The sequence below is a fragment of the Helianthus annuus genome, chromosome 10 (genome assembly GCF_002127325.2).
Source record: "Helianthus annuus cultivar XRQ/B chromosome 10, HanXRQr2.0-SUNRISE, whole genome shotgun sequence".
NCBI classification, from domain to species: domain Eukaryota; kingdom Viridiplantae; phylum Streptophyta; class Magnoliopsida; order Asterales; family Asteraceae; genus Helianthus; species Helianthus annuus.
This window is the reverse complement of record NC_035442.2, coordinates 104,188,578-104,260,666: the sequence shown is the minus strand read 5'-3', so window position 1 is coordinate 104,260,666 and position 72,089 is coordinate 104,188,578.

Sequence of the window (72,089 nt, the reverse complement as noted above, 5' to 3'; positions counted from 1 at the left end):
GGATGAAAGTGTTTAATAGTAATGAAATAAGTCAAGAAGAAGAGCCTGTTTCATCAGATGAAAGTTTAGAAAGAACAACAGTTTTTAATCAATCACCATCTGATTCTGGTTCTTCAGATGATAGTTCTGAAAAGACGATAGAGTTTGATCAATCACCAACTGATGACACTCGTGATGAAGAGGAAGAAAAGCATATTAAAGTTGCAAAAATTCATTTATCTCCTGAAAGTTTTAAATTTTATTTTGCAGATCGCATGGAGAAGCTGAAGGAGAGACAAGCAGCAAAAGAACAGAAAAAGAAGAAATGTGAGAGTGTTGCTCAAAAAGAAAAGACTGAACAAAATGAAGAAATTAGAGTTGCTGAAAAGACGATTGAGATTCAAAAGATTGTTGAAGTTATCAAGCCATGTGAAAAATGCTTGGAATCTTGCAAGAAATGTGAAGAAAAGGATGTGAAGTTGAGTGAGCAAGATAAAATGAAGGAACAATTACTATTTAATCTCAATTATATAAAAGAGTCGTATGACGTTTGAATAGGACAGTGACTGGTCTACAAAAGACAAATTCTGAAAGCGAAGATGCTTTAACAATGATGAATGCAGTGACGATGTCGAAGCAAAAAGCTATCAATCATTACATTGAAGAGTGTGCAAAGCTAAAACAAGAGTTGGAGATAGAAAAGATTGAAAATGAAAGAATTAGAAGACTCTTACAAAGTTATTCTAGTTCTGATTATACAATTGACCGAATTTATCCAAGTGTTGCAGGTCTTGAAGCATTTCAAGATGAAAAGCAAAAGAAGAAGGATACTGGTAAGAAACAGAGTGTTAGTTATAACAAGTGTCCGCCTCCGATTTGGGAAGGATACTCTCCTAGAAAACCGAATGAGGAGCAAGTCAAAAAGGCTGTCAATATAAAGTTAAAATCCGAAACAACTGATGAGTTACCAGAAAACATTGACGTCACATTCACATCGTCTGACATTGATCATGAGTCTGAGTTAATAAAAAGGTGGTCGATCAGGTGTTGGAAACAGACGAGGAGTCGGAGTCAAAGTCTGAGTCTGAAAGTCCGGGATCATCATCAGTTGACAGTCAAAAGTCGTCGGTTAAACGGGTCTACAATAAAGAATTTCTTTTATCAAAATCTAATTTGAAGGACGAAACATTTGAAGTTGCATATACTTTGAATGATTCAGACAAATTATATTCTGATAAAGAATTTCCAATAAGAGGTGTTAAACCAGAAATGATAAAAAAAGGTTTTCAAACTAACAGAAATTAATATTTCTAAAATAAAAGATGAAAATCTTTCTGAAAAACCTAAGCCTTACACCTCAAGAGTCCAACAACGTTTAAATAAGAAAAAGGGTTACAGTTTTGGTTCTGGTTTTCAAAAGAAACCAAACCATAACGGTAATTTGAAAAAGAAAGGTCTTGGTTTTATTCCATCTAAAAATTATAAACATAAAAAAACTTCTAAAACAAATACAAAATTTGTTTCAGGAACAAGCTGTGAAGAGGAATCAAAAAGCTCATTCTGGAAGCAATCAAACAGAGAATTCCTTGTCAAGAAGCAAGAGAAAGTGAAGAATGGAGCTTATCAAAGAAAGGAAACAAGGACCTGTTACAAATGCAATGAAGTTGGTCACATTGCATGGAATTGTACTCAAGAAACAAAAACAAAACAGGAAGTCTCTAAAAAACTCAAAGAAAAAGTTGTTGAGAAAAATGAACCACCAACTGATAAATTTAAAATTTTTGAAAATTCAACATATGAAGTTGGTGAGTGTTCAAAGACAAGTTTTTATAAAAAGAGAGCTAAGCATGACAACCAAATGTGGGTTGTTAAGAAGTTTGTTGAGAAATTTGGTGATGAATCTGATTCCACAAAGTCAGAGGAGCCACAAGTTGAGGTTAAAGAAGAAAACTCAGTGCCTCAAATGGATGATGTTAATTTTCCACCATTGAGGGCTGAGAATTTTAAATCAAAAGTTGGTAAAGTTGAAATCTCGAATCAATTTTATTCTGAAAAGAAAGAATTTGATGTTGAGAAAGTGTTTAATGGAAATGTTAAAAAGATTTTTGGAAAAATGGTCGAGGGAAAGGCTAAAGGGGTAAAGGACTTTTATGAAACAAAGAAAGCAACTTATTACCCAAGCGAAGTTGAGGAGGAAACATCCAAGTTTGGTCAGGCTTGGATGGCAGTTTTTCACAAGTAAAATCCTGACTTGCCGGAGCTCCTAGGTTGGTAAGAGTGGAGCAGGAATCAGCATCATTCTTTGTATCAAATTCGATTGTGCATACCTACAAGTGGTAATTGTTTGACCTACAAGTGGTAAATCAGGGACATTAAGTTGTACTTGATTTTCTACAAGTGGTATTTGTTGGAAGAACCTAAAATTGTTAAATTTTTCTAATAAGTGGTTGAAAAACAAGGTGATGAATTGATCCCCAACCTACAAGTGGTAAAATTAACAAAACTGATTTTCCAGAAAAAACATTTTGATTAAAACAAACTTAAGTGTTTTGAAATCATAATGGGAAAATAGTTTGTTGAAAGGGGGAGTTCTGATTGTTTATGCCAAGTGGATGGCGATTTGAAGCATTTCAAAACAGTTGTCAATTTAATTGTATAGTTTGTTTTCAAGTTTCTTTAAATGTTTTTGAATTTTAGGGGGAGTAAGAAAATTTCAGAAAATCCAAAAACATTAGAAAATTTGAAAAAGCCAAAAACATGATAAAATTCAAAAAGAGTTTTTGTTGTAAAAAGAGGAAATGATAGTACATCAGTGGACTATCACTGCATGCTAAAGAATTGTAAAGTCAAAATTGTGATAAACAATCTCATTGTGGATGTGTCAGTAGGTTTTTATACATTTAGTAGATTATTTTCGGGATATAAACATAAAATCAAACTTACTTATATCGTGGGGAACATTTCTTGGATATATGGGTAACCCCTGAAATCTTGTTTGAAATGTACACCGTTGCGACAGGAGGGGGCTTTCCCAGCAGCCTACTTTGCCAAGAGGTGGCAAGTCCCTTTTTCTGAGATACTAGGTCTTTATACTCAGTGATATCTGGGGTATTATCCCGGGACTTCTGATTTTGCGGAAGCAATGGCCTAGTCCCCGTATAATACTTTCTGCTTGCTTGAAATATAGCGCTGCCCTTAGTACAAAAATGATGAAACATTGAAAAATGCTAATCATGTGCTATTGAAGAAAAGATTCTCTAAATGGAACACACCAAAAGACGAGCTGTCATCTCTTTGCTGAACGGAAGTTCTGACCTGAGCTCTCATGGTTTCGCATTTAATCCTTTACAGATATCATCTAGGTATATTCACCTGTAAGACTGAATATTGGGATCTGGATACGGGAGTATATTCAAGTGGTGGGACACGTGAATAAGTTTTAAGTTCTTAAAACACTAATTCGTATCTCGAAACAGTTGAACTTTGTGTGAAAATTTAAGTGGACCAGTATACTGATAATCTAAGTGAATTGTTTAGAACTTAAAATGTTTAAAGCTTAACGGTGTTAGTGATTTGTCTCAAAATCTGATATGATCCTCTTTCACAAACTCACAAAAATATTGTTTGTAAATATTTTTTTACTGCATTTCTTTATAAAAATCCAAAAAGATTTGAGTGTGTTTTAGCATAAAATTTTGAAAAATTCAAAAATATTTTCGACAACTGGAGTTGAAGAGCTGATTTTCAAAATTCCAAGTGCTAAACATGATGATCATTTCGTGAGGGGGAGTTTGTGTTTAATATGAAAACAGATTTTGAGTGTTTGGTCTTCAAGTGGTTCATTAGATATTATTTTCTGCATGTGATATATAAATTTGTCAAATATCAAATTTGCAATTTATTGTAAAGTAGAGAATGTGCAGGATAGTCAAGTTTCAGATCTTGATTCTGAGTGATTGAAAGCCAGGTTCCGATATCTGAAGACTCTGTGATTTAAGCAAGAGCCAAGTATCGTTCCTTGAGCTAAATTTCACGCAAGTTGATGATGCTGTTGAACTTAAGGAATCAACAGATCTGATCAAATGAATTAGAAAGCCTGTGAGCCAGCCAGATTGCGATCCCGATTCATTGAAGATCAACATCCGAGGGGAGTCTGTTGGTGTTGAAGAAAACAGAAGAGAAAAGATTGAAGAAGTTTTACATTGTTAGATACTTCAAAGAGAGCAGACAGACTGATAAAGACTGAAGGCGTTGAAGACTCGACACTTAAGACTCGTCAACATCCGAGGGGGAGTCTGTTAGTGCATACGTCTGTCGACTTCGTCTTGTATCGAGTCTTGCATTGTTCAGGGCACGAAGTTCGAGAAATCAAGTCAAAAAGCTAATTTCGTATGAATTAGATAATTCCGCACGAAATTACCATCAGGTAATTCTGTACGGAATTAGCATGTAATTCCATTTGAATTGTAATTCCGCTTGTACCTGATTTCGTTTGAACCGTTTGGTGCGGAATTCATCTGCCTATAAATAGGGGTCAGGTAATTTCATTTGAATCATTCGTGTATGTGTGTTTCCGGAGCCGAAGTGTCGTTTCACTGTAAAACTTTGTCAGATTAATCAGAAAGACATTTAAAGTGAATATCTAGCTGAATCAAACTCGATATGTCTGTTTCCGCCTTTCATATTGAGTAGAACGCCTCTGAACGACTCGTTTTGGTCGGTAAAACGATCCTACATGTAGAATTGGACAAGTGTAGATAACGCCCATTATTTTCTCTCGTAACATAAACCAGATTATGTTGGCAATCAAATGAAATCTTTTATTTAGAACTTCAAACGCTCTTTCAATATCTTATCTTGTTGATTCTTGCTTCTTGTAAAGTACTTTCGTTTGTTATCAACTGTAGACAAAAAGGCTTGAACAAGTGTTGACCACTCGTTGTAAATATTGTCAACCAGGAAGTAAGCGTACTTGAAATGTTCCTCGTTTGCATAAAATGATTGTGCTGGCTCAATCTCGTCGATAACGTCATCGAATATTGGGGATTGTTCGATAACATTTAGGTCGTTATTTGACCCAACAACTCCAAAATATGCATGCCAAAACCAAAGAACGTGCGTGGCCACCGCTTCAAGTATAATTGTCGAGCCGGAGTGCTCACCTCGGTGGAACTAGCCTCACCAAGCCATATGACACATAGCCCATCCAACATGCAATCATTCGAGGCTACCAAGCATTCTGAGAAAACCATGTTTTTCACTGTGAACCTCGTAAATGCGTTGGATATCAAACAATGTTGGTTTACGCAAATATCTTCATGAGTAAATGGATATGATACAATATAATTTATACATGCGTTGTTAAATTTAAACTTAAAATTTGTTATAAATATAATTTAAGTAAAGATGTATATATCTTGACAAAAAAATGAAGTGAATCGCGCACAATTTTTCGGACAATTCTAGATATTTATCCATTGCGTCTGACGAAATCTCATACGCTAGTTGCCATAGAGTGACACTACATTTTTGTATAGAGGTGGACCCGAGTCTACCTCTCGCATCTTCCCTTTGTTGAAAAAAGTATATCGCTCCGACAAATCATTCGCTAAACACATAAATAATTGTCTCCTGGTTCGAAAACGTCACCTAAAGTTCTTCATCGTAAACAGGATCAGGGCTAAAATAGCGACGTATCAATGTTTCGTTAGCTTCCTCTTGATAACGATCAAGTGGTGGTTGTCTCATTAGCCCTTGTCGCCTTTGAGATCACTCAACCAAGTAGTTCACCAATATCCTACCCGCTTCAATAATGAGATTGTCTTCTTCAAAAGAATCGGATAAAGAAAATGCATTCCATTCCATTTTTTTGTGAGAGTAAGAGAGGGTTTTTTTTTTAAAGAGTAAATTACAACTTTTGTCCTTTAAGTTAACGCCTTTTTGCAGGCGCTATCCTTTAGCGCAAAAGTTGACGAGTTTTGTACTTTATGTTTCAAAACCCTGCACGTTATGTCCTTTAGACCTAACCCAGTCAATTTTTTTAGTAAAGTATGGTCATGTGTCTTGCACATAATGGCATTTTTATCATTTCACCTTCTCAGAGGCTATTAAATAAATAACTATTATTGAGTGACTATTTTGTAAAACAAAAAAATTAAAACACCATTTATCTTTCCTAACTCCTTCAACATTAATCCTACTTTCTCTCTCCACAAAACCTCTGATCTATCTCCCTTTGCTTTGCGATGTCAGAAGCTTCAAGCATGAACATCTTTAGTCTCAATTTTGTTTCCAAATTTTAAAAATGGTAAGATAGTCAAACTATAATAAGTTTGTTAAGTACTTGCCTTTGAACTTTATGAAATTACCAAAACCCTAACTTTGATTCATCTTATTCAACTTCAAATTTCCTGGAATTCGTCTTTAAGTTTGGTTCTGTTCTTATAAACAAAATCTGGTAAACGTACCATCCATGGTTCTGTTCATTATTTGTTTATAAACATTCTTGATGATCGGCTCGGCAGGTGTTGGGAGCATTCGTAGTGATGATCATTTGGCTTTGTTCTGGTCGAAAAATCATGAATTAAAAACAGTACGGGTTTGATGTGTGGGTCGAGACCAAATGCTCTTCGTGTGTCGACAGGAGGCTCAGCCTCCTACGCAACTGTGTGTGGCGGCCGATGAAGCTGCTGTCATCGTCACTCATGGTGGACTACCGATGAAGGTTGAGTTGGGCTGAGTGGTGGCGGCTGAAGGCTGTAGGGTGGTGCTGGTGGTGGCGGTGGTGGTGGTGGTGACGTTTCAGTTTAAGAGTGAGAGAGAGGAGTGAGAGAGATAGGTTGTGTCAGATTATAGAGAGAGAAAGATTATTTAGTTTTTATTTTTTTTTACAAATAATCCCTGGATAATAATTCTTCCGGGGAAGGTGAAATGACAAGATTTCCCTCATCTGCAAGGCACATGACCATACTTAACTAGAAAATTTGACTGGGTTAGGGCTAAAGGACATAACGTGCAGGATTTTGAAACATAAAGTACAAAACTCGTCAACTTTTGCGCTAAAGGACAGCGCCTGCAAAAAAGGCATTAACTTAAAGGGCAAAACTTGTAATTTACTATTAAAAAAAGAGAAATGTGGGAGTAAGAGAGGTTTTTTTAAAAGAATATGAACGGGCAGTCTAAACAAATTATATATAATTAATTAGTAGTTACACTTTATCCTCCTTATAAAAATACTAAATACCCCTACGTTTTTTAAACGACCATAACTTTTACGTACGCCAATATTTTAAAAATAACTACACCATAAAAACGAGTATTTTATTCTCTTTAATTTGAGTATAGAATTGTTATAGTTTTTTAATTAAGAAAAATGATAAGTTACGTGATTAGAAGTGTTTATGAGTGAGCAGTAACTAAATCATTATCCGAAAACAGATGAAACCGAACTGAATTCAACCAAAATTTGAATTTACTGAAAACCGATTAGCCGAAACCGATTTGTCGAAATCTGAATTAACCAAAAACCGATAGCCTCGTTTAACCAACATAAGCTGGCCCGAATTGATTATTCATATAAAAAAATAACCTCTCATCTTTAACCAAATTATGGATAATTAATTAGTAGTTACATTTTATTCCCCTTATAAAAAAATAACCACCTCCATAACTTTTTCATACGTTAGTATTTAAAAAAATCACACCATAAAAAAAGCATTTTATTCTCCTTAGTTTGAGTATAATATAGCTATAGTTTTTTGTATGAAAAAAATAACATGTTACGTGATTAACAGTGTCTAAGGATGAGCAATAATTGAATCGTTAACCAAAAACAGACGAAACCAAACAGAAATCTCCCAAAAACAAAATTAACTGAAACCGGTTAACTGGAAAACGAATTAACCAAAAATCTGTTATCAGTTTTTTTGTACCCTCATTTAACCATAGTTAACTAAACTGAACCGAACCGAACCAAACCAAACCATTCATAATTTCATACATTTTTTGGTTTTTATACCTCCAATTCATGTATTTCATATTGTATGCCTCTGTTTGATGTAGTTATATTTCAATTTTATGTATTTATACCTTATTTTCACGTATTTCTAAGCAAAACTTTTAACCAAAGTTTGGTTTTGACTATTAGCTGAAATTAAACAAACCGAGCCAAACACGTCAAAATTTTAATATATTTAATTACATAGTGTAAACTAAACCAATCATGCTAAAGTTACTAAAAAGTTGTTAAAAGTTATCAGTTTATAAGATATAGTATTTTCACTAAATTTTTTTTAAAAGTTATCAGTATTTTCACTTACAAAACATACATAAGAAACGTGTTTGTGAAATCAATCAAGTATTTAAACGCTTAATATTTATATTGGTGTTATTAATCAAGACTTTAAACGCTTCTATACTTATTGGTGTTATTAATCAAGACTTTAAACGCTTCTATACTTTATATAATAAAAGAAACCTGTTTTGAGACACTTGTCATTCTCTCATTTAATTGATTAAAATTATTGATAACAAAATTTGTATTAGAATATATAAGAAATTAAAAAGATAATTAATAATATGAAGGTGTAGGATATTATATGTAACAAAATTAAATATCGATATACCGATTGATTATCCGGGATATGTATGATCAATTATCTAATGTCATTCTTGATTATAAGCATGCTAGGAAAGTAAATTTTAGGGTTTTATTTAAAAGATAGAAGTATCTTTGTTAATGAGTTGGTGTTATATGTGAAAGTTGATATGTCAAAAGAATTGTAACACATTTTACGTATGGAATGTGAATTTGTTAAATCTTTTCGTTTTTATACGAATAAATGAAAATCTATTCTGGATACATGTCACTTTCTGATGTTTTTTCACCTTATTTTCCTACTTCTCTCTCATATTAAATAATAATAATTTTAAACAAAATATTAGATAAGAATAAATATTTAGATAATGATAAACATTTATTTTTATAATAATAATAATAATAATAATAATAATAATAATAATAATAATAATAATAATAATAATAATAAGAGTTCATTGCCCGGATGGTCTCAGTGGTTTCACGTTTTTTTACGTTTAGTCCCCACCTTTTGAAAATAGCAGATATGCTCCCTATGATATGTTATTTTGTTACTCGGATAGTCCCCGGAGTAGATGTCAGTTAGTTTGGAAATAGCAGGTATGCTCCCTATGGTTTGTCATTTTGTTACTCGGATAGTCCCCGGAGTAAATGTCAGGGGACTATCCGAGTAACAAAATGACAAACCATAGGGAGCATACCTGCTATTTCCAAAAGGTGGGACTAAACGTGAAAAAACATGAAACCACAGGGACCATCCGGGCAATTAACTCTAATAATAATAATAATTTGAAACAAAAAATTAGATAAAAATATTTAGATAAGTATTCAACCTCATTATATTTTATTCAACACGTGCAATATACGAGTTTTTTTAAAGATGTATATTTTTATTATTTATTATATAAAATTACATTTATACAAAATAAAAAAAAACAAAGTAAAATGTTATAATAAGTAAATAGTACATCAATGTTCATTTTTAAAAGATAAAACTTGATGACTATTTGTGTTAACATATGACATTATATTTATTCAACATGTGAAATATACGAGTTTTTTTAAAGATATTTATTTTTATTATTTATTATATAAAATTATATTTATGCAACCCGTGTAATACACGGGGTTTCTAACATAGTAATTTTTATATTTATATTCGTGTTAAATCTTTGAATACGTTCAATGCTTCCACTAAGAGGACCCGAGGTGGGCTTCTTTTTTTTCCGTGATGAATTCCACCATGGCGTTATACACCGCCGCCACTCAATCCACCACGCGTGGAAGAGTTAACGCGTTGTGGTGGTCACGCGTTGAACTTTGGAACTTTGTGTATGGTGGGTTGTACTCTAGTGCTGAGGAGTTGTACACTGATGGAATAAATAAAAAAGGTTGTGATACCATCACTAGTGATACCACCCCCTCTACATTTCTATCACTAGTGATAGAATATTGGTTGTCCACATGGCATGACTTGATTGGATAGTGGGAGTGATAGATTCTATCACTAGTGAACCACCCCTAGTCCCCTAAGCAAAACATCCAACAAATTACATGTTACATAGTCGTCTAATAAATCCAAATTAAGTTGAAATATTTAAAAAAAAAATCGGTTTAGATGACAAATATGGATATTGACTTATTTAAAAATAATTATTACTTTGATGATTACATCTAAACTTCATCGTTTTTATCCTTAAAAACCTTTGTAAAATAAGCAAATTGGTATTATTGTATTTTGATCGAAATAACACGTTGACAAAGAAGCCAACATGATTTATACAATTTGGCAAGATTAGAGTGGAAGGTGCATGTGAACCCCACGTGCATTTTTAATATAGCACAACCCATCCTCATGGTCCCATTAAAGTGGAGACACTCAATCATACCTTTGGGGGTTCATGCACCAAGCACCACTATTATTCCAAAGTTATGCGATCGCGTCTAAAAGTCCCAACCAACCTTTAATAGCAATTGATGTTAAAGGTTTTGATGGTCATTGTGCTTTGAGAAATCATTTGGGACCGATAATCGCGAGGTCTAGAAATAAACTAAACAATAAGATCGAGACGGATGATAAAATTACAGATAATTATGAGAAAGGGTAGTGGAACAAGAACTTATTTATCAGGGGTACTAATAATGCAAGGTTTTCTGTCGGCTACAACTAAAGGGTCTAACTTATGTTTTTTCTATAAATAATCTCAGATTTTGTATATAAAAATCAACAAATTTCCGTGGTTCGGGGTTAGCATACGCTTTTCACCCCCTTTGGTTCCGCCATTATGAGAGACGTTTAAGTGATATGTTGCATTTAGAATGAATTTAGTTAATTTTTAAGTATCCGACTATCCGAGTTAGGCCTACTAACATTTTGTCTTGATGTAATGTAAACATAAAACAGATTGTATAAGATACGAACTAGGAATATGTAAGAGCTTTGAATGAATGTAGTTAATTTAATATATCTGAGTTAGGTCTATTGATCTCCAGGCTTGATATATTGTAAAAAAATAGATTATGTAAGATACTAGCTACATGCTACTTTATATTTTGATTTTATTATGACTGGTTTAATCGTTTTTTAAATGTTTGATAAGTTTTGGCTATTTAATTGATTATTTGATAAATTTCATTATTAAAGAAACATTGGAAAAGGTTTGTGAAAATTGTGAGTGGAAATGTTAGATGTTTGATATTAGATAGAAAGAATATGTGCTTTTTAGATTTTTTATGATAATAACTTAAAAGAAAATGACGAGAATAATCTATTGTTCTAGAGATTAGAATTTATCATTCCACCATTAAGTCATTATATCATATAATAGTGTAGGCTTGAATTAGAAGGTTTAGAGAGCAAAGTTTCTTTTCTTACTTGGATTAAGATCTACTTGCATAGTAAAATTTTTCAAATTACATATATATGAAATGTCCAACTCAAAACACTTGTTAAATTACATAGTAAAATTTTGCAAATAGCAAAATTATTTACAAAAAGGGTGTGCTAGTTGTCACAAGGCATAATTTCACACATACATGATACATGTAACATGTGGAGTGCATGTCATATGAATTATATGGAAAGCTTCACCATCTTCTAATTCAGTAATCTTATCTCTTGATATTTTTTTTCTTGCCTTGCCTTGCCTTGGTGAGATGCAACCACACATCACACACGCTTAGGCTGAAAGGTGTGGTAGGGACTTTATCACCGTCACGTCAACGTCACGTCACACAAAGGCTTTAAAACCCTCTCCTTTAACTTGAAGGGTGTGGAGGATGTGGCTAGGGGCTCTATAGGGCCCCCTTTAAAGCCAATCAGAATCGATGGAGCCCCCTTTCTTCCGTTACCATCTCCCCCCCCCCCCCCTATAGCACTCCCCCCCCCCCCCTCTTAAAAATGCCGGTATGGGTGACGGAGCCCCACCGGCGCCATAGAGGCTGAGGTGATCTTGATGGCGCCCCCATACCCTCCGACCTTAGGAAAAAACTAAATGAATTGAAAGAACTTCTAAACCCCAAAACACATAAAAAAAAACTTCTATTTTAAAAATATTTTAAAATGATATGAAAAGACATGGTTGATGCATGATCTAACCGGTTTCCTAAACACAAAATGTGTTATATTCATGGTGGGAACAAGTTATGCTTCCAAATAACTTCTGAACCTGGGATTGCTAATACAAGACACTTATTTGCTCCAAAATTATAGTGTAAACATTCCCAACTCAGATATTCTTATTGCGTTCTTAGACCGTGGGGTATGCTGGGCTTTGGTTGGGGACATGAGTTGACATGTGGAGTTGGAACCCTCCCACCGGTGAGTGACGTGTCCGTGGGGTATGGCGGGGCTTGGGTTGGGGGCGTGGCTTGGCAGTATATTAAAAAAAATTACAAAAAATTAAAAAAAAACACACAACATTAAAAAAAACCTAAAATTTTATTAATTACAAATAAACACAACATTTATGTTGGCACGCGTTAAAAAAAATTCAAACTCAAACACCCCGCTATGACATGGCCAACAAAGCAAATAGGAGGCCGTCACATCGGACCGCTAGCCCGTCCCACGCCCGGCTTCAAACCCAAGCCCCAAGGGCCACGCCCCAACCCAAACCCACCCGAAATGGTGACTTGGGCATTTTCCCCCAACCAAGCCCCATACCCAGACTCTGATGTTGAATTGAGTCGAAGAGGTGTGGACTTATTAAGGCATGTGTTCCATTTCATAAAAGAATAATATTAGTGTTCTTCAAGGCTACCAAACTATTTTTGTTCTAATTTAGTTGAAAAATTATCTAGAAGATGTTAAAATTACTTCAACTTTATTGGTTATAGTTTTGAGTTAATTTACCAAAGTCAAGTGAATGAACAGTATAATAAATAAATATTAAAAATAGAATTTAATGAAAAGTAATAAAAATAGAAATAAATGAATAGTATCAGGTATTGATACCGGTATCAAATTTATCAAACTGAGTGTATTCCCAGTATTCGTTCGGCACCGGTATTCATCGAGTTTTACCCTCAAATACCGGTGTCGTACCAGTATCAACCGTATCAAGCCGTACTGTACCAGGTATATTCGGTACCGGTACCCACTTTTGGGGATTTCAGTAACGGTATTTTCGTTACCGGTTGGTACCGAGCTCATCAAATCCTGTGGTAACGTAGCAATGCAAGTAATTGCACAGTTTAGATTACTTTTCATACACACAGTAAGTAAACTGTATATCGTTTGAATGAGGTTTTATATACATAACAACTTATTTTGCTTTATTTTTTTTGTCTTTTTACGCAATGAATGAATTGTAGCATGTAAAATTAACTTCGATATTTAGATTATTAATGATCAAATCGTATCAAATCCTGTAATCAAACCGGTATCGTTTCGGTACCAAATTTACTATACCAAATCATTTTCGGTACCAATTTGGTACCCACCTTTTGGCGTTTTCAGAATCGTTACTTTCGGTTCGACATCGGTCTAGCACCATACCTATATTTATTGATTTTTACCTTCAAATACCATGCCGTACTGTACCGAGCATTTTTCGGTGTCGGTACCTAATTTTGATGATTTTCCAGATCGGTACTTGCGGTGCCGTTACCGGTACCAAGCTCATCCATATTTTAACGTGTTAGCACCGTAATAACTGAACTGAAAACAACTGAATTTCCAACGTGTAGGACGTGTGGATCCTATTATTATATATTAGGTTATTTAAAATCGTTTTTTAGGACGGATTGACTATCTTTTTCACAACATTTTTATTTATGTTTTGATATTCGGTATTTGTTTGCCGTTACTGACACGCGTTTTACAGTCATTGGGTCCCCGCAGCAACATGCGGACGGAAATTTAACTAGTTGTTTTAAAATCACTAATAAGTGGATATTGTTTTTCTTTATGTATATATTTGATGATAAAAATATATAGATTTAAGTTCACGTACAAACAGTCTTATCGTACAAAAGGCATGAAAAAGAAAAAAAAACACAGTGGTATTTTTCGTAATTATTTGCTCGTATGGTAATTATCAAAATTACTCTACAAATGATATTTTAGGGTAATTTTGATATTGTAGGGTAATTTTGTAAAATGTTCTTGTAGGGTAATTTTGAAACTTGCAGAGTAATTTTGATACACTTGTAGAGTAATTATAATACTCTACAAAATTACCCTATAAGATCAAAATTATGTTACAAGATTAAAATTACCATACAAGATCATTTGTAGAGTAATTATGATTCTCTATAAGATCAAAATTATCCTACAAGAAAAAGTTACAAAATTACCCTACAAGAACATTTTACAAAAATTACTTTACAAGATCATTTGTAGGGTAATTTTGATAATTACTCTATGAGTAAATAATTACGAAAATGTCACCGCGTTTTTTTACCTTTTCACTTTATTCGTACGTTTTGTATGATAAAGGTATTTTATTTGATTTTTTGTCAAAATATATAATTATACCTAGAGTACTCAAATTTGGTACAGTTGTTGTTTGTTCACCAATGTACATCACTTAGTGGAAAATATAAGGATAACAAAGATGAGCATGTATTATAACTAGTGTTCAACATTTTCACGGATAACAAAGATGAGCATGCATTATAATTAGTGTTGAACATTTTCACTAATGCAGCTTGTGCAAAAAATCTGGTTGTCAGCATAATGTCACATGTCATCTACTAAGGCCCCTTATGGCGCCATGAAATGTCTAGGAGGGCCAACCAATTCTTCTCGCTTATAGTTCTGGATCATTTTCGTCTTGCCATTGACTAATCGAGGGAGTGACTATAACTTCAGATGAGTGGTACCCGAGAAGCGGAAGCACTTTTGGGTGGACTCTTAATCGGTAAGACTCCCCAAAGGTTTGCAGGAGTAGCCACGAACCTATGCGGTTATGCACAATTGAGTAGAGGCTATACTTAAAACATTGGCACACCACATCGAATTTTCCCATCACCAAAAAATGCATGTCCTCATGCATCGTTGCTCATTTGTGACAACCATATGAGATAAAGTCTTTATTTTGCATGGTTCAGTTTAAGGGAGACTCATAAGTATTGAATTATATGGGATAGTGACTTTGGCTTGCCGCTTTCCTAAAGACTCGAACCTGCCTTAATACCACTTGTCAAGAGGCCGTCTAATGAGGCCTCGCCCTCGACTGCTGTCTAGAGGAAGTCAATCCTTCCCGCTTATGATTACGAATCATTAGTTTCATCTTGTCATGGACTCATCAAGGAATTAGCCCCATCTATCGATTAGCGAGACCCAAAAAATACAGATACTTATGGGGTCCATTCTTAATTAATCGTCAAGGCACTCTCCAAATATTTGCAGAAGTAGATGCAATCTTTATAACATTTGGCACATCACAACAACCAATCTAGTTCTATTTGTATTCATATTTGAGGTTTTATCCATAATCTAAATGCCAATATATACATGAGCACCGATGCAAATAATAGTCAAACTACAAGCCAACGTTAGAAGGCTAGATTTTGTTAAATTGGATGAATATATCACATCAAGTTTGATATTGATATCACGAAGATAAACACTAAGCTAAATGACTTGGATAAACATAACATGAAGACAAACAATGTTGAAATCCTTATCTATTTATTTGTATACACTATATAACTATCGACAGTGACGGATCTAGAAAATCTTCGTAGCAGTAACGTTTTATGAAAAAACAGTAACGAAATCCAAAAACGTCAAAAAACGTCAATTTTTTTCCAAAATTTACACTACCGCCGGAGCGCCAAGCGGTACCTCTCCCCAAAGGTAGGTCCGCCCCTGGCTATCGATATATATCATCCATTTTAACTTATTGCGTTTTTTACACATCTTAGTTTATTACGAACGCTTTAATCATGAATAACACAAACTCATAAATTATTAGTTATGTATAAAAACATACAACAACAGTCAACAACAACAAGCATACCCAGTAAATTCCACAATTAGCAAAACTAATGGCATGATCTGAGGAGGGTGGAATGTAGACAAACCTTACCCCTATCATTGAGGATAGAAAGACTGCTTTCAGAGAGACCCAGCTCTATAAAAACATACATATAACACAAATAAAAAATCATTATTCAGACTAACTTTTTGGACCGTCTCAATACCAAACACACACATAACACTCACAAACAAAAGAACATAGACAATGACTAAAGTCACTTAACTCAAAATATTATAAACCACAAATCGTTATTAACACGCAATATTGAAAATGACTTTGGTTCGGTTACTTGAATCGAAATTTATTCGATTTTTGGTTTGCTATTTTCAGGAGTTGATAGAAATATAGAATAATAAATTATCATGGCGAATTGATAGGTGATAAGAAAGGGGCCCACTTGGATAGCACCACATCTGTTTCTGGTTGAAAACAAAGTCCACGTGGCAAGAGACCATGCTTAATAATAGGGTGTGTGGGCCCACCTACAAGTTTGTCGAATCCAATAATCTGGCAAGTGCGTCGTGACCAAGCAGTATGCCACGTGTCGTCATCTCATCGATCAAGGAAATTCTGTTTCTTGGCCCTGTGTGATATGAGAAAAAAATGTTTTCTTTTTATTTAGAATTAGAATATATACACACACAACTATCCCCCACCCTATAGGTCAGTTGTGCTGGTGTTCTCCTTGGAGACGCCGGTTCGACTTTCGGTTGTAGCAAAAGGTGCGGGACGTCCCAATGATGGATCGTTTCCTACCGAGACATGGTTCGATCCGGAGGGTAACCCGGTTTTACCCAGCTGTTACCTCAGCGAGGTTATCGTGTGGGGGCAGTATGGTTTCCGGACGAAGATCAGTTTGCGCGGCGGCCGAGGCCCGATAGAAAATCGCGTTCGTAGGCGGGGCTGAGGGAGGATTGTCTTTGACAAGAACCCGATGACCACTAGGTCCTGTACATAGAAAGCCACCCTTCAAAAAATATATATATATACACACATCTATACCCTTTAGGCTCAAGGGTATCTGGGTGATGAGTAAGGGTGCAAACGAGCCGAGACGAGCCCGAGCTCGACCAGGCTCGAGCTCGAGCTCCTTTAACATATGAAAGCTTGAGCTCGAGCTCGGCTCAATTCGAGCTTTATTTCTAAAGCTCGAGCTCAGCTCGAAGGTAATTTTTCAAGCTCGAGCTCGGTTTGGGCTCGGCTCGTTTAGTATTTATTAATTAATTTATATTAATTATAATAATTATTATTATACATATATTTTAGTTATTTTTTTATATTTATATAAATGGTAATTATTATTATATAAATATATATTTAATATATTAATAAAAAATATATAAACAGAAAGCTCGTTTAGGCTCGCGAGTCGGCTCGAGCTCAATAAGCGAAGCTCAGGCTCTGGCTCGTTTACTAAATGAGCTTGTTTTTAGGCTCAGGCTCGAGCTCGAGCTCGTTAAAGCTTGGCTCATTCGAGCTTTTTTTCGAGCCGAGCTCGAGTAGCTCGCGAGTAGCTTGGCTCGTTTGCATCCCTAGTGATGAGGTAACGTGAAAAGCATCGGACCGAACGTCACCCAACAATGACCGAACATCACCCTGATACGGACCGAACAATTGTAAATGTACGATCGACATAGAGGATCATCCCTAACTAATTAAGGGCCCACAACTCTAACCGCCTGACAACGACTGGTTCGGCCATAACTACCTCTGCCACGCCAGCATACCCAAAAGATATAAATACCCCACTGAGACCTCCAAAAACGGGTAATCACTACTTTCTCTCTTTAATTCTCCTACTCTCTCACTGACCTCTCCATCTAGTCCCATACTTATTCTCATGCCCGAGCTTGGTCACAGAGAGCCCCCCTCCCTGTCACGAGGCTAACGGTGTGTTTCTTCCTCTGTTGTGATCTTACCGGTTACAACGAAGATCTCTGAGACTCTGTTTTTCATCCAGCTCGAAGCTGCTGATCCTTAAGTCTTCAGTGGCGCCATCCTCTCGAATTCACTGAGCTCAATTCTCCAGTTTGTTTTACACAAAACCATGGCTTCATCTATCCCATTTTTCAACGACATTATAACAGGTAATATCGCCTCTACAACGACTGCTTCCACAGTTTATGAGGGGTTCCACTGTCTCTCACGACACAATAGTTGCTCCCCCGACTATGAGCTTAGTGATCTCCACTACAGTTACCGCTCCCGCCTCTGCGGCTTGGCCTGAGTTCGATGATGCTTTTCTACAGCGGAATACGGATCTCTTACGGCAGTTTAAACAACAACAACAACAACGTGATGAGGTGTTGCAGAATCTCTGAGCAAATTTATTCGGAAGTGCTTACCTAGGATCCAACTCTGCCTCTATGGGAGTTTTCTCCCCTGGATCGCTGGTAAGTCCTATTGTCACCACTCCTATGTCGTTGCATATTTCACAGGATCTTACTCCCTTGAATGTAACCACTAGTAACGACCTACATGGCTTGTTTCGCCATGGCTCTCTGGGACTTAATCCCCAAAATGAGGAGCTGATTATATCGTATTAGCCAACTTCCATGACTTCTCAGTCAAAGTTTACTTTGAGAATTGCAAACGCTCCGCTCCCTTGAAAGTTTAAAATGCCACCTACGTTGAAATACTATGATAGGACATCCGATCCAGACGATCATATGTTTGCATTTGCAGGAGCCGCCAAAGTCGAGCAGCACCCATGCTAGCGTGGTGTCATATGTTCGCTTAGACACTTAGTGGCTCGGCCAGGGTATGGTTCGATTGCTTGCCAGAAGGATCGATCAACCATTTCGAAGACTTTCGACCAATGTTCCTTCAAAACGTTTGCCAGCAACGGTGCTACTCTAAGGATATCACAGAAGTCCACCATATTAAACGACGGGATGGTGAATTGGTGGAAGATTTCCTTGATCGTTTCAATAGAGAGAGTATGCAGATCAGCGGAGCAGTAGATCAACTGCGAGTCTCTGGGTTTTTCCATGGAGTTCGCAATAACCAACTCGTAGAAAAGCTCCATGAGGACTGCCTAAGACCATTGAAGTTCTCATGGAACGAGCCCGAGCCTTTGTTCGAGGCAAAACTGCCTGTGGACAACCATTTAACGCAGCGGCTAAAAACGCTAAGGCTCGAACCTCATCATGGAGAAGGAACGCATCGCCTCCAAAGGATAGAAACAATAGCTGGAACCGAAACTGGAGCCCATATCAGAAGCCAGATCGAAGCAACTCCCGAACGGGTCACGTACGTTTCAACACCTTCTCCGAGCTATCGAAGTCACCAAGCGAGATCCTCAGTACCAAAGCCACTCGATTCCCTATCCCCCCGAAGCAACACCCCACGTCCGATAAGCACTCTAAGAAGTATTGTGAGTACCATCAGGATAAAGGGCATAGCACCGATGAATGCTGGGCTTTAAAATAAGAAATCGAGAAAGCCGTACGATCTAGTAAACCTTCTCACCTTGTAAAAGAAGTCAAGGATGGCAAGAAGCCGATAACTGCTGCTGATAACCCGAACACCGAAGTTGGTATTAACATGATTCAAGTTATTCAGCCCCGAGGGACCAAACGGTCGAGCCAACACATGGCAGCTTAGATGCACCAGCCAACGTTTTTTCCAGCGATCGACCCTGATGACGCCCGAGATGGTCCAATTGCCATCTCTGCTCTAATTGTCGGACATCTCATTCAACGGATATATGTTGATGGGGGAAGTGCTTTTGAGATAATGTATATGCAATGTTTCTAACAATTAGCCCCGCAAACAAAGCAAAAGCTCATAGAAGTGTCTTTTCCGTTGGTAAGTTTCTCAGGGGAGGTAGTTGACCAGTCGGACAAATCACCCTCCCAGTCACATTTAAAGAAGACAACAAATGTCGAACCGTTTAGCTTACACTTTTGTCTTGGGCTCCAAATCTGTCCACAATATGATACTTGGACGACCAGGAGTGCGTGATCTTGGCTATTTTAGCTCAACGATACACGGAGCCACAAAATTTCCCACAGAATCAGGAGTTGCTACCATCTATTCTGAGTCGAATTTATGTCTAGCAGAAGTAAGGCACGCGACGGAGACAAGCTCGAAGAAATCGGAAGTTCCCACAGAGCTATGGTCGATCATTCCAAAGTTTCTTGAACAACAAGTGGCGATCGGAGCTCAACTACCAAAATGGAACAAAAAGCTTCTATGGAACTTACTCACCAGCTCGATCGATGTGTTTGCTTGGCAACATTCCGACATGTAGGGAGTTCCTAGGTCGATAGCACAACATCGGCTAAATGTAAAGGAGTCGATCAAACCGGTGACCCAAAGAAGGAGGCACATAGCTCTGGATCGAGCTAAATCTATCACCAAAGACGTAAAGAGTCTTCTGGATGCTAGGATTATTCGAATAGTCCGATATCAGACTTGGGTTTCCAACCCAGTCATGGTTGAAAAGAAAGATAATTCATGGAGAATGTTTATCGATTACACTGATTTAAACAACGCATGTCCAAAAGACTGCTTCCCACTCCCCCAAATTGATGAAAAAACTGACTCCGTCGCTACGTTCCGTTTAAAGTGTTTTTTTGGATGCATATAAGGGGTAGCATCAAATCCAAATGGCTATCGAAGATGAAGATAAAACAACCTTTGTCACAAATGAAGGAATCTATTATTTCACCAAAATACCCTTCGGGCTAAAGAATGTTGGAGCCACGTACCAGCGTTTGATGAATAAAGATTTCAAAGATCAAATTGAGCAGAACCTAGAAGTGTGCGTTGATGATATCGTAATCCAAAGCAGCAACGAAGATATCATGCTTAAGGATATCCTCGAAACTTTCACCAGGCTTCAGAGCATAAATATGAAGTTGAACCCCAAAAAATGCATGTTTGGAGTTGAAGAGGGAAAGTTCTTAGAAGTTATGGTGGGATCGAACGGTTTACGAGCTAATCCGGACAAGATAGATGCGTTTCTCACCATGAAACCCCCATCCTTAGTCAAAGAAATCCAATCTTTAAATGGTCGTCTTGCAGCACTTCACCGTTTTTTATGCAAGGCAGCAGATAAATCCCTGCCATTTATGGATGTTCTCTGAAAGAGCTTTAGATCAGAATTTAAGTGGTTGAACGAAGTGGCTCATGCCTTTGAGGAACTAAAAAAGTTGTCTAAGCACTTACCAGCCCTTAAAGTACCAAATGGAAATGAAGTCTTAACAGTCTACTTGGCAGCATCACATGGTGCGATTAGTGAAGTATTGGTAGCACACCGAACTGGCTCCCATATTCAAATTTACTATGTTAGCTGGACCTTGAAAGACTATGAAACAAGGTATCCAAGCTTGGAAAAGTTGGCTCTGGCATTGGTGCATGCCTCTCGAAGGTTACGACGATATTTCCAGGCTCATCCGATCAAGGTTCGGACCGACCAAAGAATTCAGCATGTTCTACGAAAACCTGAAGTATCCGGACGAATGGCCAAATGGGCCATCGAACTCGGTGCTTTTGACATCACATTCCGAACCAAAGGTCAAGTAATAGCAGACTTCTTGGTAGAAATGCCAGAAGAAAGCGTTATGGCTCGAAGCCTCGATTGTGCCCCAAAAAATCCATGGCTCCTATACACAGACGGAGCGTCAAGTGCTGAAGGAGCAGGAGCCGGTTTAATTCTAGCCGATCCAGAAGGGACAGACATGACATACGCCTTATACCTTGATTTCAAAAGCTCAAACAACGAGGCAGAATACGAAGCGTTACTTGCTGGGCTTCATCTGGCGGAAAAAGTTGGAGCTAAAGATGTGGTCGCCCAAGTTGATTCTTTGTTAGTAGCAAACCAAGTAAATGGTGAATACGAAGCACGGGAGCCAAACATGATAGAGTACTTGGAGCAAGTAAAACAAGCCATGGGGATGTTTGATTCATGCAAAGTCGAACATGTCCCATGAAGCAGAAACAAAAAGGCCGATGCGTTAAGCAGGCTAGCATCGGTCTCGTTCAGCTATTTAGAGAAAGAAGTATGAGTCGCGATTTTAACCGTACCATCCATCGCGGATTCGCAAGTTTTACAAGTGGAAACTCAAACCCATTCGTGGATGACTCCGATCATCAATTACCTGGTTCACGACCCGTTGATAAAGCTGAATCCCGAAAGATTTAGGTGAATTCTCTCCACTATCAAATGCAAGACGGAGCCCTATATTGAAAAACTTTTTTAGGCCCTCTGTTAAAGTGTTTGGATTCTGAGCAGAAAATTACATTGTAAGGGAAATTCACTATGAAATTTGTGGAATTCAAGGAGCTTCAGCAGTGCGACGAGTGTCAAAGATATGCTCCAGTAAGCCTTCGGGCGAAAAGCAAAATGATCCCAGTGACCGCAGCTTGGCCGTTCTAAAAATGGGGCGTCGATATCGTCAGACCCTTCCCCAGATCGACGGGAGTGCACAGTATCTGATTGTTGTTATTGTCTATTTTACCAAATGGGTAGAAGCCAGGCCCTTTCCGGTAATCTCCGGATACAATGTTACGAGATTCTTCTGGGAACATATCGTATTTCGGTTTGGCCTGCCATTGTACATCATAAGTGATAATGCCAAACAATTTGCTGAAAACCCCTTCAAGCGATGGTGTGAAAATTTAAAAATCAACCAAGTCTTCTCTTCTGTCGCCCATCCATAGGGAACGGGCAAGTGGAACAAATCAACCGACGGATTGTTGATGGAATCGAACGAAGGCTAGGGATTGAAGGAAAGGGTTGGGCAGATGAATTGCTAGACGTGCTATGGGCGCATTGAACGATGCACAAAACTAGCAACGGAGAAACTCTGTTCAGCCTGACCTACGGCATCGAGGCTGTGATACCAGCAGAGATAGGGTTGCCGAATCAAAGAATCAAGAACTGGGAAGAAAATGAACAAGAGCTTCGATCAAACTTGGATATGCTGGAAGAGCGTGGAAACATGGCAACAATCAAGGAAGCTCGGTACACGGAAAAGATAGAAAAATTTTACAATGCTCAAGTTAAAGTTTACAAATTCAAAATCGGAGACTACGTACTCCAAAGCAACGAAGCAAGTCGGGCGGAGCCACCTGGTAAGTTGGCACCAAATTGGGAAGGCACGTACCGGATCAAAGAAGCCAGTGACAAAGGTTCATACATCCTAGAAAAAATAGATGGTACACCGATTCCGAGAACCTGGAACGGAGTGCACTTGAAGAAATGCTTCGTGTGACTGAAACAAGTCACCGCACCAAAAGATCACTTTCATCGAATTTTTTTTCCATGTAAGTCCGGGAGGGTATGCCCCGGAAATATTTCCAAGTTCCTTGTATACAAACCGAGAGGGTATGCCTCAGTAATTACGTTTTTTATATTTTGACAATTGAATAAAGTGATCGAAATTCTGGTTGGTGCAAAAACATAATATTATTCATATGATTAAATTATCTAAAGAGCTCGAATAATAAGTGCACTATGGGCCATGACCCGTGCCTCGCACCGACCGAGAAGGTTTATTAGTTAAGAACAAAAAAAACTATTATACAAAATGGTTCAAACCGGACCCATTTAAACCTGCAATGCTTGATCAAACATTAGCAAAATAATCAAATAACCAAGCCAAATGCACTAAAAGTATGGCGAGGTTCGGATATAACAAATATCCAAAGAAATTATAAGTGTTTGCATCGGAAAAAGTTTGGTTCGGACGCGAATCAAGCTAAAATCCATAAACACAAGAACATAGCAGTTATATTAAATTCGAGAAAATATGTTCGAAACAAAAGATTGTCATCAACACATCTAAATTTTACGCGTTACATATAAGACGCGAAACAAGTTTCAATAAAATCAAACAACATTCATCAATTATCATCAACAATCGGGAGCTGACTCTTGTCCTTGATCTTCGACAATGGCTCATTCACCAAATCCGAAACATTATGAAGAACAGATATGTGGAATTTATCAAAAGCTTCGACAGCGGCGTCCAAGGCATTCTTGGCCTCTTCATCATAACCCGACACTTTAGTCACAAGTTTATCGGTAGTCTTATCTGCATGAAAGCCTTGTTCAATTCCATCATTCACGCCTATGACGTTAACACAAGTAATGAGGTCAACAACGACTTTCTCTAACTTCGGGCTTTGGTGCATCAACCAAACAACCCATGCCACGCCTTTGGTAAGGAACCACTGTTTCGTTAAGAGAAGCTCCGATATAAGGCCGTACAATTCGGTCACCTTACCATCATACTGGTTCAGAATTTCTGTCATTCGGGCCAACACGGCCTGGTGAGCTTCGGTGATCCTATCCCTCGACCTCTCCACCTCTTCTTTATCTAAAAAAAGGAGAGTTAAGAAACAACTTGAGACTTCACAAAAAAAAGAAAAAAAAAAGGAAAGGTACTTACCATTCTCGAGACGAACATGATCAACAAGTAGCTGGTCACATGCAGTTTGCATTGCATGCGGCTCTGACTTCCATTTGCCTTTGATCTCCGATAGCTTCGTCTGAGTCTCTTGAAGTTTCAAATTTGAAACCTCTAAGTCTCGAATGGCCTTGTCCCTTGCCTCGAATGCAGCCGCAGCCTGAGAAGCCTTGCTGATCTCTTTTGTTTCCAAGAATTATTCTTTTAGCCAACCCATATTAGTTTGAAGCGAAGAAATCTCTTGCTTGACCTTCGAACTCAACCCTCCCTGCTTCTTCAGAGCAGGAACCTCCTTCTCATACTTCCGACAATTTGACTCAGCTTGAACCCATCTCTTGTACGTCTCCACCACCAAAGAATTTAACTATGCTTGATTTAACATCATGGCATTTCCAAGCTCACGCCCACTCATCCTCTGGTAAGGAAAATGTTCAGTGGTGTGCGTAGAGTGTGATATGATTTTATTAATATTTTGAGCCCGTTTTACGCATTAGTCAAGTTTTAAATTTATAAAACACGATATTGTACTAACACTAAACACACACTTGGGCAAGTGCACTCATCGTGAGCGTAGTATAGTGTTGGTAAGATACCGAGGTCGTCAAAGGACACAAGAGCTTTTAGTACCGGTTTATCCTCAATGTCCAATCGATCTAAATTTTTGAGAAAAGTTTGGAAACATGAAAATAAAACTAAAAATGAAAAGATAAATAAAGAATTTTTCTAAAATTTCTCAACTGCTAACCTCCCACACCCAATCGAGAAACAAGAAGAATCATTTCAACTTCTCAAGGATAAGTTGTGCGATGCACCAATCTTATCACTACTCGATGGTACCGATGACTTCATAGTTTAGTATGATGCTTCGCATCAAGGACTGCGTTACGTACTTATGCAACGGGAGAAAGTTATCGCATACGCATCGCGTCAACTAAAAGTTCACGAAAAGAACTATACCACTCACGACCTCGATTTAGGCGCAGTGGTATTCGCTTTGAAAATATGGCGACATTATCTATATGGTACTCAGTGTATGATTTTCATGGATCATAAGAGTCTTCAGCAGATATTCAATCAAAGAGAATTAAATATGCGTCAACGACGTTGGAGTGAATTGTTGAACGACTACGATTGTGAAATAAAGTACCATCCGGGCAAGGCGAACATTGTAGCAGACGCTTGGAACCGCAAGGAATGAGTTAGAATTTTTAGAGTTCGAGCATTAGAGGCGATGATTCACACGGATCTTACCACACGAATTCATTATGCACAACAAGAAGCGCCCGAGGAAGAACATATTCGAGCAGAAACACTTTGAGTCACATAAAAACAATTAGTGCCGAAAGAAAATGGAACTTTATAATTTATGGGTAGAATTTGGGTTCCACTTTTGGCGGCCTTTGAGATGCTTGACTTGCGCGATGGTCAAGGCAGAATACCAGAAACCCTCAGGTTTGCTACTACAACCCGAGATTCCTATTTGGAAATGGGAACAAATATCGATGGACTTCATTACGAAATTACCCAGGACCTCAAGAGGCCACGACATGATATGGGTAATCGTCGATAGATTGACAAAATCCACACACTTCTTGCCGATTCAGGAGAAGGATAGCATAGAGAAACTAGCGGAACTCTATCTCAAAGAAATAGTGGCTCGTCTTCGAGTGCCTATTTCAATCATTTCAGACCGAGACAGTCCCTTTATTTCAAGAATTTAGAAGTCATTCCAACAGACCTTTGGATATCAATTAAATCTAAGCACGACCTTTCATCCACAAACTGACGGCCAGAGCGAACGGACGATCCAAACACCCAAAGATATGCTTCGTGCGTGTGTTTTGGATTTGGGCGGCAACTGGGATACTCATTTACCTTTGGTTGAGTTTTCCTACAACAACAGCTACCATACAAGTATACCAACTGCACCGTTTGAAGCTCTCTATGGTCGAAAGTACCGCTCTCTTCTATGTTGGGCGGAAGCAGGCAATAAACAAGTATGTGGTTCGGAATTAGTCCAAGAGACTACGGATAAAATTTTTCAGATTAGAGACCGTATCAAGACGGCTCGCGATCGACAAAAGAGCTACGCAGACAAGAGATGGAAGCCATAATCTTTCGAGGTCGGAGACAAAGTCTTATTGAAAGTCTCGACTTAGAAGGGCGTAGCAAGGTTCGGTAAGCGTGGAAAGCTTAACCCACGTTATGTAGGACCATTTGAAATCTTAGAGAAGATTGGCACTGTTTCCTACAAACTGAAGTTACTAGAAGAACTAAGTAGTGTACACGACACATTTCATGTGTCGAATCTTAAGAAGAGTTCAACACAAGAAACGGTTATCATCCCGGCGGATGAAGTTCACATTGATGAGAAACTCCAATTCATGAAGCACCTGTTAAGGTCATGGACCGGAAGGTCCAGAAAATATGAAGGAGTCGTAACATATTAGTAAAAATTCGTTGGAACTCTCGACACGGACCCGAATATACTTGGGAACTTGCAGACCAAATCAAAACCAAAATACCCCCACCTGTTCGAGAATACTCCTGCAAAGGATGACTCAGCTTGAATTTCGGGGACGAAATTCTCAATAACAGGGGGAGAATGTGACAACTGCCACTTTCCGGCAACATTCATACACTTAAAGTACTCATTTTAGCTACATCTTTATGCATTTTGCCGAACTGCGTATTTCGTAACATACACTTAGAATACTCATGGAATACTTACTTAGGATGCACATGATTCATTTTTATTGAATACATTTGAAACAATTTAAACAATGCATCGAAACTACTAGAAAAGCACCTAGTAAACTAGTATTCTGACGAAAACGCAGGATCCGAAGAAACCATCTAAACGACATCTTTAGGACTTAGACGAAAGTCCAACATCTAATATATATTAAACCCTAACAAGGAATGCAAGGGTTTGATTCAAAACCTTTCCGAATTCCGACAACACTAAAATTTGCCCGAAAAGCCTTAAAAGCGACGATTTCAACACTTTTCCGTAGAAATTCTGTAGAAATCAGCTTTTTAATATTTTTACAACATGTAAAAATGATGTTTAACATAGAATTCATATGAGGATACCTTTGGGTATCATCCGAACCAATAACTACATCAATTCACACAAGTTACACAATTTTAGCGTTCAAATAACGACTAACGGAAACAATGAGAAACGAATATCCGAACAATATCAGATCTTTTTTTAGTGACCATCAAATATTATTTGGATCATATTAGACTAGTAATGGCCACTTAACACCTTAAAACACTTGAATCCCTTAAACATCTAAAGCTTCCTAATCATTTTTCTACAAAAAAAAAATCTAACACTTTAACTAGTTAAAACAATTTACCATGTGGGACCCACCCCCCTTTCAACTAGTTTCCATAAATATATTGGATATTTACCCTTTGATTCAAGTTGTTTACCAAGTGGGTCTAGTGGTGAACATGGTGAAAGTAATAACAACTAGTTACCTTAATCATCTAACCATTTCATTACTACATTTCACCTTGAAAACACACACTTAAGAAATCCTCTCAATCTTCATATTTTAGCCAAGAACACCTTCAAAAACTTTCACCATTTTAAACTTCTTTGATGATCAAGATGGAGCTTGATGATACTTAGGATGATCTAAAGACACTACAAGAAGAAGCAAGCTTTTCTTTCCATTCCATAGCTTCCAAACATCAAGATCAACAATTTTTCTTTTCTTTGATCATCATCAAGATCATCCATAGCCACTAGTGCTAGAAGTAAGCTTCAAAAAAAATCCCTTTTTCATACTTATTTATGTATTATTTGTTTAAAGAACATGTAATAAAATAAACAATCATACAAAATAATATGAAATACAAAGAAGCAAAATAAAAATCATGATACAAAAGTTTGTTTATGTTGTGATTTAAGTATTATTACTTGCATATTTGATCTACTTTTGATGATTAGCATATGAATAACTTGTTAGATAATGTTTAAAAACATAATCTAACAAGTGTACATGAAAATGTTTAAGGGTTTTGTTAAACATAATGTTTGAATGGATGATCATAATCTTTGATTTTGTTAAAATATATAAGGTTTTCACTAAAAACAATACTTTTACAAAGTTATAAACAGAAACATACAAGATGGGTTTTTATAAAAAGTTTGTTAAAACTAGAAGTAAAGCATGAATTTTGAACTAGTTAACTTATGTTATGATCATACCAAAACCCTACATATTATTGGTTTCATCTTGTTGAGATTTTGACATAAATCTCATATATTTTTATTAAGAATAACATGAGATTATTGTTGGTGATTTTTATAAGAAAAAGATTTGTTTTATTAAACATGGCTAAGTATATATTTCAAAGGAAATATGGTCATTTTTCTTAAAAATATGTGTTATAAAAACTACCATTTTTGACAAAATCTTTATTAGATTAAAAAGATTTTAAAAGAATAGTTTTTATGAAAGCAAAATTTGATGTAAATATATATTTTTTGAGAAAATATATATTTAGTTAACTTAACAACTTATGTGCTAAGTGTTATTTGTTTGTATTAGTTATATGTATGATAACTAGGAACTTGAATACAATGGTACAAACAAACACAAGACACATTACAACTAAAGTCTTACAAGACTACACATATAAAGACACCTTAAAAACAACTTACGGACATTCCGAGCTTTCGGACACAACTTATGGTCAAAACGGACGACGGGCGAATCTATGAACATATCGCCATTCAGAGGAGTTACTACGACGCTTAGGTGATCTTTCGACGCGAATACATACAAATCACCGACAACAATATCCGGATGTTTTGAAACTTATAAAAACTATTATGTCTTCTTTTAATTAAAAAGCCTACATTTAGTAACTTTTATAAAAATGAAAGAATAGATTTTAACAAATGGGCTTATTATACATATGGGCCTATTTTATATAAATGGGCTTATTTTTAATACAAATGGGCTTATTTTACATATGGGCTTATTTTATACAAATGGGCTTATTTTTAACACATGGACTTATATTATACAAATGGGCTTATCATCCTAAATGGGCTTAACATAAATACATGGGCCAAGCCCAATATCAAAAACTCATGGGCTAAGCCCAATACCAAACATATGGGCCAAGGCCCAATAACATTAAGCCCAATACTATTTAGGCCCAATAACATTTGGGCCCAATAACATAAATTCTTGGACTAGGCCCAATAACATTAAGCCCAATAACATGAATACATGGGCTAAGCCCAAAGACAAAACATATGGGCTAAGGCCCAATAACATTAAGACATGGGCGCAGCCCAATGTCATATAATTGAAGAAAATACAATTATACAATTTATTCATACAAGACTCGATGATACAACTCACAAGATACAAGATTTCATATACAAATATATATATATTTGGTGAAATATATATAACAGTTTAACAAATCATACATCTAATACATAGTTCAACGAACAATAAAGACATACAAGTCTTACACATATTTAAAACACAAGACTTGTACTCAAGTCATTACAAGACCGAAGTGTCTAACAAATATAGAACGTTTGTAGGTCGTGACACTATTCAGGATGACCGTACGTTAGATCACAGTTACTTACCATTCACGGACGCAATTCTGTGAGTTCATGTCCCCTATTCATTTTAAATGTTTTACAACTTTACAACTATCGAGGAAAATACATGTTTATAATATGATAAGTCATGGAATGAAACACCTTAGATCATGTGCGATTAGGGTCATACATCTAAGCACCATTAATCCAGTTTGGACCTAGGTACAGAGGGTTAGATCTAATGGGTATTGGCGAGCCCCACTCTTGGTCGTGGACCCATACAGAAGAGTGCGTTTGTGTCCCAGTCGATAGTAGTCGACACGAAATCGTCTAGGTTTGAATTGCTTCCTAATTCGTCACACATATTAATGTCCTCGCGAAACATTAATGATCAACGATTTCATTGACGCTTTACATACTACATCATTAAATACAGATACATCTTATACAACTCACATTTTATGGATACAGTTTATACAACTCACATTTTATGGATACATTTTATACAACTCACGTTTTACAGATACATTTTATACAACTCACATTTTACAGATACATCTCATACAACTAAACTGCATGAACTCGCCAACTTTTGTTGATGTTTTCAAACTTAACATGTATTTCAGGAAAAAGTGGACTATGCGGACATTTCAGTCAAGGAAAGCAAGTATCAAGACTCCATGCCACCATTTGAAGGGTTTGCCCGTTATATACCGCCTCTTTGCGATGATATAGTGGTCAAAGCCTTGACATTTTAAGACTTACATTTTGATGTATAAAACAATGACAACTTATTTTCATTTGATGGTTTGTAACCAATACATTTAACTTATGTTGCGTTCTTTTGAAACGATTATGACAATGGCATTGGAGCTTGTTTTTATTCATTTAGTATGTTCACTTATATTGTTATGCAATGAGAACCGATCAGATCACACCTCGCGCTTCCGCTATGAGCGGGTGTGACAGTAAACTTGAACCAAGTTCTCGCGGGATCTATACACTGAACGAGACAAGAACTTTACCAAACCACCCTCCTAACCCCCTTCCAGGTAGTTAACGAGATTTATATAGACTGTAAAGACACGAATGAGCAAATCAATGACATCATGAAGAAATGGTAAAGAAAATTCACTTTCAACATAAGAAACTAGTTATTAAAATCATTAATACAAACCCAAATAAAAAGTGCTGAAAGATTAAAAATCATAAGTAATACATTAAAGACTTGTCTTCACCAAGTGATGTAAGAGTTTAGCCAACCATGGCCTTTGATTGACAAGAACTCTTACGATCAATGTTGGATTCCGAGACTACTACACAATCTAAAGATGGATGATGGATGATGGTGGTGGGTGTTGGTCTTGTAGTGGTGGCAAAGTGGGAGAGTAGTGGTTTGCCAAGAGATGCCTTTAAAGTGAACCAAGCACCCCTTTTTTATAGCTAGAACAGCCATCATCTTCTCTTCCTTCATTAATTGCAATTGTCAGCAGAGGGCCCCACACGACCCCATGTCTTCTGGGCACGGCCCCGTGGTCAACTCTTTGTTGTACTATCAAGATTCTGCAAATCTTAGAGTTGAGCACGCCCCGTGTAGAGCTGGGCACGGCCCCGTGGTGGGCATAGAAGCTTCTGTAGGTTTGACTTGTTGTGCAGGGCCTGACCACGTCCCATGCTCAGCTGGGCACGACTCTGTGGTCAGGTTCTGTTTCTTGTTTTTGTCTTGGGAGAAGTTGCCGAGGGTTCGGGCATGTTACTTTATTCCTTCTTCTCGTATTTATGTTGGTTTTGGCTGCTTATTTGTTCCTTTTGTTCTTTTAATCTCATTTCTTCCTGTAAATTCAAAAGGAAGAAAGAAACGTGTTTTTTCCAACATTAGCACTAAAAAAGGGTTAGTTTTATGCCTCATTTGATGTAATTTATGTTACATTTTGCACATCATTCAGCAAGGGTGTCAATATGGAACAAAGACATTTTTGCTGATAAAGCATCAACAGTTCTGTCTTTGTTCACTAAGGACCAATCAGGCACGTACTTCTCTAGCACTTCCGCTGAATCCACATCCATCGCATCGCGTGAACCACCTAACTCCCGACATACAAGAACAGCTTCAGTCTCACACCACAAAGGAGACGAAGAAGCGTTGTCCCCACCATCAACCAATCGAGGACCGGGATGGGAAATGTTGGAATCACCACCGATAGGAGGCTTACCCAAAGGAGAAAGCCCGGTCCTTTTTGGATACGAAGGGTCATATATATCGATATCCCCACCAGCAACCAACCGAGTGTCCTGACCACCGAAAGATAAAGGGCTCGGAACAGAAGTGTATGGGCGAACCCTTGGAATTTTCCCTCCAGTCAGATAAGCAGTTAAATTGTTCAATAAAGCCCCGGTGGCCGAGAAGGCAGGAGCACGATCTAAGTCATCATCCGACAAAGCTACTTGGTGAGTCGCAGAAGCAGACCTAGGACTTTTAGGCTCCTTCGGGTTCGAATCTGACTTGAATGACTGTTTGTGGTGGCCGTTTCACATTATCCTTCGGTTGCAAAATCACATCGCCTCCTTCATCCACTGGACCTTCATATTTAATAGAAAGATGCTCATAACCAAATAATATAACTTTCCCAGCAGAACCACCCTCCTACGATCCTTGAATACCGCTCGAATCAAGAGTTTTCCCTTTATCATCGACTGCCACCGAAACACTTTGGAGAGGAGAAACATTAACTGTTTGCTCTGGCGGCACCGAACCCGAACCTCCCAGGCCCACATCAATGACTAGATCGCGAATATGATATAAATTCTCATTCGCCAACTCTAAGTGGGGTTTCCCCTCCACAGTCTTGGTCGCTCGAATCTCAAACTCTAGCACATCGAAGGACTTCAGTCGAAGAGTATCTTTCAAACCCATAACTGCATCATCAACAAACAATAAAAATACGTTCAATAACTTCAAAAAAAGGGCAAGTAAGGGTACGAGCTACAACTAAACATCCTACTGGGAAATATACTAACCCTTTCCATCCCAACAAATCGTTGGATGATATCTAGGTTCGGGCCATATCCTGCTAATCTTCTCCATAACGAGGATATGTTCCGGAAGTTTTTGAATCCGGCCAGCTTCTTTAATCAACAAAGCATACAAAACCTTACTGTATGCAAAACCGTCCGGAAGGGGTCCAGGAAGGCTCGACCTCTTCGGTCTCCAAGTCATTTCGACCGGAACGCAGCGATCGTCCACCAGGAAAAAGCGATCTTTCCAATTCTTCATGCTCGATGTAATCAAAGAAAAGCATGTAGCGTTCTTGTTCCTGACCTCAAAGGTATACCAGTCTCCTGTCCGATTCAACTTATAAAAAGCCCGGAACACATCTAAGTCCGGGTCTGAATCAAGGGCACGACATGAGAGTTCAAAATGATCCACTTTGGCTAATACAAAGGGATTCATCCGAGTTAGGTGAACTTGATGAAACATAAGTACATCAATCAAAAATTTTGTAAGAGGAAACCTTTAGTTGCAATAGTCGAACATTCTAGTATAGACCGATATCTTCCACGGTTTAAAAGGGTAGATAGCAGTCTCATCCAGAAGAACTAGATTAAGAGAAGAAGGAATCTGATACTTCTCAATAATCCAATCCAGCCACGATCGGGTTAAGATATTAAAGCTAGCAGACATATTATTTTTGTTAGCCATATTGGAAGAAACGACGAACCTGAGAGAATAGCAGGAGCTCGAAGAAAAAAGGGGATGAAAGAAAGAGGGACGAAAAATGGTGAGGAAGAAGAAAGATGAAAAAGTAAAAAAGATTTTTACTTTTTCCCCTTTCATATTAAGTAGTGAAATATGACAGCCCATCACCGCCTTACTTCCACCAATAGGAGGCTGGCACGTCATCATCATGACGTATTAGAAACGTCACATCAAAAGGAGAAACTAAAACAACTGACGGTCACCAAATTAAATGACCGCCAAAAAGTGAGTTTAAAAGTAAACAAACAAACAAAAACTCGCCCAAATGAAACCGAATAAAGCTCCGAGATTAGTTCGTAACATTACAACAAACGGCACGAACTAGGGGGACTTGATGAGTTAACGTGCAAAGCACCGGACCGAACGTCACCCAACGACGACCGAACATCACCCCGATACGGACCGGACAACTGTAAAGGTACGATCGGCATAAAGGATCTTCCCTAACTAACTAAAGGCCTACAACTCTAACAGTCTGATAACGACTAGTTCGGGCATGACTACCTCTGCCACGTCAACATACCCAAAAGGTATAAATACCCCACTTAGACCTTCAAAAACGGGTAATCACTACTTTCTCTCTCTAACTCTCCTACTCTCCCACTGACCTCTCCATCTACTCCCATACTTATTCTCACGCCCGAGTTTGGTCACAGAGAGGCCCCCTCCCTGTCACGAGGCTAACGGTATGTTTCTTCGTCTGTTGTGATCTTACAGGTTACAACGAATATCTTTGAGACTCTGTTTTCCATCCAGCTCGAAGTTGCCGATCCTTGAGTCTTCAGTGGATATGGTTTGGGTCATTGATTGCTACGTAGGAACATTAATCAATTGCTACACCATCCTCTCATTCATCCACCACGATTCGTGTGGATTAAACCACGCAACCACGGACCTCCTTTTTGGTTTCCTTTAGACAAAAATAAATTAAAATAGTAAGAGGATAGTGGTTTGGATCATGACCACACACTTAGGGTAGTGGTTTTGGATGGTGGATTAAAAATGAGTGACATAACGCTGATATGAAAGATCATAATGGTCATAAGGATCATGACCACACATTATTCATACAAAACTTTTACGTACAAAACTTATTGCAGCTATGCTACACCTTTGGTATTTATTCATTTTATATGAAATTCATCTATACATACATTGAATTATAATATTGCTTTTTAACGAAAATGTCATGTACTCTAAATTAATAAATGCAAAACCTAGGAACTTTTAAATACGAAAATGATATATGATTTGTTGATTATAGAGTTGGGCCATATCCCAAAACTGAAACTAAAATCTAACTATATCAGTATTAGAAAAAAAAAAAACGAGTTTTACCAAAAAAAAAAAAGAATGACTAATTTTAAAATATGCGATATAATGGTTGTTATATAACATGATCGCTTAAAGAAATTATTTTTAATACATGAAATATTTATTATTATGATAAAAAAGGTTATAGGAAGAGAGGAAAGAATAGGGAACATGTAAGCTGACCTTGATGTTAGATTTAACTTTGATGGTTGTGTGTACACTAACGTATACACCATTAAGATATAATCTACTCTTGTTTCATTGAATTATATAGTGTGTTATCTTTTTGTTATAGATGATCCGTATAACTAATTTATTGTGAACAAATCACATCTTTATTAGAGAAACCATATGGTAAATACTTGTCTATATTCGTTCCTTTGTTCCATCATCTTATTTTTGTATCTTAAAATTTTCTAAATAATTAAAAACCAATACAAACACATATATATACATATACAAATAAAAGGGAGTGTTATCTTGAGAACGCTAAATATTGCGAGAACCGTGAGACGAATGAGAAAAGCAATCAAAACCAATTTTTTTAATACAAACCTCATTCTAATTAAAATACAACATCAAAAAAGAATTCACAACATTAAATAATTCATTTTTCCTCTCAAAATCACTCTTACTAGATTTTTTACACATGTGTAAATTTTTGTTATTTACGAATTCACGTAAATTTAAACGTGTAAATTTAATTTCTAATATTGTATTCGAATAATAATGATAAGTGTAAAAAAAATTAAATTTGAATTGTTTTTTACCAAGTTCTCATGGTTTTTTTCATTTGTTTTTACGGTTCTCGCGATATTTAGCGTTTTCATTTAAACTCTTCCCTACAAATATTTTATATAAGGGTAACGACAAAATTGGTGTGGCGAGCAATATCTTTCTAACATTATATAAAAAGTTACACTTCAATCCAAATGAAATTTTTGGTTATTGTGACCTGTGACCTGCCTTTTCAAAAGCTGAAATAAATAGGGCGAGGGTTTTCTCATTCCATGGGTTCCCGCGTATCACGGGCGTGCTACGTTTTCTAACAGTGGTCGAGTAGTCGGCCTTTGGACATAGCTTCGAAAGGATGGGTTTATACGTGGAAAGCAATTAGCCGTTAAAAAAAAATATTAATGAATAACAATAAAATACAATATAAGAAATTCCAAATTAAGGTTTTCTAAAAATATTTTAATTTATAGAGTTAATTACAACGTTAGTCCCTGTGGTTTATGAAAAGTAACAAGGTCAGATACTAATAGTTTAAAAATCACATTATGAGTTTCTAACTTTTCATTTTGTAACAACCTGGGCCCTGGGGTATTAACACCAACTTTTGTTAACTTTTCTGACAAATTTGATTGGAATTACTTAAATACCCTTTTACAACTACATGGGCCAATTATGTAATTAACTTTATAATTAGCCAGGGACAATTATACTATATAACAATTTCTACTCAGACAAACATGGAAATCAACAACATAGAGAGGAAGAAGACAACAGAGAGATAGAGAGAAACAGCCAAATGAGGAAGATAAACAACTTTCAAATGTGATTGATACAATTACGGATTAAGAAACAGCCAAATACATGGAACTTTGAACAAAATTGAACACAAATTCCCAAATTTCAATATAATATGCAAACCTGGAGTTTTGTAACTCTTTATGTGTGACAACTTGATCTTGATCAAATCAAAAAACGACACAACTATGAGCCAATTTAATTTTTCAACCATCGATTTTGACTGTAACGCTTCGCTTTTTGAAACTTTCCTTATTTAGAAAGTTTGTTTGTATTTCTATTTATGGAAACTTGTAATCCTTTGTATTCGTCTTTCATATCCAAGCATTATAATCCGAGACTTGAATCATAATAAGACTCGATCTTTTTATAAATTGTATTATACATATTTCATGCATACTTGTTATATATTCGTTACAAAACTCGTTATACGTGCAAACTTGATACATATTTATATGCAAATACATACTAGTTATACATGCAAATTCAATTTATACATACATTTATTCATACATTACACTTACACTTTTAAAACGCTTAAAACAGGCATAACACACGAAAACAAACTTGGACCTTCGAGCAACTGGGCCATTCGTGCGAAGGGAGCCCCATTTGCATTAAAGGGCCATCCGCCCCAAGGCCCAGTCGCCCCAAAGGCCCATCCGTTCCAAAGCCCATTTAACCCTATAAATACGAACCCTCACCCTCATTTCTCACCTTCCACACTCCGAATTTTCCTCTCACTTACTGAATTCGAGCTGAACTAGCTAAGCATTTCCAGAAAGTTTCTAAGTGAGTTTTTAACTCACTAACACAATATTTTTCTCTTAATTTTTTTACTTTTCTATTATCTTTTATACATTTCTTCGATCTTCACAGCTTGATTTCACAGATTTGCCTTGGCAATCTGATGACATCTCTCAAACATACTGAGGACCAAGCTAAAGATTGAAGTTTCATCTTTCAAATTCTTTTATGAAACAACTTTCTGAAATTACAACTTGGTAGAATCATGAACCCACCAAGCTCACAAGCTAAGTCTATAGTTGTGGGTTAGTGTTAAGGTCGATTCCAGCCAAGTAGGTTAACTGTTCAAACAAAACCGAACTGTTTTCATCTCGAAACAGAACCATTTGCACGAAAGGCACTGTTTCATCTCGTTCTGGCATTTTCTAAGTGTTGAACGTTACTCAGATCCCCATCCTTCAATATGGACTTCTGTGATAACAGTGTGTGAACCGTAGGAGCCTTGGCTTCCAATCTAGTTCCACCGCCTCACTTGTAACACCCCGCGTCTTTGAAGTCAAAGACAAAGTCAAAGGAAGAAAAGATTGCTAAATGCAATCTGTCACTCCTTGCTTAATTATTGATTATACTATTACATCAAATCACATCGATTACACAACGCAAACACTTTTTATACGCTAACCGCTATCGCATGTTATACGTGATATTCGATGAATGCTTGTATGTTATGTTTACACAGTGATTGTTGCCTGACACCCTAGCAACGATAGTACTATAGTTTGGACTCAGCACCTGTCGTGGACAGGGGTTGTTAGGGGTATTTCTTCACGTGTCACAGTGGTGATATGTGTTACGCATTCTACAACTCGCAGTCATGTCTGTGCATATTTCATTGTCGATAACTTACTTGCTTCGCATTACTACGTGTTACATGCTGGTTATGCGTAAACCGCTTTCGCAATCTATTATACTATTAAACATGTATGCTCACCTTTACACTAGGTGTAATGACCTTTATTTTAACATATGTGACAGGTGCTTAGGATGCTTTTGCTTGTTAGCTGCTATGGATCAAGCTAGGAGAGTCTAGAAACAAACTAAATAAAATTTGAGTTGTCGGAATGGATATTTGTCTTTGAGAACAACGTCTGTAATAACTGTTTTATTTTATATGTTTGTGGTATGGGACATGAACCTTTAATATATTATAATTAATAGTTGTTATGGATTATCCTGGACAATCTGTTTCGCTTAGTGTCGTGCCCCGATGTTTCCGCCATCGGTTGGGGTGTGACAGATTGGTATCAAAGCCATAACTATAGGGAATTAGGCAAGACTCGACCTAGTCCAGGTCGATGTCTTAGAAACGACCTAGTCTATAGTCTATGTTCCAACAGACCGACTTGTGCTAACCCAGTAGGGGTTTTGTACTAGCTTACTATTGCTACTCCCGTTCGAACTCTTAAAGGAAAGGCTAAGTGGAACTGTCAAGCTCTTTACGAACACGCCATAATCTATTGATCTTTCCTAAGGCTAGCACGCGCACAATTTTCGAAAATGAACGAGTGCTTAGATCAAGACTAGGTGTAAAAACCGCAAACTCTCGATCAGATCGCTTGTACGATGCAACTTTCTACTAAAAACACGAGAATTTGCGTTGAATCAGGAGTGAAATCCATACTTCGACGCAAATTTTCCTCTCTATTTCGTGAATCTATCACATAAACAGGAATAAAGTCGTTAAGTCAGGGGTGAAACCTGAACCTTGATGAATTGTTTCGCTCCTTATTTTGGTTTTACAAAACTCTCACCAAGGTCTCGACGGACTCCAACGACCCGAGTCGCGCAATAACCGGAAGGATGCGTGTCGTTTTCCCAGATCGAGGCGAGAGAGAGCACAGTCGTGAAGGCAAAAGTGTGTACTCAGGATCCTTGTGAATAGTCGAATCACTTTGGTTACTCGATGTCTCACACCCAGACACTCCCATCGCTGATTTTATGTATTTATGTGTTTCGATTCTGAGCTCGCAACCCGCTGACTCTGTGATTTATCGTTTTATGTGAAATTTTATGTGTTTTATGTGGTTTTTAGATGTTTATGTGTTTCAATTTTTGGTGATTTATACGCTCTTCGCTTTTCGCTTTGATCAACACGCACAACTCGCACTACACATCTATCTCAAAACGTTAACAAATCGCATGGTATGTTACTCGCTTGTGCTATGCTACTCGCTATGTTACTCGCAACTGTTTACGCGACTGTGAAAGATAGGTGAATACGCGCAATATATGTAGGTGAATACGTGCAAAATATAGTGTAATATATGGTTGCGCCGAGCTGTGTGCTTATGTGGATACGTGCTTATGTTCCCATGTGTTTACGTGCCTCTGTGGATTATGTGCCTACTTGATTTCGTGCTTACGTATAGATGTGTTACCCGAGCTTTAGTAGTATTAAGTATGTTGTGAGGTGAGAATCGAACATATAGTGTCTGAATCTTATGGCGATGTCTGTTGCAGACAATGTCGTCATTTGGATCGCACACTTCCCGAGCCGCTCGCAGAAACCATGAGGACAAATGCATCGCTGCTCTAGTCGCAAAGCAGATGGCTAAGGTCATTCCGCAAATTGTCAGCAAGCTGAATGAAAACGCTAGCAAGTCCTCTGAAGAATCTAGGAAAGATTCCCCTCGAGCTACTTTTAGCTTCAAGCAGTTCAAAGCCTGCGGACCCAAAGAATTCACCGGAGAAGACAGGCCTACTTCCATGTTTCAATGGTTCGATTTAATTGAAGTCACCCTGCGCCAAAGCCGCTGTCCTGAAAACTTACGCACTGTTAATGCCACTGGCGTTTTCTAGTCCAGGGCTCTTGATTGGTGGACTGCCGAAAGAAACAAACATGGGAATGATGCAGCCTATGGGCTTACGTGGGATGAGTTGAAGGACATCATGATGAAGGAGTTCTGCCCTCCCCACGAGCTTTAGAAGCTAGAGGATGAGTTCTGGCACATCAAACAAGAGGGTGGCGACAACGCTGGTCTAACTGCCCGCTTTAAGCAGCTGAGTATCATTTGTCCTGGCCAAGTTACTACCCCTAAAATCACCATCAAGAAATACATCCTTGCTTTACCGGATTGTGTGGCTGATTTCGTGCAAGCCGCGAAGACGACAACTATTGAGGAAACCTTCCTGCTCGCTGTCGAGATTAATGACAAGCGAGTCCGAGCTGGTTACTTCGATAAAGTCGCCAAGAATCTTCACCAAGTTACCGCTGCTCCCACCGCTGAAACCGCCGCCACTCCACAAGCTTCCAAGTCTTCTCGCCGCAAGCGCAAGCAGAACAACAACAACACTAGCAAGAATTGTGCTGTTACCGCCGCTCCGCTTCAAGCCGTACCTGCTCAACCGCAACCCCAGAACCGCCAAGTAGCGGCACCGGTGACCAATGCACCACCGGCCAAGCGTGCATATACTGGTCCACACCCGCTCTGCCCTACTTGTACTTATCATCACCCGGTTCGAATCGCATGCCGGTTCTGTGTTCACTGCAACCTGTACGGCCACTTTACTGCCAACTGCCGTACCGGTCCCCGCCAAGCTCCAGCTCAAAATCAAGCTACTGCACCACCAACTGCTCTTCATTCTCCACAGGGCCAACAAGCAGCTCCTGCAACCGTTGTTCACTCAAGAGCTTGCTTTGCATGTGGTGATCCCAACCACTTTGCAAACGTCTGCCCAAACAGAGTAGTGAAGCAAGAGCCACAACAACAGCTGAAACAACATCAACAGCAGCAGCCTCAGCAGCAGCAGCAGCCAGCAGCCCGCGGACGTGCTTTCAACATCAACGCACGTCAGGCTCAAGCAGACAACAACGTGGTTAATGATACATTTCTTGTAAATGGTATATATGCTTCGTGTTTGTTTGATACTGGAGCAGATAACTGTTTTGTATTGTTTGAATTCGAAAAGCTCCTGAATCGTAAACGCGCCCATCTCCCTACGACGTTCGACGTTGAAGTTATCACTGGAAGAACCGTTACTGTTTGTTCTGTTCTACGTGATTGTACGCTTGAACTCAACAAGCACGTCTTCCCTATCGATCTTATCCCGATGCAGCTTGGTAGTTTTGACATCATAGTAGGCATGGATTTTCTTTGCGAAAATCGTGTTGAAGTCGTTTGCTTCGATAAAATGATTCGTTTCTCGCTCGCTAATGGTGATCAACTTTGTGTGTATGGGGAAGCTCCTTCGAAAGGTCTCAAACTTATGTTGTGTATCCAAGCGAGCAAGTATCTCAGCAAGGAATACAAAGCTTTCTTGGCTAACATCGTAGTAGCGGAGAAGGAAAAGAAAGAGAAGGCAATAGACAAGGTTCCTGTGGTTCGTGATTTTCCTCGAGTATTTCCCGACGATTTACCTGGTTTACCGCCCTCTCAAGATATCGACTTTCGTATTGATCTCATTCCTGGAGCAAATCCAGTTGCTAAAGCTCCCTATCGACTCGCTCTGTCTGAAATGCGCGAACTCTCGAGTCAACTCCAGGAATTGCTTGACAAAGGCTTCATTCGCCCTAGCACCTCTCCTTGGGGCGCGCCTGTCCTTTTCGTCAAAAAAAGGATGGATCGTTTCGGATGCGCATCGGTTACAGGGAATTGAATAAGCTGACTATCAAGAATCGCTATCCCTTGCCTCGAATCGATGATTTGTTTGACCAGCCACAAGGTGCTACGTGTTTCTCGAAGATTGATTTACGCTCAGGCTATCACTAGTTACGCATTCAAGAGGAAGATATACCTAAAACCGCTTTCCGAACTCGATACGGCCACTATGAATTCGTTGTTATTCCTTTTGGTTTAACCAACGCACCTGCGGTTTTCATGGATCTGATGAATCGCGTGTGTAAACCCTTTCTCGATTGCTTCGTCATCGTGTTTATCGATGATATCCTAATCTATTCCAAGTCGAAAGCCGAACACTCGCAACATCTATGTTTGGTTCTCGAATTACTCCAAGGGAAGCGACTCTATGCCAAGTTCTCCAAGTGTGAATTTTGGCTGGAGGAGGTTCATTCCTCAGTCACAATGTCAATAGTCAAGGTATACACGTCGACCCAGCAAAGATCGAAGCTGTTGAGAGTTGGGTTACACCCAAATCTCCACCCGAAGTTCGTTCGTTCCTCGGATTGGCGGGTTATTACCGTCGATTCATCGCTGATTTTTCGAAAATCGCTGTGCCGCTTACCTCTCTCACACATAAAGACAAGCCTTTTGTTTAGGGAACTGAACAAGAGCTTGCCTTTCAAACTCTCAAGCATATGCTCTGCAATGCTCCTGTTCTCGCTTTACCCGACGGAAACGATGACTTCGTGGTCTATTGCGATGCCTCGAACCTTGGTCTCGGTTGTGTTCTCATGCAACATGTAGGATCGTTTGCACGACCAAAACGAGTCATTCAGAAGAGTTCTAATCAATACGAGAGGCGGAAACTAACGTATCGAGTTTGAATCAGCTTGATATACACATTAATTGTCTTGTTTACTGATTTAACAGCGTTTTATAACCAGTAGACACTTCGGCAGCACCTCGGCACTGGAATCAGATCGTTACAAATGAAATGGACAAGACACGTATTTATAGGCAAGCCATTCCGCATAAAAAGGCTCACACGAAATGGCCAGATCCATTTCGTACGAAATGGACATCTCCATTTTGTGCGAAATGGCTTTTCCATTTCGTGCGAAATGGCCACAACTCACACACTTCTCAGTTTTCTCGATCTACGTGCCCTGATCTATCTAAACTATTACAAGACTCGATACAAGACGAAGTCGACAGACATATACACCAGTAGACTCCCCCTTGGATGTTGACGAAGTCTTCAGTGTCGAGTCTTCGGTATGTCACATCTTCAGTCTTGATTAGTCTTCGTGCTCTTCCCAAAGTATCTGACAGTTGTAAGCATCCTCAATCTCTAACTCTTTCAGAATCTCATTCTGACTCTATCTTCTCTTGATCAGATCTCTTGATTCCTTAAGTTCTTTATCATCAGCAGATTGTGTGGACAACTAGATTCAAATCTGGCTCTTTAACATTCAAACTCCCCCTTGAATGTTGATCCATAATCTGTATCTGGCTCTTATGTCTTCAGACTCCCCTTTGCTAACAGATTCCCCCTCAAGCTGTTCTAGGATCGCAATCTGACATAGCTCTCGTTCAAGGATCATGACCTGGCTCTAACTCTGCTCAGGCTTTATGCGGAAAGTCTTCAGAAATCAAAACCTGGCTACTTCTGCCTGCACAAACTCTACCTCAAAATAAATTTCACAAATTTAACAATTTGACAGATTTATATACTACAGGTAGATACCATTCAAAATGATTTAACATTTATAATCTCAGACCATTTGTAAGAATATATTTTTTTCATTTCTAATCAACCTTTCCCAAACCTGTTCATCATTTTAGCACTTGGAATTTTGAAAATCAGCTTTACAATATCAATTGTCGAAAATCTTTTTGTATTTTTCAAAATTTTATGCTAAAACACTTCGAAAATCTTTTTGGATTTTTGTTTTAATGAAAAGCAGTAAAAAAATATTTACAAACAATATTTTTGTGAGTTTATGTAAGAGGATCATATCAGTTTATGAAACAAATCACTAACATCGTTAAGCTTTAAACATTTTAAGTTGTAAACGATTCACTTAGATTGTCAGTATACTGATCCACTTAAATTTTCACACAAAGTTCAACTGTTCCGAGATAGGAGATTAGTGTTTTAAGCACTTAAACTTATTCGCGTGTACCACCTCAGAATATACTCCTGTATCCAGACTTCTATATTCAGTCTTACAGGTGAATGTACACTAATGATATCTGTAAACGGGTAATGCGAGACCATGAGAGCTCAGGTTAGAACTTCCATTCAGACAAAGAGATGATGGCTCGTCTTTCGGTGTGTCCCGTTTGGGGATCTTTTCTTCAAAAGCACATGATTAGCATTTTTCAATGTTTCATCATTTTTTTATGCTGAGGGTGGGCTTTACGATTAAAGCAGTGCAGAGCATTATACGAGGACTAGGCTATTGCTTCCACAAAATCAGAAGTCCAGGTATAATACCCCAGATATCATCACGCACAAAGACCTAGTATGTCAAAAATAGAGAATTTTTCAAACAAGATTTCGGGGGTTACCTATATATCCGAAATATGTTCCCCACGAGATAAGTAAGTTATGATATTTAGGTTTATATCTCGAAAACAATCTACTGAATGAGTAAAAACCTACTGGCATATCCGTAGTGAGATCGTTTATTACTTTTGACTTTCCAATTCTTTAGCGTGCTGCGATTGTCTACTGATGTACTATCATTTCCTCTTTTTCACAACAAAACTCATTTTTAAATTTTTCAATGTTTTTGGATTTTTAGATTTTATCATGTTATTGGATTTTTTCAAATTTTCTAATGTTTTTGGATTTTCTGAAATTTCTTACTCCCCCTAAAATTCAAAACCATGTAAAGAAAATTTGACAAACCGATGTGAAATGCTTCAATTCTCTATCCACTTGGCGTAAACAATCAGAAATCCCCCTGACAACAAACTATTTTCCCATTATGATTTCAAAACACTTAAGTTTATTTTAATCAAAATGGTTTTTCCGGAAAAATAGTTTTGTTGATTTTACACAAACCACTTGTAGGTTAGGGGTTTCATCACATTGTTCTTTCAACCACTTATATGAGAGTTACATCAAGTTCAACTTAATGACCTTGATTAACTACTTGAAGGTTCACTTGCAGGAACTTATCAACATTACCACTTGTAATACAAAATATGACAATTTTTTTTAGTTTTGAGAAAGATGCCGATTCCTGCTCCACTATTACCAACTTGGGAGCTCCGGCAGGTCAGGATTTTAAGCAAAGAATACAGACACCCAAGCCTGACCAGCTTTGGGTGTGACGTTCTCGGTTTCACTCGGGGTTTGAACATTCCTTTTTTCTTCATAAAAATCTTTTACCCCTTTGGTCTTACCCTCGACCATTTTCCCAAAAATATGTTTTACTTTGCCATTAAAAGCTTTTTCGACATCAAATTTGTAGGATCGCGTTCGGCCCTGTTTGAGTCGATCAGAGAAATTCCTATCCAAATCAAGAGGCGGAAACTAATGATTTGGTGCTATTCTAGCTGAATTCACTTTAAACTTGCTATATTATTGATCAATTGCACGAATACAAGTTCCAACAGCACTTCGGCAGCACTTCGTGGCTCAACCGGAACAAATACACCGTAACTATGTGTTATCAGGTTCGCTCGAGGTGACACCTATATATAGATGATGGAGATTCGCTTATATGAACAACCATAAAAGCGAACCTGTTGACTCAAAACCGAACCTATACTAGATCTTTGTCATACAAGCGAACCTGACATGACAAATAAGCGAACCTGACCTATACAAGGACACATGAGCGAACCTAGAACTTGTATACATGAGCGAACCTATACAAACTAGTGATTCTAGGTTTTCGTGTCATGTCTGATCTATCCAATACTAAGACTCGATGAAAGACGTAGTCGACAGACGTAAGTGCACCAACAGACTCCCCCTCGGATGTTGACGGAGTCTTCACAGAGTCTTCGAGTCTTCACAAAACGTCAATCTTCAGTCTTTATCTGTCTTCGATCTTCCTTTGAAGTATCTGTCATTTCAAGAATCCTCGTTCTCTTTCTTCATCATCACCAAACTCCTCTCTCTCAACTGTTGACACGGTGTCTTCAGACTTCCCCTCTCAAATAACTAGGATCGTCGTCTGGAATTCAATTTTCACAGGTTCTTAGATCGTAACCTGGCACTTCAGCACAGAATCGTCACCTGGCTCAAGTCCTGCACAATCTCTACCTAACCATAAGTTTCTATTAAAAGATTAAACCTTCAAACTTTTTAGAAACTTGTACCAGAAACTATATTAATGATTTTACATTCAGGATCTTCTACTGGCTTTTATCAAATAAATTTATCAGCTTCACATATACTCTCCCAAACTAGATCTTCATGTTTAGCACTTTGAATTTCGAAAATCAGTATCTCAACACCAGTTGACGAAAATCTTTTTGACTATTTTAAAATTTATGCTAAAACACACCAAAAATCTTTTTGAATTTTTTTTAATAAAAGTAAATGCAGAAAACAACTATTTATAGACAATATTTTTGTGAGTTTGTGCAAGAGGATCATATCAGTTTTTGAGACATATCACCAACACCGTTAAGCTTGATTACATATTAAGTTCTAAACAATTTACCTAGATTGTCAGTATGTTTGTCCACTGAAATTTTCACACAGACTTCAATTGATTCGAGATATGATATTAATGTTTTAGAAACTAAAACTTAATTGTGTATCACTCCACTCGAATATACTCCTGTATCCAGATCCCAATATTCAGTCTTACAGGTGAGTATACCACAGTTGATATCTGTAAAGGGGTAATGTGCGAGGGCCGTGAGAGCTCAGGTCGATACTTCCGTATACACAGAGAGATGACGGCTTCGACTTTAGGTGGGTCCCCTTTAGAGGATCTTTTGTTACAACAGCAAAGATTATCAATTTTATTGTTTAATCAGATTGTTGAGGGCGAGCTTATATTTCAAAGCTTTTTGCAGAAAGTATTATTCGAGGACTAGGTCAGTATTTCCATACAGCAGAAGTCCCGGAATAATACCCCAGATATCACTGAGTATAAAGACCTAGTATCTCAGAATACCGGACCTTTCAAACAAGATTTCGGGGGTTACCCATATATTCAAGAATAGTTACCCACGAATTAAGCAAGTTCGAATTTAGGTTTATATCTCGTTTCAATTTACTAAATGTGCGAAAACCTACTGACACATCCGCAGTAAGATTGTTTATCACATTTTGACTTTACAATTCTTTAGCGTGCTGTGATAGTCCACTGATGTACTATCATTTCCTCTTTTATGCAACAAAACTCATTTTTCAGTTTTATCATGTTTTTGGCTTTTTCAAATTTTCTGATGTTTTTGGATTTTCTAAAATTTCTTACTCCCCCTAAAATTCAAATACATCTAATGAAAATTTCTAAAATTTCTTACAGAACATGACAACTGATATCGAAACACTTCAATTCTCCATCCGTTTGGCTTAAACAATCAGAACTCCCCCTCACAACAAACTATTTTCCCATAATGATCTCAAAACACTTAAGTTTGTTTTAATCAAAATGGTTTTTCCGGAAAATAAGTTTAGTTGTTTTTACCACTTGTAAAATTGGGGTTCAAATCATCATATTGTTTTACCAATCTTATGAATGATAGTTAATTCAAGTCCAATTCAATGACCCTGATTTAACCACTTGTAAGAGCAACTGGTTCACATTCTGAACCACTCGTAACAATCACAAACATACAACTCAAACCTGTTTTTCAACCAATTACCATCTGTTAGTTGAATTCTCAAGGTGCCGATTCCTACTCCTCGCTTACAAACCTGGGAGTTCCGGCAAGTCCTGCAAAACCTCAAACACAGATTTAAAAAGATGCCAATTCATGATCCACTATTACTAACTTGGGATCTCCGGCAAGTCAGGTTTTTATTCTTTGAAAAATATATCCACCCAAGCCTGACCTTCCTTGGGTGTAACAACTTCTTCATCTTTAATTTCAACAGACTTGTAAACACGTCCTTTGGAAGCATAAAAATCTTTGATACTTTTGGCTTTACCATTGATCATTTGTCCAAAGATACGTTTTACATTTATTTCTTCTTGTCAGAATAAAATTGATTTGATATTTCAACTTTTCCAACTTTCTTCATAAAATTTTCAGCACGCAAAGGTGGAAAATTTTCATCGTTCATAGTTGGCACTTTCCTTTCAACCTTTTTCTCAACAAGTGGCTCCTCTGATTTTATGGAATCCGATTCATCACCAGAACTATTACCTGAACCTTTCACAACCCATTTTTTATTTGACACATTATCTTTTCGTCTTGAAGCACTCTTTGAACATTCTCCTTTCTCAAAAATTGAATTTTCAAAGCCAGTAAACTTCCGGGTTGACAATTCAGTCTTCTCGACAACTTTCTCTTTCATTTTACCAGAGACTTCCTGTTTTGGTTTGAATGTCTTCGGACAATCTCTAGCAACATGACCAGCAATCTTGCACTAAAAACATGTTCTCTTTTCAATCTTCTTCGGAACTTCATTTTTCTTCAGTTCTTCTTGCTTCTTCGCAAGGAATTCCTGATTTGTCTGTCTTCTGAATGATTGTTCTTTTTCAGCTTCTGACGTTTTTCCTGAAACAAACACAGTTTTTGGTTTATACATTTTTTCATTTTTATAGTTTTTCGGTGGAACAAAACCAAGACCTTTCTTTTTGAAATTACGATTATGGTTTGGTTTCTTTTGGAAACTATAACCATAATTGTAACCCATTTTCTTGTTAATTCGTTGTTGATCTCTTGAAGTGTACTGTTTAGGTTTTCCATTAAGATTTAAATCTTTTATTTCAGAAATATTAATTTCTGTTATTTTGAAAACCTTTTGAATCATTTCAAATCTGACACTTCTTATTGGAAAACTCTCATCATAATATAATTTGTCAGAACCTTTCAAAGTATATGCTACTTTGACCGATTCATCATCCAAATTAGATTTTGATAGCAAAAATTCTTTATCATAAACCCGTTTGTACTTTTTCAATGTTGACTTTGACGCATTAGACCCTGACTTTGACTCGGGTTTGGACGCCGGTTTTGACTCCTCACTGTCATCTTTATCTAACACCTGATCGACCACACTTTTTATCAACTTTGACTCATGATCAGTGTCTGATGACGTATACGTGACATCAATATTTTCTGGCAAGTTATCCGACGGCCCAGACTCCCATTGTAAATTGATAGCCTTATTGACTCTTTCGGAATTTGGATTTCGAGGAGAATATCCATTTTCGACCGCGGGCGGACATCTGTTATAGACCATACTTAATTTCTTACCAGAAGTCTTCATTTTTTCTTCTTCGTCTTCTGTCATAGATTTTTCTTCTTCAGACGTCTTCACTTCTTCAAACGTCTTCAAATTCTCCACAACTGGGTAAATCCTGTCAACAACAAAAGAAGAACATGAGTAGCTTTCTAAAAACTTTTTAACCTTCTCAATTTCTATCTTACGTGTTGCTAGTTCCAACTCAAGATCAGCACATTTCTTGATATGAAAATTCGCATCATCAAGCTGTCTGAGGTACGCTACTTTCAATGTATTCATAGCCACAGCTTGTTCACCACTTGAATCTGTATACTTGTTGATCTCTCTGTTCATCGTATCATAAGATTCTTTCAGTTTGTGAATATTGTGCAACAACTCATTGTTTTGTTTGATTAACGAATCACAGTTCATGCACTTTTCTGGAACTTCAACATGTTCTGCATCAATTTTCACTTCAAACTCAGGAACCTCTTTGACAATTCTGCTTGATTGTAAAAGCTCAGCTCTTCTCTTTTTCTCAGCTTTGGCTTCGGCTTTCAATCTCTCTTCCTCTTCTTCCTCTTCTTCGAGCTTTCTTCGTCTTGCTTCAGCAGCTTCTATGACTTTCCTGGTTCTTTCTGCACATTTCAAATCATAAGCATTAGCAAAGAAAGCATTTAAAGTGTTTTTGGACATCTCTTTGGCCATGAGATCTTTATCTGGGCAAAAATCATCCCAATTGAAACCTTCAGCCAACTTCTCATCATCTTGTTCAGCAAAGTACACCTTGCTGTCTTTTGGAAGATACTTTTCCCAGGTAAAATTATCATATTTGCCCTGACTAACTACACATGCTCTTTTTGAATTATCAACCACATCTCTCCCATGAGCCGTTTGTGCCTCATTCTGTGCTGGTGGTGTGATTTGATGATAAATCGCCTTTTTGTGATAATCGTTGTTTCCGAAAGGATTATGGGCTCCGGTAGCTTCACGATTTTTGCACTCCCTCTTGAAATGGCCCTTCTCCCTGCAACGAAAACACGTAACTTTAGATTTATCAAAACCCAAAGTTGAAACGTTTGCATCACGAAAATCATCTCGGCCTGTAATTTGTTTAAACTTTTCAGCACGTCTCATCACACTAGCCATGCACCATTTTATGTCCATTAATTCCATTTCCTCAGCATCGATTTGATCGTAATCCTCTTTTGTGATCATTGGATTACCGATCTTCCCGGCCACAAAACAACTATATGACTCTAAAATCATCCCTAACAAAGACATTTGATTTTTAGCAATCTCTTCAGTGTAATCTTGATCATTTTCAAGACTAAGCACAATGTTGCACTGAAGTTTTCTACCATTCTTTGTTACAGAAATGTTCGGATCGTAAGATGAAAATCTTGTGTTGCTTGATCCTTGGGATGGCTTCTTCTCAGGAGAATCTTTAACACTGTAAGCAGTTTCGATCTTTGGAGAATATTTTGTTGAATCAGTAACACCACTTTTGTAGTACAGACTGATATCTTGTTCTCCATCGTAATTCTTTATCATGGCTATCTTTCTCTGCTCCATCTCTTGAGCTTCCAGGTGTTTGATGAACTCTCCCAGTGTCATATTCTTGTAATCCTTTCTGTTTGATCTCAGCATCATCAGAAATGTTCCCCATGTTTCATGTGGAAGCGCATCTGCAAGTTTTTCAACCAATTCATCAGTATCTTTCTTAACACCAAGTTTTGTCATATTTCTCACCAAGTTACAATATCTATCAATAATCTGCTTGGTGTTTTCAGACTTTAAACCACGGAACAAATCAAACTCTTTCTTCATGAGAGACATCTTATTTTTGAGCATATCATCACTTCCAATGAACTTTGCTTCCAGTTCTGTCCAAATTGAATGTGCAGTTCCGTCATGTTGAAGCAGTATCAAGATATCTTCTTTTATAGCTTGCTGAAGCATACTACCATGAGTTTCTCATCTCGATATTTCTTTTTATCCTCAGTACTCATTTCTCTAAGTGTTAACTGAGTACCATTCACAACATTGTTCTTTGTGGGCCTAACATATGGCTCTTCAGTGTGTTCCCACGCATCTAGATGATAAGCCTCGACCCAGTTAGCAAACCTTTCAGACCACACATTATAATCATCAATATCCATGAGTTTGGGTGGTTTCTGAGATGTTCCGGTTTCATTTTCAATCAAAGCACTTTGAGTCATTGAAATCGGGGTTGCAAAAGCATTATAAAATTCGTTGTCCATTGTTCAGATTTTACAAAAATTTCCAAACTTATGCAAACTGTTCAAATAAGCAAACCCAAATTGTCACAAAAGCGGACCCTTTGAAGCGAACCAAATGAGCGGACTTATATGAGCTTGTCACTTGGAGCGAACAAGTAAAGCGAACCAGAATTGTTATTTGAAACGGACCAGATGAGCGAACCAATAAGCGAAACAGTCGAGCGAACCAACAATTGGATCAGATAAGCGAACCGGTCGAGCGAACCAATCAAGCGGATCAAATAAGCGAACCGGTCGAGCGGACCTACTGTTGGAGCGAATCTGATTTGGAGCGGATCTACTGTTGCTTCGAGCGAACCTGTCTTGTTATTGGAGCGAACCTGTTACTTCAAGCAAGTTCGAGCGAACCTATCTCTTGAGAATGTCACTAAAAGCGAATCTAGTTTGTAATTTGGAGCGAACCAACCCTATACTTTTCAAGCGGACCACTTGCTGATGTCACTGTTTGAACAAATACGTACGAGCGAACCCCCTAAAAATCTACTTTCTAGGTCGATTTTAAATCTGAAAACTTCAAGGGTTTACTAGTCCATGATTCCGAGTGCAGTGTGTGATTTTGAGCCGATTTTACTGTGAAAAAATTTGAAAAAGTGAAGAAAGTGTAGAAAAATAGATGAAATGCAGCTAAAATGGCAAGAACTCCTCCTCCTGAGCTCTGATACCACTTGTAGGATCGCGTTCAGCCCTGTTTGAGTCGATCAGAGAAATTCCTATCCAAATCAAGGGGCGGAAACTAATGATTTGGTGCTATTCTAGCTGAATTCACTTTAAACTTGCTGTATTATTGATTAATTGCACGAATACAAGTTCCAACAGCACTTCGGCAGCACTTCGTGGCTCAACCGGAACAAATACACTGTAACTATGTGTTATCAGGTTCGCTTGAGGTGACACCTATATATAGATGATGGAGATTCGCTTATATGAACAACCATAAAAGCGAACCTGTTGACTCAAAAGCGAACCTATACTAGATCTTTGTCATACAAGCGAACCTGACATGACAAATAAACGAACCTGACCTATACAAGGACACACGAGCGAACCTAGAACTTGTATACATGAGCGAACCTATACAAACTAGTGATTCTAGGTTTTCGTGTCATGTCTGATCTATCCAATACTAAGACTCGATGAAAGACGTAGTCGACAGACGTAAGTGCACCAACAAAATTCTTTTCTTTTCAGAATAGAATTGATTCGAGATTTTCAGCCCGCAATGGTGGAAAATTGACATCATCCATTGGCGGTACTGAATTTTCACTCTTAACCTCAACTTGTGGCTCCTCTGACTTTGATGAGTCAGATTCATCGCCAGATTTCACATCTGATTTCTTAACAACCCATGTTTGGTTGTTAAGATTCACCCTTCTTTTGTAAAATCTTTTTGAACTCTCCCCAACTTCAAATGTAGAATTTTTAAACACTTTGAATTTTTCAGTTGGTGGTTCAGTTTTATCAACAACTTTTTCTTTGAGTTTAGAAGACACTTCCTGTTTTGTGTTGGTTGCCTTTGGACAGTTCCAGGCGATGTGACCAACTTCTTGACATCGATAACAAGTTCTTGTCTCTCTTTTCTGATTAGCTCCAAACATAGTCTTCTCAAACTTTTGTTTTTCTCCAAAGAACTCTTTGTTTGATTGTTTCCAGAATGAGCTCTTTTCTTCTTCTTCTTCTTCAGAACTTGACCCTGAAACAAATATTGTTTTTGTTTAGAAATTTTCTCATTTTTATGATTTTCGGGTGGAATAAAGCCTAAACCTTTCTTTTTGAAATTACTGTTATGGTTTGGTTTCTTTTGAAAACCAAAACCAGAAGTGTAACCTTTTTTCTTGTTTAACTTTTGTTGAACTCTTGAGGTGTATCTTTTAGGTTTTTCAGTAGGATTTACATCTTTTATTTCAGAAATATTAATTTCTGTTAATTTGAAAACCTTTTTGATCATTTCAATTTTAATACTTCTTATTGGAAATTCTTCATCAGAATATAATTTGTCTGAATCATTCAAAGTATATGCCACTTTAATTGGTTCGTCATTCAAATCAGATTTTGATAACAGGAATTCTTTATTGTAAACCCTTTTAACCGACGATTTTGGACTATCAACTGATGAACTCGAACTCTCGGATTCAGATTTTGACTCTGAATCCTCATCTTTATCCAACACCTGATCGACCACCTTTTTTATTAACTCAGACTCATGATCAGTGTCAGACGATGTGAACGTGACGTCAATGTTTTCTGGTAACTCATCAGTTGTTTCAGACTTCAATTTTATATTGATTGCCTTTTTGACTTGTTCCTCATTTGGTTTTCTGGGAGAATAACCTTCCTAGATCGGAGGTGGACACTTGTTATAATTTGCACTTTGTTTCTTACCAGTATCCTTCTCTCCGGTCTTCTTTTCTTGAAATGCTTCAAAACCTGCAACAGTTAGATAAATTATGTCAATCAAATAATCAGAACTTGAATAACTTTGCAACAATCTTCTGATTCTTTCATTTTCTATCTTTTCAGTCTCCAACTCCTGCTTCAACTTTGCATATTCTTCAATATAGTGATTGATAGCCTTCTGCTTAGACATCATCACTGCATTCATCATGGTTAAGGCATCTTCTCTTTCAGAATTTGTCTTTTGCAGACTATTCACCGTTCTGTTCAACACATCATACGATTCTTTCACATGCTTAACATCGAACAATAATTTTTCTTTCATCTTGTCAAGCTCACTATACTTCTCATCTTTTTCTTCACAATGTTTGCATGGTTCCAAACATTTTAGACACGGTTTTGTAATCTCACCAATTTCTAACTTTGATAATCTTTTCAACTTCGACTATCTTTTCAACTTCAACCACCTTCTCAGCAACTTTAACTTTTTCACTTTGTTCATTCTTCACTTCCTGAGCAAACTTCTCACGTTTTACCTTTTTCTGTTCTTTTGCTGCTCGCTTCTCCTTTAGTTTCTCCAATCTATCTGCAAAATAAAATTTAAAACTTTCAGGAGGTAATTGAGTTTTTCCAATGTTTATTTGTATTTCTTCTTCATCATCACTGCTATCAGTTGATGATTGATCAAACACTTGTGTCTGTTCTGAGCTTCCTTCTGAAGATACAGACTCTTCATATTGACTTTTCTCATCATTAGCAAACACATCCATCCACTCTTTCATCAAATCTGGTTCTTGAACTATTTGTGTAATGAATGCTCCAAGCTTTGAATCAGCTGATATATATTTGTCCCAGCTAAAACCTTCTGCCATTTTTTCATCATCTTGATTAACCAGGTAAGCTTTCTTCTTTCCATCTTCAATAGCATTGAATGATGACAGTTATTGAGCAACTTGTTGATATATAGCTTTCCGATAATAATCATTATTTCCGAACGGAATTTGTGCTCCACCTGCTTCTCGATTGGTACACTCCCTCTTGAAATGTCCTTTTTCCCTGCATCTAAAACAAGTAACTTTAGATTTATCAAAATCTAAAGTAGAAACATTAGCATCACGAAAGTCATCTCTTCCAGTAATTAGCTTAAATTTCTCAGCTCTCCTCAACACACTTGCTAAACACCACTTAATATCCATAAGCTCCATTTCCTCAGCATCGATCTGATCGTAATCCTCTTTTGTCAACATAGGATTTCCGATCCTTCCTGCAACCAAACCCTCATATGATTCTAATACAATAGCTAATAATGCCATATGACCTTTAGCAACTTCTTCAGAAAAATTTTGACCGTTCTGAAGATGCAACGCGATGTTGAAGTGTAACACATGACCATTACTGTTGTTTGAGCCTTGGAACTGATGATTTGAAGTTGAAACATTCGGATTAACATTCGAGTATGAAGAAAATCCACTGTTGCTGATTGGACTTTGATTGACAGATCCGGATGAGTTTTCTGCGCTGAAAGCTGTTTGGACCTTTGGAATTGCTTCAACATTCTGAACACTTCCTTTGTAATACATCTTGATGTCTTGTTGACCACTTGGATTGTTCATTCTAGCAATCTTTTGTTGTTAAAGATCTTGTCCTTCAATTTTTTCAATGAACTGAGAAATTGTCAATTTATCATATTCTCCAGTGTTCTTTAAGATCATCAGATATGTACCCCATTCTTTCTAAGGTAAAGCATCAGCTAATTTGTCAACCCATTCTTCTCGATCTTTGTTGATCTCTAACAGTGACATTGATCGTACCAAATGACAATATCTTTCAATGATCTTCTTTGTAGATTCACCCTGCAAGCTAGTAAACAAATCAAATTCTTTCTTTAATAATGATTTCTTACTCCTGATCATTTCCGTACTTCCCTCAAACTTAATTCGAAGTGCTTCCCAAATCGAACGTTAAGTACTATCATGTTGAAGTAATATGAAGATGTCTTCTTTCACAGCTTGCTGGAGTAGACTGATCATCATCTTTTCTGCCTTGTACATGTCTCTCTCTTTGTCCGACAATTCAGAAATAGTTATGATAACTCCCACATCCGTACGAGGTTTAACATACTTTTTCTCAATACACTCCCAAGACCTCAAATGATTTGCTTGAACCCAATTTTCAAATCGGTCTTTCCAACCATAATATTCTTCAATGCCCATCAACTTTGGAGGTTTTTGTAACGTTCCTGTTTTATTTTCCATGTTCACACTCTGAGCAATGGTAACAGGAGTACTCGGGGCAGTAGCAAATGCGTTGTAAAACTCTTCTTCCATGTTTCGCTAAAATGTTTCACAAACTCAGTTTTCAAACGAAATGGCACTATTCACACCAAATGAACTTGATGCGAAATGGCTCTTTCAAGCGAAATGACCTGCTGGACAACTTCGTACGAATTGACTTCACACGAAATGGTTTAATGCGAAATGGATGATTTCGTACGAAATGGCAATCTTTCAAACGAAATGGGCCCTTATACCCACTTCGTGCGAAATGAATCTACTTTGGTGCGAAATGAAATCTGTTATGTCCAGTTCAAGCGAAATGATGACAAACAATCCAATTCGTGCGAAATGGAAAATTCAATCCGTGCGAAATGGTGCTGATGTCATACTCTCGGCCAGATTTTTGTCAAATTGACCAGGTTTTAGGTTGGTTTTAAGTCTGATTCTTTCAAGGATTGATTAAAACAGTGTTTCGCACATTATATGTGAAAATTAGCTCATTTTAACCGTGAAATCTTGTTTAATTTTGAAAAATGTTGTAAAAGAAGGTGTAGAAGTTAGAATTTTAATGAAATCAAGCTGCATTCGGTAAGAACTCTTCCTCCTGAGCTCTGATACCACATGTAGGATCGTTTGCACGAACAAAACGAGTCGTTCAGAAGAGTTCTAATCAATACGAGAGGCGGAAACTAACGTATCGACTTTGAATCAGCTTAATATACACATTAATTGTCTTGTTTATTGATTTAACAACGTTTTACAACCAGTAGACACTTTGGAAGCACCTCGGCACCAGAATCAGATCGTTACAAATGAAACGGACAAGACACGTATTTATAGGTAAGCCAATCCGCACGAAAAGGCTCACACGAAATGGCCAGATTCATTTCGTACAAAATGGCTTTTCCATTTTGTGCGAAATGGCCACAACTCACAGACTTCTCAGTTTTCTCGATCTACGTGTCCTGATCTATCTAAACTATTACAAGACTTGATACAAGACGAATTCGACAGACATATACACCAACACAACAGGACAGGGTTATCGCCTACGCGTCTCGTCGGCTCAAGATCCACGAGAAGAACTATACAACCTACGATCTCGAGCTTGGTGCAGTTGTTTTTGCGTTGAAGATTTGGCGACACTACCTGTACGGTACCAAGTGTACGGTTTTCACCGACCACAAGAGCCTACAACACATCTTTAACCAAAAGGAGCTGAATATGCGCCAACACCGATGGGTTGAACTTTTTAACGATTATGACTGCGAGATTCGTTACCACCATGGCAAAGCAAATGTCGTTGCTGACGCTCTAAGCCGACGAAGCTATTTGCATAGCGTTCGTAACACTCACGCCCAACACAATCTCGAAGCTCTTATCTGTGACGCCCAACATGCTTATTTTACTGAACGCACTTTGAAGAAGGAAAGGATTATCAATAATGGCGAGCAAATCGTAAATAAATCTAATGGTAAATTCCATTATCTAGACCGAATTTGGATTCCCAAGCGCACTAACTTACGACAAATTCTGGTGGACGAAGGCCACAAGTCTCGATATTCTATTCATCCCGGTGCCGATAAGATGTACCAGGACCTTCGCTACAAGTACTGGTGGCCGGGCATGAAGAAAGATATCGCTATCTATGTTTCGAAGTGCTAGACTTGTTCGAAAGTCAAGGCCGAGCAACAAAGACCCTCTGGCTTACTCGTCCAACCCGAGATCCCTATGTGGAAATGGGTGAGTATAGCTATGGACTTCATAACGAAACTCCCGCGCACGCCATCAGGTCACGATAGCATCCGGGTTATCGTTTATCGTCTTACTAAATCTGCTCATTTTCTGCCGATACGGGAAGACTATAAGGTGGAACGATTAGCCCGGATCTACACCGATGAAATCATCTGTCGACACGAGACGCCTCATGATATCATCTCTGACCGTGATGGTCGGTTTACCTCGCGTCTTTGGAAAATGTTTCAATCTGCTTTCGGTACTACTCTTAATCTAAGTACCGCTTTCCATCCCCAAACCGACGGTCAGACTGAGCGGTCGATTCGTACCCTTGAAGACATGTTTCGCTCGTGTGTCATAGATTTCGGTGGTAATTGGGACGCGCACTTACCTTTGGTCGAATTCTCGTACAATAACAGTTATCATTCTAGCATTCAAATGGCACCGTTTGAGGCATTATACGAAAAAAAATGTCGATCGCCTATTGTATGGCACGTGATCGGAGTTGCGCAAATTACCGGTCCTGAGCTGTTGCAAGAAATACTGACAAAATCCTCCAAATTCGAGACAATCTGCTGAAAGCTCAGAGTCGTCAGAAAAGTTACAATGATAGACGCCGCAAGCCCCTTAAATTTGACGTTGGCGATCACGTACTCCTCAAGGTTTCACCTTGTAAAGGTGTGATCAGATTCGGAAAGAAAGGAAAGCTCGCGCCTTGATATGTTGGACCCTTTAAGATTCTGGAAAGGATCCTCAAAGTGGCCTACAGACTCAAACTACTGGAGGAACTTAGCAACATCTACCCGACTTTCCATGTTTCGAACCTCAGAAAGTGTCTTGCCGAGCAGAATTTACAAGTACCATTTGAGGATCTACAAGTGGACGAAACCTTACACTTCGTGGAAAAGCCTGTCGAGATCATGGATCGAGAAACCAAGAAGCTTCGACGCTCACGCATTCCCATTGTGAAGGTTCGTTGGGAAGGCAAACGCGGCGCCGAGTTCACCTGGGAACTCGAAAGCGACATGAAGGCTAAGTATCCACAGCTTTTCGTTACGCCTGCGCCTTAATTTCAGGACGAAATTCCCTAAAGCAGGGGAGGCTGTAACACCCCGTCTTTGAAGTCATAGTACAAGTCAAATACAAAGTCAAAGGAAGAATAGATTGCTAAATGCGATCTGTCACTCCTTGCTTAATTATTGATTGTACTCTTTGACTTGTAATCGATACCCAATTTTTAGTTACTTTAGTTGTATTATGTGGAGTAAATTTAATAATCGCAGTTTATCGCTAATCGGCTTAACGCTATCGCATCGCAACTCGAATTATGTGTTCTGGATATTGTTTAACGTGTGTGTGCTATTTATGTGTTACTTGTGTTGGATCTGAGTTTCTTTTTTATTTTATTTTGTGTTTGAAGTTAAGATAAAAATGGATGAGTTGTGCAGCGGAATTCAAATGAAAACAAACTTTGCATATAATCAAATGAGAGTAATACTTTAATCAAACATCTTTTACACAATGAACCGAATGATTGAATTTAATTTCAACAACGATTACAAAGATAGATGAATGAATGCAAACTCCCCCTCAGCCCGAGCTCAGTAGTTTGTTCGTGTAAAGAAGATGAATGATGTGAAGAGCTAATAGAACAGTACAAAGTACTGAACTATTTATAGGAACTTGCAAACTACTGAGCATCTTTGCGGACGTCACCATGAAAGTGACAGCTAACCTCCTAACAAACTCTAACCTCTGATCTATACAGACACTGCTTGTGTTAACTACTGCTAATACATTCTATTACAAAACAGACTTTAGAACAGCTGCTGCAACCTTCTACTTCTGTGAACCCAGCAGCACTTCCGGATCAGCAGTGCTTGACTCAAGGCAATAGATTGAATCAGCAGGACTTTAGTCTTCCATCAGATCTTTAGTTGAGCAGCAATTATGGGTCAGCAGTTTAGCAAGATCAGCAGATAGGAGGTCATCAGTAGTTGTAATCACTTTCAAGGGGAGAGATTTGTATATCAGCATCTGCTTATTCAGAATCCACTGTTCTGATCCAGTTTTGGCTTTAATTATCTGTTCCTCTGATAGGGTTCAATCCCAACAATCTCCCCCTGGACAGATAATGCCAAAACCCTTCATTATTTGTGGATATTTTATTGCCTCATTAACAGCTCCCTTATCTGACCTTTAAATTGTAATTCAAAGTCAAGGGCATCTGTATCTTCATTATCCCTGCTAAGTGGAAGATCCAGGAGATCCTGCAAATCTTCAAGACTCAGGCCGAGAGCTTGTTTCCTTGATATTTTCTCCACTTCTCCACCAGACCTGAGCAAAGTCAATACGCAGGTCTGTTTGTCAGTTGCCCACTTTTGTATTTTTGAGCCTGGTGGGTTTCTTAGGAGATGTTTATTTGCAGAAGTATTTGGTGAGGCTGGCCTGTTCATCACTGGCTGAGCAGTGGTAGCAGAGTTTTCCTGTTCAAGTTCTTCTTTTAACGTTCTTAACAAGCCTTCTTTTAAAACAGCATTTCCAGCAAGAATTTCTTGAACAGTTTCAGCTCCTAACTGGCTTTGTGTCCTTCTTTTGTAGATGGCATTACCAGCTGGAGCAGTGGCTCTCCTGATTTGCAGCTTTGATGGTTCTTTTGAAACCGCTGCTTCAGGGTAGTCAGGTTTTTGAGGAATTTTTGGATCTTTCTTTCTTAATTCCTCCAACCTTTTGTAGGTTGACCTGACCAAATCTTCTTTCCATCTAGCAACTTGTCTTTTAGTGCCAAATTCAGCAACAACCAATTCTTCTTTCATTCTTTTTAATTCCAACTGCTTTTCAGGTACATTCTTTTTGAACCTTGCCCAATCAGGAGGAGTGTGATTGACTTTCCTTTTTATCATATCTTGAATTCTGGCTGCTTCAGCTTCAAGCTCTGGAACAGTCCACTCTTTGTACATGTGTCTCTCTCCTTTGTATTTCTTGTAAAACATAATGCTTTCAATGTAGTCTTTCTTCAAAGTTTCAGCTGCTTTTTCTGAAATTTGTTGACTGACATTTTTAGCAAAACGTTCTAGGGAACTGACTTGTGTGAGCAGATATTGGTAGTATCTTGATATTTCTTTGTCAGATTTCCCTTGTGTGTTTCTTTTCGAGATATCCTCTGCTTGCTTGGCCTTTATCTTCAAATATTCTTCAATGTTTTTGGGCCAGGGATATCCTTTGATTGAAGGCAAACTCCTTTTGGCAGGGTCATCCTCAGTATAAAAGGATTTTATTTCTTCTCTAACTGCTTCCAGTTTAAGAGAAAATTGAACACCTGCAGGAGGTAAAAGCTTGTGCATTGGAATAGAAGAGAGTGGAGCTGGTTTTGGTATATTGACAAGAGCTAAAGGTTTTGAAGATGTTGTGGATGGTGAAGTGACATCATCTTTAGGAATTAGCCTTCTCCTCTTTATTTGAGGAGGGACTGATGATGTTTTCGATGGAAAGGTGGTTGTAGTGGCAGTGGTTTGTGATAGACTAACAGTTGTTGAAACAACTGGTGTTCCAACTACTGTTGTCTTTACAGCAGAAGTTATAACAACTGCTGTCTTCTGCCTTTTTGACAGGAGGTGATTGTGATTTTGGTGGTGATGGAGGTAAGGCATTGGATGTAGTGTGTGTTGAAGTGGTGTGTGTTGAAGTGGGAACAGATGTTGAAACTACTGAAGTACCAACAGCAGCTGATACACCAGGAGTTACAACAGCTGTTTTAGGTGGTGGTTTTTTAGCAGACTTTGAACGTCTGACCGGAATGGATTTGGGTAGCCTTACTTTTCTAGTAGGCTTCTTCTTTTCATCAATGAGATTTTCATCATCTCTTGACCCTGAAGTACCCTGATCCGGATAATCCACCCTGGCTTTCTTTTTGGCCTCTCTATCCCTTTTTACACATGCAAGAGCATCTGCAAGTGCATTTGTGGTCACATCAATTTTCTTACTCCCATCTGGCAAAGGAATCTGTTTGGTCATATTGGAATTTTCTGGTGCGAGGTAGAGACCATCTGTTATTCCTTTCCTTCTCCATTCCTGAATTTTCTCCCCCTTTTTGGCATTATCTTCGGGGAGTTGATCAATGAAGAACACTGGTGGAGGAGCAGTGCCAGTGGAGTGCAAGATCTGAGTTTTGAGAGCCTTTAGATCAGCCTGAGTGTCTTTGTACCTAGACTCCATAGCATTTCTCAATTGTTGAACATGTTTTTCATGTTGCTGATCTGCTATTTGTGCTTGATGATGGAGAAAAGGTTGAAATAGATTCCAGAGCTCATTTGTAGCAGGTGCCTGTTGGAGAGCAGGTGCTTGAGGTGGAACAGCAGTGGATTGTACCTTTTGTACTTGTAACAACTGTTGTAGCATATCTTTGAGTTCTGCAACAGAGTTATCAAGTTTTTCAACACGAGCCGTCAATTTCTGGTACTTTAAACCATCACCCAATTTAATGGGATCATCTGATTTCCCACTAACAGTGGTTTTAGCAGTGGTAGAAGTAGGGAGTTTACTCCGAACCTTAACCACTGATGCCCCTTTTTCTTGGTACTGGGGTCTTCTTCCTTCAACACTTGACAACCTTTTGATGTTGCCAGTAGGATAAATAAATCCACTGGTGGTTGGCAGAGGTGCTATAAAAGGAATTGCCTCCAAGGAAGTCTTATTGATGTAACCACTGTCCAACTGTAAACCTGTAGGTTCAACAGTTGTAGTGGCTGCTTCACTTGGATTACCACAAAGAGTTACTTGTAACTCAATGGGTGTAACCTCCTCAGGTTGTGTTGGTGGGTTAGCAATGAATGATACAGCAGGCTCAGTCATTTGTTGAGGTATATTCTCATTGACAGGTGATTGAGAAGGACTCTGTAATGCCTAGTTCAAATCAATTGCATCCAACAGTAGTTGTGTTTTTTATGGAATTGAGGATGTGATGGTGGGTGTAGGAAGCGGATTTGCTCCGGGCATTGAGCTGTGGATGATGGAAACGAGTGTATCCAGAGCATCATAATGTGGTGGCCCTTTGTGTACAACCTGTTCTTTTTGTGAAGAAGCAGGAGGAGTTATGGTTATGGGTTGAGATATTTGTACCAACTGCTGTGAGGAAGAAGCAGCAGTGGTTTCTTGTGACATTTGTGTTGTCACAGGCATTAACTCTGGTATCTCATCCTCCAGAGTTGCCATTTTGATTGGTTTGGGGGGTTTTTGATTTTTCTTTTTGTAAAGCTTTTTGGGTTTTGTAGGTGTGGGTTTCAAAACAGTTGGTCTGCTGCTTTGATCACCTAGAGCAGTAGGCTCAGCAGCAGATACCTGAGGAGCAGTGGTTGCTGCTAAATTCTGCTCAGGTACCCCTGCTTGTGTTTTGCAAGGTGCTAACATTCGTGAAAAAGTTTCAGATGTTAGGCAGTTTATTGTAGTTATTTCACCTTGGTTTATTAAAGCTAAATCATCCTTACTGAATTTCTTTTGAAAATAATAGCTTAAAAACCTTGGGAATAGTAAGAATGATTTGCTTTCAACATTATTAACCAAATCTTTAAAGATTTCCCGAGAATAATTATAATTTTCTTCTTGAAGAATTGCATATCCCAGATTTTGAATCTTTATAGGGATCTCATTAAAAGAAGTGGTTTTGTTTGAAACACATAAGAGGAGGGTATGAAATAGAAATCTTGGTGCAGGAGGAAAATAACCTTTTTCTAAGGTTAGTTTCTTCATCATTGTGGATTCATACCCTCTTTCAATGAAGTCAATGTGCAACTCGTTTTTAGTGAAGGAAGTTTTACCTGCCTGGTCATCGAGTTGAAAGACTTCGGAGATGGATTGTGGTGTAATGTGGACAGATTTACCTTTTATGGAAGATTGGATTGCAGTTGCAATGTCTCCTTGTTTTTCAAGGGTTGCATTCTTCCAAAATTCCCTTTGGATCGCCAGGTAGATGGGTGCGTCGGCGGTGAGCAAAGTTTTGTACTTTGATTTTGCCATGATGGTGATAATGGAATCGAAAACATCTGTGGTTCCTGGTTTTGTGAGAAGACCCAGGAGATTGTGAGATTTTTTGAATGGAATTTCAGTGGTAGTTGCCTTTTGAGAGGCTGTTTTCGATGATTTTGATGAGGGTTTTGCAGAGAGCTTCGATTTTGTCATTTTTAAAACCCTGTTTTGATGGTGAGTGGGGATGTTATAGGAAAGAGAATGAATGCTGATGTGGCAGCCGTTACAAAAGGTCTGACTGCTATGTACTGCCCACGTGACAACCACTGGTGAAAATGAAGGACAGTACTTTTGGTGAAAGCAACTGATGAAAGCAGTGGAAAGGGGGCAGTGGATGATTTTCACTATCAGTGGATAGCATATCAGTGGATAAGACACTGCTTTTGAACAACAGTGGTTATCAAGGAATGAGAGAACAGAGGTTGCCTTTTAGCAGTGGGCAGACTTTTTGAAGTAGAGCAGACTTTTGAACAATCAGTGGTTATGGCAGACTTTTAAGGATTTTAATGAAATTTTCATTTTTAAGCTATTTTTAAGGATGGATTTTTGTTTTTCTGAAAACATTTTGTTGCTTTTATTCATAGAAAAACAAGATGTTGCTTGTTATTCCATGTTTAGCATCCCAATCCTAGAGACCAAGCTTTCAAAAATGGCTGTATCAAGTGCTTTTGTGAGCACATCTGCCAGCTGGTCTTTAGTTGGGACATGATGCAGAGAAATCAAACCTTTTTCATAGCAATCCCTCACAAAGTGATGTCTGATGTCGATGTGCTTTGTGGTAGAATGGGAAACTGGATTTTTGATGATATTTTCTGCTGCCTGGCTGTCCAACATGAGTGGTGTCTTTAAGGCAGTGATACAAAATCCAGTAACTGATTTTGAAGCCACAGGAGTTGGGCTGTACAGCTTGCAGCAGCAATGTATTCAGCCTCAGCAGTGGATGTTGAAACTGCTGCTTGCTTTTTGCTTTGCCAAGAAACTAGCAATCACCTAGAAACTGGCACCCTCCTGAAGTGGACTTCCTTGTGGTGTGACATCCAGCAAAGTGACTGTCTAAAAAACCTGAAAGCTTGATATTCCCATTAGCTGGATACCAGATACCAAGTGTGGGAGCACCTTTTATGTATCTGAGAATCCTTTTTACAGCAATGAGATTTGATTTTCTGGGAGCTGATTGACTTCTTGCACAGACACATGTTGCAAACATGATGTCTGGTCTTGATGCAGTTAGGTACAATAAGGACCCATTCATGCTTCTATAGAGTGTTTGGTCAATCAGCTCATCCTTTTCATCAGACATGACCAGCTTATTTGTGGCCATGGGTGTGCTGCATGCTTTACAATCATTCATATCAAATTTGGTTAAAAGTTCTTTAGCATATTTGCTTTGATGAATGAAAGTTCCATTTTGCAATTGCTGTACTTGGAGACCAAGAAAGCATTGCATCTCACCCATTGCACTCATTTTAAACTCAGCTGTCATGAGTTCTCTAAACTCTTCACACATTTTGGTACATGTGCTTCCAAAAATAATGTCATCCACATAAATTTGGACAATCATTAAATCTTTCCCTCTCCATTTAAGAAACAGTGTTTTATCAATGGTACCTCTTTTGAAACCATTTGAGAGTAGAAAGTTGGAAAGAGTTTCATACCAGGATCTAGGTGCTTGTTTCAGGCCATACAAGGCTTTGTTTAGCCTGTAGACATGATCAGGATAAAATGGATCCTCAAAGCCTGGAGGTTGACATACATATACCTCTTCTTGCAATGTACCATAGAGGAAAGCACTTTTGATATCCATCTGAAACACCTTCATGTTGTGGTTGACAGCAAAGGCCATGAACAGTCTGATAGCTTCCAATCTTGCAACAGGGGCGAATGTTTCATCATAATCAATCCCCTCTTCCTGTCTGTAACCTTGAACCACAAGCCTGGCTTTGTTCTTGACAACAATGACCCTTTCATCTGTTTTGTTCTTGAAGACCCACTTTGTGCCAATGGGACTAACCTCTTTTGGCAGTGGTACAAGCTCCCATACTTGTTGTCTCTTAAACTGTTGGAGCTCCTCTTGCATGGATTCTACCCAGTTGTTGTCTTTTAGTGCCTCTTGGTACTTGACTGGCTGATGAAGTGATAGAAAACCAGCAAAAAGACAAATGTTTTGGGTTTGGCTTCTTGTGAGCACCCCTTCATTGATGTTGCCAATGATTTGATCAGGTGGATGAGATCTCAAGAAGATTAAATCTCCTTGGTATGGTATGATGGCATTTGTTGGTGAAGGCTGCAAATGTGTATCATCTGAGCTAACCACTGCTGATGACTTTGATGACCCAGCAGTGGCTTTAAAAGGTGGTGGAATGGGTGGTAATGGAGTGGACCGCTACTGACTTTTATCCACTGTTTGAGGACTTTTGTCAGCAGTAGTTGAGGATGTGGAAGCAGTGGGAAATGGGCTACTTTGGTCAACAACTGTTGAGGTAGCAGTGGTTGAGCTTTGGCAGCTGTTTTGAACAACTGGTGCTTTTCCCTTTGTGACAGACCTTTGAGGGATGATGACTTCATACCTATAGTCTGGTGTTGTATCCTCTGATGGACCTGCACTGTTAGTCTTGACAGCAGTATTTTCAAAAGTGAATTTTTCAAGATCAAACAGTTCAGCAGGATTTGCTGGGATTTTCATTGATGAAAGTTCATTGAAATTTACATCCAAAGTCTCCTCCACTACCTTGGTCCGTGCATTGAACACTTTGTAGGCCTTGGCAGTGGTCGAGTATCCCAGAAAATAACCACAATCAATTTTGGCTGCAAATTTTGAAATAGAATCTTTTAAATTCAAAATAAAGCATGGGCAGCCAAACACCTTGAAGTATGAGATCAGTGGTTTGATTTTATACAGAATTTCATAGGCAGTCTTTTTATGCCTGGGGTTTATTAAAACTCTGTTCTGGACATAGCAAGCAGTGTTTACTGCCTCTGCCCAGAAAGTTAATGGCAAACCTGAATCTGCAAGCATGGTTCTGGCAGCCTCAATCAAAGTTCTGTTCTTTCTTTCAACAACCCCATTTTGCTCTGGTGTTCTAGGGATGCTGTACTGCCTTACAATCCCTTTCTTCACACAGAAGGCGTCCAACTCCCTATTTTTAAATTCTGTGCCATTGTCACTCCTAAAGCTTTTCACTGGAAGGTCAAATTGCTTTTCAACCTGTGTCACAAAGTCTTGCAAAATGCCTGCAGTTTCATCTTTAGAGTGCAAAAAGAAAGTCCATGTAAACCTAGAAAAGTCATCAACTATAACCAAACAATATCTTTTCTTTTTAAGGCTCATGACTTGAACTGGGCCAAACAAATCCATGTGTAGCATTTGCAAACACTGGGTTGTTTTGGACTCTTCAATGGACTTGTAAGAACTTTTATGCAGTTTTCCTTTTAAACAGGAAATGCAATGTTCAGGACATGAAAACAATTTTTGTGGTAGGCCTCTCACCAAACCATTTTTTGAAATTTCTGTTATTGTCTTAAGATTTGTGTGCTCCAGTCTTTTGTGCCAAAGTTCTGTCTCTTTGTTAGAGGCAGCTGAGAACAGACAGGCATCAGCTCTGGGACACTCTTTTGACATGTCAACAACATAAACATTGCCACTTCTTTGAGCAACAAGTTTAGTTTGACCATTTTTTATTATTGCTTCAATCTTTTTGACCATTTCTGGTCCAACAATCCTACAACAATCTTTTGTGAAGAATGACCCAAACCCTTTGTCACTCATTTGAGATACACTCAGAAGGTTGAATTTTAGATTGTCTATTAGATTGACATTTTCAAATTTTACATTGCCAGATTGCACTGTTCCAGACCCCAAAACCTTCCCTTTACTATTATTTCCAAAGGATATATTACCCCCACCATGGATTTTAAAGTCTTTGAGGAGGGCTTTACATCCTGTCATGTGCCTGGAGCCTCCACTATCTACATACCAAAGACTATCAAAGCATGAAGAAGCTCCCTGCACATGAAGTAAAAGGATTAGTTCATTAAGGACTCCAAAGCCAGCAGGGCTTTGGATGGAGTCTCAACAGTGTCTGGCATGGATGCAGTGTGATGGACAATGGTTAAGTCAGGGGTTTGGACAGTTTTAGTACTGTTCCTTGCTAACCACTGTTGAGGGTCTTGCCCAATCACCTGCTGGTAACCGAAAGGATGCCTATTCACTCTGGGTTTAGAGGGCTTTTTGTAGACCTCATAAATGTGTGGAATCCTTTGGTAGGACTGTTTTTCCTTGCCTTTTCTGAACTGATTGGCAGGAGGTGCATCAGTAACCTGAACATCTCTTTTAACAGATGTTTGGTTCAGCTGTTTTGTGACAGCTGTTTGAACTGGCACAAACAGTGGTTGTTTCTTTGTGAATTTGATAGATGGTGATGCTGATGGACTCAAGGATGTTTTAGCAAGGTACTCATTCTTTTTGATGTCAAAGTTTTTGAGATACACACATGCTTGAGTTTTGTGGTTTGTTTTACCACAAACAATGCAGCTTTCAGCTGAAACTATGACACTTGTTTTGTTTATATCATAAGCTTTTAAGTGGAAACAATCTTTTGTTAGATGGTTCCTTTTCTCACAAAATTCACAAAACAAGTTATCAATTTTTTCTTTCTTCTTCCTCTTTTCAGACTCCTTTGCAGCAGAGGTTTTAACCACTGCTGGGATGTCCTTAAGAGGAATGACTTTAGCTTTTGGAGCTTTAACACCATCAGTTGATGTAAAGTCTATTGGCTTGAAATTTTCAAGAATATCACACTCATCAGACCATTTTGGTTTAAATTGATGATTTTCAATCTCCTCAAAAGCAGAGGGGCCCATTGGTCTGTCAAGTGTGATTTTGTTACCAAGTTTGTCAGTGATTTTCACTTCTTGGCCATTCTTGTTTGTGGGGATGTACTCAGCAGTTACATCAGTGGTTGAAACAGATTTTTCAAAAGCAGTGTTTTCATCATCATGTTTTCTATAACCAACCCCAAATTTCACATTGCTTTTTATCTGTTTCTCAAGCATAACCTCATACCCTTTGCATGATTCCACCCATTTCTCACATGTGATCTGGGTGGATTCTAACTCCTTTTTGCAAACTTGGTATTTTTCTACCATAGTTTGGAGTTGGGTTTTGATTATGCTTTGCTCTTCTTTCATGCTGCTAATCTCTTTCTCTTTTTCAGCCAATTTGTTTTTAAGTTCTTTTAAAGATCTTTCAAATTTGACTTCATCAGTTAAGATTTTGTTCCTAAGGTTTTCATTCACCTCTTTGATGTTAGCAAAAGCAATAATGCAATTGTCAGAACATAGTTTTTCTAGAACTTGAGGTGATACCTTGGCAGCAGCCATCATTGCACAATCACACTGAGTATTCTCTTCATCACCAGCTCTCTCTTCTTTTTCACCTGCCTTTTCTTCTTTCTTATCTTCTTCAGACCATAGATCTGTCAGTGGTTCAATTAGGGTACCTGAACTTTCTTCCAACAGTACTTCATTAGCCACAGCAGTAACCACTGCTTCAATCACCTCATCCACTGTTTCAGAGACCAGCTGTTTCTCTTCAGATTCAACACCCTCCTGTATTGACTCTAATGCCATCAAACAAAATTCATCATGAGAAGAAACATTAGAAGCATAGAGTGCAAAGTTTTCATCACTGAGGTCTTCAGGCATACTGCTCCAGTCAACAAACTCTTGAGTAAAGAAACATTGTTGATCTGGTTGTGTTGCTACTGGAGCAGTGGTTTGTGGTGCAGGTTGCACTTGTGCCTGGGGAGCAGGGGTTTGAACATATTGAATCTGTGGAGCAGCTGTTTGGACATAATGCACTGGCACAGGAGCAACAGCATAGTGAGCAGTGTTCACATGTGCTGCTGGGGTATATTGGACATAGTGCACAGTGTTTTGATTTTGAGGTCTAGGATTTGAACTAGGGTGAGTGATTATGGGACCAGTTTTTTGACTCCTACACTCTCTAGCAAAATGTCCTAACCTGTTACACTTATAGCACTTGATTTTCGATTTATCCAACCCAACCCTTAGATTCCCATGCAACCCTGGGAATTTTCGCCCTGTTCTTTTTTAAAACTTGCTAGTTCTAACACTTAGCAAGGCCAGTTGATGCAAGATGTCCATTTCCTCTAGATCGGTGGGGTCAAAATGCTGTAAATCATTTAGTTCAAAGTTTAAATTGTCTGACATCTGGTTTTCATTTGCAGTGAATGCATAACCTGTAGAGTGAGGATCAGGGTTGTTAAAATTTGCACCAGCAGTTATGTCAATGAAGTGATCATAACCCTGATCCTTACCACTACCACCAGATTCTTCTTGACCCAGAAGAGCAGTATTACCGAATGAATAATCATCAACGGTTTTCCCTGACCCTTGTAACTTCCTTTTCTGGTTCAACTCCCTTTCGTAGGTCAGGAGTCGACCATGGAGTTGGGTCAAGGTCAGATCCTTGAACTCAGGTGAATTTCGGGTGACAAACGCTATTGTATCCCATTGATCTGGCAGTGACCTGAGGAACCTGCTGTTTTGAGTTGAGTTTGTAAAAGTGGTTTTAACAAGCCTCAGTTCACTGATGAGACAACTGAACCGCTCAAATTGTTGCGTCAGTGATTCACCTTTAACATGACAAAATGTTTCATACTGTTGGTTCAGGATTTCCCTATTGTTTTCTATGACCTCTTCGGTACCTCCAAACTGTTCCTTAAGCGCGTCCCACAACTCTTTGGCATTGTCACAATGTAACAATCCAGCATATATTTCGTTGGGCAGCGCTGATGCTATGATAATAAATGCTTTTTCATCTAGTTCAAACTTTTGATAATCCGTTTCAGTATAATTTTCTACAGGTTTTGGAACTTGTTTTTTAGCATCTTCAGCGCTTGGCACTGTAGGAACATGAGGACCAAAGATGACAGACTTCCAACAACCTGTGCTTTGTTGAGCGAGGATGTGACCCATCCTCCTCTGCCAGATGTTGTACTCATTTCTTTTTAGCATAGGTGGTTTAAAGAGAGAACCAATGTTGTTTTTATCGTCCTGAGATTGTGACGTCATTCTTGTTGTTTTACAGGTACTGAGAAATCAACTTTAGTGGTGATTAATCCTTACTATGTTTTTCAACGACGAACAAACGATCAGTATCAACTGTTTTGAGCTGAACTATTTACGTCAAAATGATTATTAAATCAAATTTGACTGTCCAAGCTCTGATACCAATTGTTGGATCTGAGTTTCTTTTTGATTGTATTTTGTGTTTGAAGTTAAGATAAAAATGGATGAGTTGTGCAGCGGAATTAAAATGAAAACAAACTTTGCATACAATCAAATGAGAGTAATACTTTAATCAAACATCTTTTACACAATGAACCGAATGATTGAATTTAATTTCAACAACGATTACAAAGATAGATGTATGAATGCAAACTCCCCCTCAGCCCGAGCTCAGTAGTTTGTTCGTGCAAAGAAGACGAATGATGTGAATAGCTAATAGAACAGTACAAAGTACTGAACTATTTATAGGCACTTGCAAACTACTGAGCATCTTTGCGGACGTCACCATGAAAGTGACATCTAACCTCCTAACAAACTCTAACCTCTGATCTATACAGACACTGCTTGTGTTAACTACTGCTAATACATTCTATTACAAAACAGACTTTAGAACAGCTGCTGCAACCTTCTACTGCTGTGAACCCAGCAGCACTTGTCCGGATCAGCAGTGCTTGACTCAAGGCAGTAGATTGAATCAGCAGGACTTTAGTCTTCCATCAGATCTTTAGTTGAGCAGCAGTTATGGGTCAGCAGTTTAGCAAGATCAGCAGATAGGAGGTCATCAGTAGTTGTAATCACTTTCAAGGGGAGAGATTTGTATATCAGCATCTGCTTATTCAGAATCCACTATTCTGA